Below are 72089 nucleotides of genomic sequence, written 5' to 3' on the forward strand. Positions count from 1 at the left end.
TTATTTTGAGGTTATCTTATTTTTTTCTTCCCGAGAGGAAGGGATGCATGGAGTCATGTGCAAAAGACGATTTCTCCTTTTGTCTCTCATCGTGGATGCGTTAACATCCGGTTGGCTCTTAATTCTCATCATGTTCTCACACATCTATCACCCTATCATACATATATATATATATATATATATATATATATATATATATATATATATATATGAAGTCCCAAGCATCTCAGAACAGAACTGTATATGTATAAATGTCTCCTCTCCCCCTCAACATAGTTATATATGTCCCCGTCTCTCTTTAATATGAATCCCCCATCATATCTCTTTCAATATGAAACCCCTGCTAAGTGCTACACAATATATATACATATGTACATAGTTATGGCCAGTATATAGGGCCCAAGCAAAACCGGGCTGACTCGTATTTCTGTATATAAATTTATTTATTGGCCAAACCACCGATTTCATATTTCTCTCTCTCTCTCTCTCTCTCTCTCTCTCTATATATATATATATATATATATATATATAGAGAGAGAGAGAGAGAGAGAGAGAGAGAGAGAGAGAGAGAGAGACACACACACACGCGCGCGCGCGCGCATATTACGAACTCTTATAGAGAAGATTGAGAAATGCTAAGTTTATAATGACTCAGCCACCCACGCGCATGCGCTCAGTTTTCAAACCGGAAGTTGTTTTCGGGGGGGATCCACCCAAAAATGTCCACGCAAAGGAAAAATTTGATCAAAGACTGTAAACAAAACAGTGAATACCTTTCGTAAAAAAAAAAAAATCCCGAAAACGTATTTTTTCTTTTTTTTTTTTTTTTTAACCTAGAGATCAAGGAATTATTTTATATCTGACTCATCATATTCTGTTGAAAAAAGTGTCGTGAACTCAAAAAAAGGTGAGTAAAAGATATTTATTTTTGTTATTTATCTTTAATTAGAGAAAAGTATTTGTTTTAATTTTTATCTTTTTTTTTTCATTATTTAAAATAATTTACCTAAAATATTTTTCCAAATGAAACTTGTCTTCAAAAATTGAAGCCACATCGATACTAGTTTAACATTTCAAATACTTCGTTCTGATAACTACGATTTATTTATTAAGTGATTACATTTTATGATTAATATTTTCAAAATATTATTTTGGTATTCATGCTAAATGCGCACCGTGCTATTTTTTATGTAGGATTTTCAAGTTAAATTTAATTATTACAGTATCTTTTGTTTATTAAGTTGTTAGGTGAAAGTACATAATGGTTTGTTTTTATACATACCCTCCCGATGTTACGAATGGGTTTCTAAATATAAAATAATTCAAAATACTGTTAAAAATCCACCGAATATACGTCAGCTTATGTCACGGTAACATATATTGAATTAGTTCCTAACAGTATCTTGCATAGTTTTTTTTTAGTTTTAACTAATTTTCCCAAACTTGTTCAACACAGAGTCTGTCGCCATTTGTATTTTTCAAATACATCGGTAAACACTGTTTTTCGAGCCGAATAAACATTTTACATTTAAAAACACTAAAAAAATATCCAGTTAGGTAGAAAAGTAACTTATCTTGCCTTTGATAACATTTATTTGTTATATGTTTGTTTTATTGACAACTTTTTCGGATCTGTGTGTATAGTAACACAACCCCTAACTTTATTTCAGCACTGTCCGTATTCTGCATAAGTATCAACATTTTTATTAAGTTTATACAGATCAATCCTATGACTGTCAATATTGGCTCGATAAAGTCCGGTAACGTGTTCCGACAACAGCCGAAAAGCGACGACACAAAATAAAACTTGGTTTAGGAATGAGTAAACACAGCAAAATGTAAATATATCGTTGTTTCAGGAACACGAGTTTAATTTTATATGGTTACTTTTTTGGTTCGTTATTCAAAAATCTGGTTACAAGTTACTAACTTTTACGAGGCCAGATATTGCAATCATGGAGGAGGGATCTGTATGAATACAAGCACCTACTTTTTTTTAGGGGGAGATATTGAATTTTAGGTATTTTTTACGACCTGCCCCAGCAGAGCAGCAGCGTAGTATAGCCCCCCCCCAACCTCCCCATGTTAAGAACGGCTTTCGAGGTTAGGTGTTTTTTTTTTTTCAGAAAGCCGTTCTTAACATGGGGAGGTTGGGGGTGTTTATACTACGCTTGGGGCAGGTCGTAAAAAATACCGAATTTTCTTGCTCACACATCGAATTCGTGATCGTTAACCGCCATCAGTGGATATTCACTTGTACCAAAAAAAAAAAAACAACAACAAAATCTCAAGTTTTAGCATTTCCATGTTAACAAAGGTAGTGAAAGTGCACCCGGTGACCACCCGAAGACTTACCTTAAGAAGTTGATTACGGAGGAGGTTAAAAATAAGAAAATGCCATTTGGAATAAACACCCCCAACATCCCCATGTTTAAGAACGGCTTTCGGAATAAACACCCTTTGCAGGTTGGTAACCAGTGCACATTGACCGTCTTCAGGTGGTCCCACGGCGGTGCACGGTGCACTTTCATCGTAAATTTTTACATTAGGACCACACCACCTCCTCCACAATTTTCTTTAAAATGACGACTTTTCCAGGTTTTCGACTATGCTGAATACAGAAATCCGAACCGATTACACGTTTTAAAATGAATAAAACTACTAAAAACTTTTTCAGATTGGTAGAAGAGTAACTTATCTTGCCTTTGATAACATTTATTTGGTATATTTGTCTTTTGTTTAACCATTTTTTCGAATTTATGTGTATAGTAACACAAACCCTATATGTTTATTATAAAAGTAAAAACTGTTTTTTTCGTCCAGTCGACAGGCTCGCAGAAAGCCATTGTCAATACGAGAATGCTAAACTGGAAGATAAACAAAAAATCTGGATAACATATTAAAAAATTACGAAAAATCAATGGGGTAGAACATAAATTACTTGTTAATAACAGTTCCTATAACTTGTGAGTTAAAAACAGTTCGATAAAGTTACATGCTGGGTCGGACATATTGGGTCACGTGGTTAAGCAAAAGGGGAAGTACAGACAGATTTCATACAGAAAAAATATATATAAACAGATACGTAATTTGTGAATTTGTCAAAAACACTTTTTCAGAACTTTTACAAAATTACTTTTGCGAAATCAGCATAAAATTTTCGAGAAATTGAAAAGTTAATTATCTCCCCTGTTAACTCTCCAATTCAAATTGGTAGATTTTATAAATTTTTAAAAATATTTTGCCCCCGCTCCTGCCACATCCCATTCCCCTAAACTGGACACTGTGGGGGTGCTTCAGTACCATATATGTCGGTGCAGTTGGACTGGGCTGACTTTGCCTAATGGATTGAGGGTACAGGATTGATAGTTTCCTGGCTGCTGTTTCCGACTGATAGTACAGGAGCCCTAACTCTTTGGTAGCGCTTAGAGCGGCTGCTCCATCAACAGTTGTATAATATCGAAATGTTTGTAGTGCCATGTTGCGCATGGAAAGGGACCCTGCACTCATCCTCGGTGGGCTTTCCTGAGGCCACATTCCTGTGGGTGAGGACAGCTGATGGTCTACTTGTGTTGCATGTCTGGTATTCTGCACAACCACTTGTCCAGCACCCCTCACTCCAGTACATGTATTTGGTGACTTCAATGTCCACCACAGTAACTGACTTGGATTCTCTAATTACACAGACATAGCTGGTAGCACAACACATAGCTTCTCTATATCCCATTCCCTATCTCAGACGGTTACATTCCCAACACGTTTCCCAGACCAGCAAGACCAACATGCCTCATTCTAGATCTATTTCTGACAACAGTTCCCAATGATTGTATAACAAATGCCAACAGCCCACTCGGGAATGCTGATCATGCTGTGCTAATGGTAGGCATCACCCTAAATTCTCGCTCTAAAATTGAAGACCCACTACTCAAAACAACGAGGTATTACAAAAAGGCTGACTGGGAAGCCATCAGGGAACTCATCAGATATGCCCCATGGCAAAATATCTTTTCTCTCCCAGCTGAACAGTGTGCAAATGAGACCACTGAATGATTCAAAACTGCAATTGAGGCACATGTTCCCACATGGAAATTCTATAGCAAGCCCCACTCTCCTCAGTGGTTTACCTCTGCTTGTGCAGCTGCCATTGCTCAAAGACAGCATGCGTTCCGTAGATTCAATCGACATAAGTCCAGTTCAAACAGACAGAAGTATATAGAAGCCAGAAATAATTGTAAGAGAGTAATCGTGACAGCTAAGACAGATTCCACTGAAACTGCCAGGAAACGCATCGAAGCACAGAAATTAGGAACCCATGAGTTTTGGAAAATCTACAACAGTGTAGTAAATGATGGGCAGTCAACGATTCCCCCACTATCAAACAATCATGAGGTTGCTTGCACGGCAACCGACAAGGCTAATCTGCTTGCCAGTCAGTTTGCCTCAAACTCCACACTGGACCCGGCACACCACTCCCTCCTCGATTTTCCTTTGCGGACAGGCGCCACACTAGACAATTTGAAAATCACCCCTTCTCAGGTGCATGGTATCATAAAAAACCTAGACACTTCAAAAGGATCTGGACCAGATCTCATCCCGGCTATGCTAATAAAAAAATGATCTGCTGAGGTTGCTCCAGTTCTCTCCAAACTTTACAATAAATGCCTTAACGAATCTTGCTTTCCCGACTGTTGGAAAACCACTTCTGTGGTACCAGTCTTCAAGAATTTTGGGGAAAGAACTGACCCACTAAATTATCGCCCCATTAGCCTCCTCCCACTTTTCGCCAAAATATTTGAGTCCTTAGTTAATCAAGCCCTAGTCCAACACCTAACAGCTGCTAAACTCCTGACCGACAAACAATTTGGATTCAGGCAAGCCTGTTCAACAGCAGATATCTTAAATGTAGTCTCTGAACATATATACCATTCACTGGACAAAACAGGAGAGGGTAGAGCGGTAGCTCTTGATATATCTAAGGCTTTTGACAGAGTATGGTACGATGGTCTAAGGAAAATCAGATCATACAGTATCACTGGAAGAATACATAATGTAATTAAATCCTTCTTAAAAAGTTACAGAAAAATCCAAGTTGTCCTCGACAGTCATACATCTAAACAATATGATATAAATGCAGGAGTACCCCAGGGGTCTATTCTTGGACCTTTATTATTCCTGATATTCATAAATGACCTCCCTGATAAAATTGTTTCGGAGATGAGTATATTTGCCGATGACACCACCCTCTATAACAGGCATGAGGGGAAAACAAATGAACACATATCTAAGGAAATGGCAGAAACATTAGATGACTTCCAATCTGTGGTGGAATGGGGACAAAAATGGATGGTCACATTCAATGCTGCCAAGACTAAGCTTGTTTCCTTCAATAACTACAAGAAACCTTCTCTACCACCAATAGCAATGGCCAAGAACACATTGCCTGAAAGTACTTCCTTTAAACTCCTCGGCCTAACGTTTACAGGGAACATGACCTGGAATATATACATTGAGAGCATTGCCAAGGCTGCTGCAAAGAAGGTGGGTTCTCTCTATCGTGCCAGAAAATTACATACGCCTGAAAGTATCCTGTACCTCTATAAGGCGACCATTCGCCTATGTATGGACCACTGCTGTCACATTTGGGCTGGTGCATCTGCTTCTTGTCTCTCACTCCTGGACAGGGTTCAAAAGAGTCGCCAACCTGATAGGTCCTGAACTGTCATCTAGGCTTCAGCCTCTGTCCCATTGATGAATGTTGCATCCCTCTGCCTGTTCTACAAATACTTTAATGGTGAATGCTCTGGCGAACTGCAAGCACTTGTACCTCCTCGACGTGACTACCCCGACTAACCCGACAAGCAACCAAGTCTCACCCCTTTACAGTAGAGATCCTTGGGTGTAAGAAAGCCTTTTACCCGAATAGTTTCTTCCCCAGAACTGCAAGTCTTTGGAACTCCCTTCCAGGATACTGCTTCCCAACTGTACTGATATGCAGAAGTTCAAGTGTAATGTAAACAAACATCTTTCTACTCATCTCCCTTCTTAATGCCCCGGAAGGTGGAGAGAATCATTAGCACACTTAAGGAAGGTGTAGTTTGACCTATTAAAAATTGCCTGCACAGCCCTTTCGGCATTCTCCAGTCACGGCAACTCGGGCAGTTAGCAATAAATTAATTCCTCCCCAAAAATGGGAGGCAGCTTGTGAATGTATGTTGACGAATCTCAATGCTTGGCATATTTAGACCACCTTCAGAAGGATGAAGATAACATATCTTGCAACAAACTACAGGGGCCTTATTAAGCCATGAAAACTTACGAGTCTGTTGCAATTCAAGCAGTGTATCCAAAAGGAGTGGAAGACTGGATAGACAATATATAATGAATGGATAGATAATATATAATGAATGGATAGATAATATATAATGAATGGATAGATATGCGAAATATGCACACTTCTGTGTGTGTCCCTCCTTTTTAATAAATGATTTTTGAAAAACCATAGTTGAGCTATAACCTTAATTGCTTTCAATACTTTCAACCAATTTTCCTAGCTGCAGATTAGGACCAAATCAGGTGTTGAGTAGCTCGCATGGCTCAACTGTCCAACTAAACATAACCTGCAAAGAAACACCCTTCCAAATGCCAATGCACAACCCCACATAGTTGATCTTGGCTTCTGTTACCGTGATTCCTCTATTGATGACTCTAATTTTGGTAGAAGCACCTGTCAAAGTGTTCCCTTGTAGGATCACGTTCACCCTAAGCCTGTGAAAGAAAGTTTCCAACACAAGCATATAAAGCATTAGTGAAAGTGGACAGCCCTGGTGAATATCTCTGGACATATAGTAAAGCTCCAACCTCACACCTTTCACATTCACATACAAAAGGCAAATCCAGGATCCAAACGATAATCTGAATCCTGAAATCTCTAAGTACTGATGATCAATGCTATCAAATGCTTTAGCCTGATCTAAATTGATCAGGACAGCTTCAGCGTCAATTTTCTCAATGATCAAGCATATCGTGTCATGTACCAATTGTCGTGGATAATCATACTTTTCACGACACAAACCTGGAACTTATAAGATAAGGCAAGATAACCTTTAGATGATTTACTAAAATTGTGGCCCGAATTTTTTAGGCCGAAAATTACTAATCCCATTCCTACCATTTTTGTTCTTGTAGAGTACCTTCACAATCGCCTTGGTAGAGTGACAAAGACTAGATCTGCTTCTAAAGCAAGAGTTTAAAAAAAACAATCAGTTACTAAGTTAATGTGATGTAGTAGTTAGCATAAAGCTTTTTATTTTACAAACAAAAAATGTTTATGTAGCTATAGTGACATCTTTAAAATTTGGATTTTAGGAAAATTATAAAAATAATTTTTGTTTTTTAGTTTCTAAATAATCGACTAGCAATTTTAAATAATTACATTAACTTGAATAGTTGGGTTTTTTTTTAGCTTTTGTTTTTCACTTTGATTAAGCAGGAAGTAAAAATAGTTTTTTTTGTTTTTTAACTTTTCACCAAAAACAGGTTTGATGTTTATTGGTTGATCTTATTTTTGGGAGAGGTAACTAGAGATTATTTTTAGTTTTTATTGTTTGTTTTTGATCTTTTTATTAATAAAAGGTACATTTGTAGGTTAAACTTCTCAGATAAATCCCCCCCCCCTCCTTAAAAATTTTTTTTTTTTTTTTTTTTTTTTTTTAGGCGATTATATGTGAACACTCTTGATGGAAAAAGAAAAAGAAAAATAATTATTTTAGAGTTGTGAGATGAATTTCATATATGAATTCAATGTAAAATAATCCCTCATCTCTGGACAGTTATAATTTTTTACGGCGGTTAGTGGAGGGTGTTAATTTACAAATTTATCCATTTTTTTTTTTTTTTTTTTTTTCAATAAAAATGGTGTGACCACTTCTCGTGTGTGTGTTTCTCGCTTTAATGTTACTTTTCATTTATCAACTATTTATTGAAAGCAAAAAATGCATTAAAGCAAACTTAAAAAAAAAAATTTAATTCTGAAATTAGTCATCAAAATGCATTTCGGTTTATTCATAAACAATTCAGTCATTTTAATTTTTTTTATTAGGCATCACCAAAACTGGGGGGGGGGGCAAGTACTTTTTGACGGACCGTCTTTTTAAAAATCTACTAAAAAACAGGTAATTATCCAATCAATACGAAATTTTCAGCGATTATTAAGAGAAGAATGAACTTTATAACAGTGTACTTATTTTTCATAAACAATATTTATATATATATTTTTTTTTGCTTACAAAACCCCCTTTGTTTTGAGGGGGTTCCAAATATGCTTAAAATAATCATCTGAAACTGAACAAAACATATTGTGTTGTTGTAAGGGACGGGATTATAGATTAAAAAAAACAAAAAAAAACTTGTTTGCATACCTTATTTTGATGTCTGAATATCAGAACTTCGATTGTGTTTAATTATCCCGCTTTTGAGTTTTGAAGTGTGAAATTCGGTGAATATGTTAAGTAAAATAATTAATTTAAGTTAAGCAAAACAAAACAAAATTTTTTTTTCAATATTTATACGAAAAAAGCCATTTTAAAATCTTCGATAAATAAATTAACAATTTCTTTTTAGCGAGCCGAATAATGCTTAATTAAATAATGCATTATTAAACAGGGCATGCTTTGAAGAATCGATACAAAAAAAAAAATTCGATAAATATTGTGCCCTTTGTGTTAAAAATATCATTTTTTCGGTCCAGTTTGGAAACGTTTGTCGCCTTTCGACTATGGTGGACCAAACGCGCTGAAATAATTTTTTTTATTCTGCTTTAAATTGCCCCCCTCCCCATTTTGGAGAGCCTGACCCCCACACACATACACATTAAAAACCAAACTCATACAAATGCTCAGCGTTAATAATACATTGAAATTTTCGTCACTGAAAAATAAGTTTTTTTTTTTTTGGCTTTTTGGTCTTCCGTAGTTTGCTTTTTATCAAGAACAAATGTAAAGTTTGTAAACAGAGTAATCAAATCGACTCGAAGTAACTGGTTGCCTATAGGAATAAGTGGAATTACTTGAAATCCAGGTACTTGTATTATAATATTTTTGCATATTCTCATAGAAAATCACCCTAAATCTTAGTTAGACAAGAAATAAAAAATTAATTCTTTCAAAACCTTTTTTTTTTTTTTTTTTTTTAACTATTTATATACGTTTTTTGTGCAAAACAAAAAACGCCAATTGTTAACTTTTGGGGAAAATTTAACATTTCAAATTTAATTAAAAATACTAGAAAAAGTTTTACATTATTCTGCTTTCTATATGATAAAATTCAGGGTTTTATCTTTCTGGGAAAAAAAAGTTACTCAGAAATAATGGATTTTAATAAATGTAATTTTGTTTTAAAAAACAACAACAACGTGATTTTTCGGCCATTTTTGGCGGTGCCTATTTTTTATGGAAGTAATTTACGGTTAACTAGAAAAACTACTTTTAGGCTTATGTTGTTGAAAAACTACTTTTAGGCTTATGTGGTTATGTTGGGCACGGCATGCAAGACAAGTAAACATGAAAAACATACTAGCTTGCATAAACTACTCTCTTTCTTTCTCTTCTTTTATCTCAACCATAACCCTAACGTTCTATACTTTTATTTATATTGTTTTAAAGTTGCTACATAAAAGAAGTGAAGAGGAAAGAGTTATTTGTGGTACAGCTTTTGAATTGGACGAAACCGACTCTTTGTTTGGCATCTTCTGGTTGTTTGCATTGTGAAGGACATGTGTGAAAGTGCCAGTGTGTGTGTGTGCTCTCATTGGACGCCTCTTGGTGTATAAGAATGCACTTGCCCAGGTGCAAAATAAGGATGACTCCTGTGTCATTCAGCAGTGGTGTTGTAGTTTGTGCGTAGCACATGCAGTGAATTATGGAGAGTTGTTGCAGCGAATTACACTAAGAGGAGATGCGATAAATTGAATTACAGATGTTCTGACACTTTGATTTTTTTTTTTTCTTGTCTACCAAACATAAATGGTCAGAAGATGCCAAAGCACTTGGTTCATCAGGCTCAGGAAGTAGACGATAACTATATCTTTGTGAGCTATGAACTTGCAAAGAAATAGATTTTTTTGATGACAGTACCCAATATGAATGCTGAAACTCCTCACCCCACATGTGCAAAATTTTTGAAAATGAATAAATAAAAAGTTTGTACATCTTTTAAAATGGATAAAAGCAGAACTATTTTTTTAACTTTAAACTAAACATAATTCTCAACTAGTAGTTGGTATTTATCTCAAATATAAATTGTATGAGTATGACACAAAAAATCTCTGTAAATATTGTTTCACTGATTATATTTCTTAAAATGTTTAGTTTATTCATAAAAAACAATTTATCAAATAACAAAAAACTTTTCTGTGAAAAATATTTTTCATTCTCTTAAAAAAAATGAAATGGTCATAAACATACATTGCGTTTTTTTTTTCTTTCGTTATTTTTTATTTATTTATTTTTTGTTAAATTCATATCGTTTTTTATTGTAACATCAGTTCATTTAAAAGTCTTTTTTTTGCTGTTTACACAATTCTACATCCACAGAATTCATTTTGTCTGGTGCAAAAGCTGTACTAAATCTACTCTAAAAAATAAAATTAATGACAATGAAAAAGATTAAATCAGATGTCCCCACCCACTCCACAAAAAAACCCCAACCAAATCGCCTCCTCTCTTGAGGTTCTCATTCATTAATATTAGGCTTAGAACTAAGCCTTGATGATGTAGAATCTTTGTTTTAAACTCTCAAAAGAGAACAAAACCAAGCAAAACTTATAGTCTTCAATCTCTTCTAATCATTTCAGTATGCTAGGATGCCTCCCAATCTGCTATTAAGACCGACAAACCTATACACAGGCTCAGTCTATATGTGTAACACTTTTCCCTTGATTAGAAAACTTGGTCTAAAATTAGATGATCAAACATAAATGTATTTTAGACTAACCTTACACCACAGTTACGTATAATTCCTCTACATTCTCCTTTTAACTCTGACATTATCGTATTCGATTATGCCTCCGATTGTGTAGACACAATATTTTCCTTTATGGATTTTCACGGCTACCACATAGATTTATTTGACCCAAATCTAGTAACAGCATGAATATTTTCTCTATTATGCACGCCTTTTCATGACTCATCACTTTTTTGCCCTGCTTTCCAGATTATGAGGATCAGCAAGCCTCACATCTTGACCTATTCTCGACTACACTACCTAAGCCTTGTGTGGTAGATGCCCATAATCCACACAGGAAAACTGATCACCTTGTAATAATAGTTACTAATAATCAGTGACTTTTCAGTCCTTCATCTGTTCAGTCTTTAACAACAATGGATATCCTCCGTAAGGGTAGCGGTGCATATAATTGTGAGGCAAGGGTTAAGCAATCCTAACCACACCTCTCCTGAATCAACACAGCTTGAGCCCAGTGGCAAAGAGAAGTGCTAGATAACTGGAAACAATGCCGAGATAAGCAGAGAGCACATACATACCTGGAATTCCCAAATTATTACCAATTGTAGTACTAACTAGGCTCAACATTGCTTAACTTTTCTGACGGGAAATGGTGTGTCAATGTCATTATGCCGTATGGTAGTAACTTTTACCAAATGTATTAAAACTCAATTTTCGACCGATTTTTGTACATTTTTTATGTACTACTTGTAAGATTTATTAAATCTAATTTTGTTACCTAAAAGATGCTGCCAATTTGTGTGTGTGTGTTTGTGCATGCATGCATGTCTTGAATTTTTTAACTTTACTGGAATTTGAAAACATTTAAACTATTAAATGTAAAGTAATTTTTTACTTTAAAATTCTTAGCAAATTTATTGAAAGTTTTTCAATTTCTTTATGAAAAGAGATTAAAACCTCATAATCTTGTAAAGAATGAGCACCCTAAAGGATTATGGAATCCGTCCAGTGAATTGCCAAAAGGTATTTATCCCGAACTAGACTCAGTTTCCGACACATTTGCAGAAGCATTTTCTGGCATGTTTATGAAAACAGGTGGGAAAATTTTCTTGTTTAAATGAATTTCATAATTATATTGAAATTTGTCGTCTGTTGATTAGTTAATCATGTTGACATCTTCCGTTTACCCTAACCTGTCGTAAACTATTTGCAATTTTGCAACTGACTTGAGATTCTCCGTCAAACTCAGAACTAACTCCATAAGAAACAAATCTTTTGGGTGCCCTAAAATTAGTTATACATTTATAATTTATCTTAATTAATAATTTAATTACTAAACAATATTGTAACAATTAAATTTAACTTTTTTTTTTTTTTGTTAAATTAAGAAACTATATATTTAGGACTTCATGCAGAATAAAGACTGCTAAAATAAAAACCTTATTTTTTAGAAACCCATTCTTAACATAGAAAGGAAAGGGCATTTTGTAACTATTCTGTACTTTCATCTAACAATTTAATAAACAAAATATGCTGTAAAATTTGAATTTAACTTAAAAATCCTATCTAAAAAAATGGCACGGTCTGTATTCCATATAAGTATAAAGGAGGTTCATTAAGTAATGTCCCTGTTACATGTTTTATATAATTTAATTTTTTTAGAGCTACAGTTGAATCTTTTTTTTATTTTTCGTATTAATAGAAAAAAAAGATTAAATAAATTATTATGTAATAGTATACTTATATTGAAGTGGTTAGCTTTTCAAAATATTTGAATAAATTTTGTCAATTAGTTTGTTTTTTTCTGACTAATAGGAATATAAATCACCATATTAAATTGTTTTTGATTTTTTTTCAGGTTAAATTGTTTTAATAATCATCACTATTTTAAAGGCAATACTGTTGGGAAATTAGTCCAAAGCAGTTTATTTTGGTTTGGTTTTTTACATACTCATTTGTGACTTATTTGCATTTAAAATATGTAAAAGAAGTTATAAGAATTTTAAGTTCCCTAAATATCAGTCCTGATCAAAGTAGTAGACATCCTTATCTATTAAAGAATTAAATGAAAAATGCCTATTTTGCTCAAAACCATTATTTCCACGATTTAAAATACTTCTATTTAAGATTAAGAAAAAATGATACAAATAGGTAAATTTTATGTCCTCTAATATATAAAAGGCAAAATGTGTGTGTGTTTGTATATCTCGCAAAAACTTTCCACACACGCGACGGATCTTTACGAGATCGGTATTGTTTTCAAGCTCAACCATTCAGGCGACAAATATAAAAAAATTGACACTAAAACATTCATTCCTTCATCTTCAACTCGACAGTTTTCTATAAGGACGGGTCGCTTTTTCCGCCAACATTTTTGCAAGTCATTGTCTTTCAATTGACTGTGCTTAATTTCGATGTTCGCGACTTCCGGTTTTGCCATGGAGGCATCAGCAAAGACATCACATTTTTTTTCACCTTCTTTTCCTCCTTCGTATTACACGTTCAAGCCTGCCTGCTTACTAGCACTTTTAGAAAAAAAAATTTTAACACCTCTCTCCACCCGGGCTACCTACTTTTTTTTCGAGCTTCCTTACTCGACACACCCGGGCAACGCTGGGTACCCCCACTAATTAATCATAATTACCATATTTAGATAAACTTGAATGCCTACTAGATATTGTCCTCGACTGTCTAAAATCGCTCTGTACACAGGGTTTGTCAAGACAACCTGGCATGAGGATACTCCCCACTACCCTACAGTAATAGCATGAAGCTGGATATTCCACCAGACTAGATGAATTCTTGCCCTGGAAACCAGTAAAACCAAGAGACGAAAAAGAAAGCTATACTATAACATATTTAAATAATAAATTGGGGGGAAGAAAATTGTTCTCAACTTTTTGTACTGAATCGGTGTTTGAGAGGTAAAAGAGACTTTTAATAGAATATTTGAATATCTATGTCAAATAGAGATAAAGTGGTACTCTCATGAAGGGGCCCCTTAATTTCTGAGAACTTTAACTGAGTAAAATGAAACAACAACAAAAAAAATTGTAAATAATTTATTTTCAGATTTTTACAGATTTGAAAAAAAAAACATCTTTATTTTGAAAATATTCCAAATTATGATTTAAAAAAAAAAAACTCCCTTAATCCTACCAGTAATTCTTAATCAGAGTTGCAACTACTCTTTCTTTTATGCGAGGGATAATTGGCATGGTAGATTATTCCGTAAGATATGGATAAAAATTTAATAAAAACAAAATCTGTAAAAAATCTTACCCTTTTACTGATTGCAAACTCTGACAAAACTAATCAATAAAATTTAGCACAATACATTATTTTTAAGCGAAATAATGTTGGGGAAATAAGTGAAAAACAGTTTTGCTTTGCCTATTTTTTTTTTTTTTTTTTTTTGTGATCTGTTAAAAATGAATGCTCTTGTTAACCAAGAATGCTAACATGCTTGCCTGTCAAACTCTACTTTGCCTCAAACTCTACTTTGAACCTAGCAAACTACTCCCTCCCTGATTTTCCTTTGCGGACAGAAATCAAGCTAGATGATCTGAAAATCACCCCTTCAAGAACATAATATAATAAAAAAAATCTAGATACTTCAAAAGTATGTGGACCTTATCTCATCCTGGCTGTACTATTAAAAAAATGCTCTATCTATATAAAAGCCAAGTACATTCAAGGATGGAATACTGCTGCCATATCTGGGCAGGAGCTGCTGAAAACAGCCTATCCTGCCTTGACAGAGTACAAAATAGACTTTGTGGCTTAGTGGGGGATGCTCTTTTCTCTTCTCTGCAACCTCTCTCCCACAGAAGGGACGTTGCAAGCCTATCTTTGTTTTATCGTTATTTCCATGGCAGGTGCTCGTCTGAACTCCAATCTCTGATCTCCCCTCGCCAATCTTTTACGAAAAACACCCGTCTAGCTGAATCCACTGTCAAAAACTTTCCCCACTCTTTATCTATGCCTAAATCAAAACATAGATTCCATGAACAAAGCTTCTTTCTTAGAACTGCACGTCTGTGGAACTCTGTTCCATCTGCCTGCTTCCCATCTGACTACAACTTAGATGTCTTCAAGTCCAACGTAAACAAATTCCTGATGAACCGCCCCCTTAAGTAGACACTTTATTAAATATCCACACTAACATACTGTACTTACAATAACACTTATCCCTGAGTGGCTTCCAAGCCTTGATAAGTGGTGACCACCTTGTAAAAAAAAAAAAGAAAAGAATCATGCTTTCCTGACTGCTGGAAAACTGTTTCTGTTGTTTCTGGTAAAAGAAAAATTAAAAGGTACAATTAAATTATCGCCCCATGAGCCTCCTCTCTCTTTTCAACAAAATATTTGAATCAAGCTCTAGTCCACTACCTTAAAGTTGCTAAACTTCTGTCTGACCATCAATATAGATTTAGGCAAGATATTCTATGTTCTACTGCAGATATTCTAACTGTAATCTCTGAACGTTTATACCATGCACTAGATAAGGCAGTGGAGGGAAGGGCAGCAGCACTAGATATATCTAAGGCTTCTGACAGGGTATGGTACAATGATCTTATGAAAGTCAGATCCTATGGTATTACTGGACAAATACTTAGCATAAATCCTTCTTAAGTAAGAGAAGAAGAATCCAGGTTGTCTTTGATGGTCGTACATCTAAACAATATGATATACATGCGGGTATACCTCAGGAGTCAATCCTTGAACCTTTATTATTCCTGGTATTCATAAATGACTTCCCTGATAAAATAGTCTCTGAGATGGGTATATTTGCTGATGACACCATGCTCTATAACAAGCACAAGGGGAAAATGAATAAAAACCTATCCAAGGCAGTGGCAGAAACCCTAGAGGAAGATCTTCAGTCTGTAATGGAATGAAGTAAAAAAAAAGATGGTAACATTCAATGATGCCAACACTAAGCTTGTCTCCTTCAAAGAAATCTTCTCAACCACCAATAGCTATGGCTAAAGATACATTACCTGAATGTACTTCATTCAAACTCCTTGGCTTAACATTCACACGAAACATGAGTTGGAACAGATACATTGAGAGCCAAGTCTGCTGCCAAGAAGGTGGGCTCTCTCTACCGTGCTAGAAAGTTACTTATACTTGGAAGTATCCTGTACCTTTACAAGGCCATCATTCTCCCATGTATCAAGTATTGTTGTCACATTTGGGCTGGTGCATCTACTATTAGTCTCTCATTCCTGGACAGGACTCAAAAGAGTTGCCTACCTGATTGCTCCTGATCTGTTATCTAAGCTTCAACCTCTGTCCCATCGAGGAAATGTGGCGTCCATCTGCCTGTTTTACAGGTGTTTTAATGGAGGATGCTCTGACGAACTACAAGCTCTTTTACCCCGTTAACATAAATACCTCTGACAAACCCAACAAGTAGCAAAATCCCACCCCTACACAGTAGAGATCCCTAGATATAAACAAGCCTTCTATTCCAATAGTAGAACTTCCCCAGAACTGCTAGACTTTGGAATTCTCTTCCCGGGTCCATGCTTCCCCAACTTTACTGGCATACAGAAGTTCAGATATAATGTGAACAGACATCTTGCTGCTCCACTTCCCACATAGTATCCCTTCAACTTATGTCCCTAATAATCACCCCCTACATCATAATAAAATTTGATGATTCATGCTATAATTACAAGTAGGTCATTTTAATTTAATTCTTATAAACTAGTGTCACCTGTGGAAATTCCCCGGTTGTTTTCTTTCATTTATCTGTTGATATTTCAGTCAAAATTCATGTATTAAAAGATTGGAAAAATTTGAAGCATTATTTAAATAATTTTATAAACAAATTTAAGCACAATTATAGTTTTATAACATTTTGCTTCAATTAATAATTTAATGATCAAACAATCTCATAATAATTAAATTGAACTTTTAAAATCCTTTTCTTTTTAAATTGGCAAAAAAATAGCATTATTAGAATTAAAGAAAAAAAAAATATATATATATATAGACCCCATATTAATTCCTCAATAATATAATTCTCATATCTTATCATTTAGGTACTTACCAGCTGTTTCAACCTTCAGCAGGATCCAACTCCGTCCAACGCAGCAACACCAAGATTGAAGTTTAACCTTGGTCACCACCACCAACATCAGTGTCACTATCGACACAGAAGCATCAGTGCAGACACGGCAGTCCTGTGCTCAACTGTAGCACCTTTAACCCTGTCCATCAAAGACCACCTCCAACCGTCATCATTGGGAACTCACAGTCTGCCAATGCCTCCGAGGCTAGTGGTGGTGGGGGGGCAAGTTCTTCATCTTCAAGCAGCACAACAACAACGGCCCTGAACACTACGGTGAGCGGCACCCACTCCACTTCAACAATGTCCTCCACCTCGTCATTGTTTTCCTCAAACCATCACGGCTATCACCAGCTTCATTCCACATCCTCTGCTGGAGTCGGTGGTGCAGGCCCATTCTCATCGACCACCTCCGCTGCAGCGTTTGTGTCCTCAGGTCATCACCACCATCATCATCACCATCGGCGCCTTATGAAGCAACGGGAACGAAATCTACTGTCCGCCGTGGTCAGCATGCTGGTCATCGTGGTCCTTTGTACAGCACTTGTTGAACCAAACTGGATTGCTGTCTCTGGTGGCGGCTGCAAAGAGAAACACCTGGGCGTCTACCAGTTCTTTTATCCCGGTTATTTCCTTGACCAACAATCAGCTGCAATAGCTAATATAAACGGTGGTATCCGGGCAGCAGGAGAAGTGCTGGTCCCTGGTGATGATGGCCGACCCAGTGTAGAAGTAAATGGAAAAGTAGTGATAGCCTTCGGATATAAGTATGGTCCCGGTTCTGATGAAGGTGAGTACTAAAATCTTTCATGTTATTTTATTTATTTATTTTTTATTTTTTTCACTGTGATAACGATAGATATCACTTTAAACTCTCGACCCCAAGATGAAGAGCCATTGCTCAAAACAAGGTACTCACAATAAGGCTGACTGGGATGCCATTAGAGATCACATCAGAGACGCCTTATGGGAAAATATCTTTTCTCTTTCTGCAAAACAGTGTGTGAATGAGACCATTAAATTGTTCAAAGTAGCAATCAAAGCACGTTCCCATACGGAAGTTCTATAGCAAACCTCACTCTCCTGAATGGTTTACTTCTACTTGCACAGCTACCATTGCTCAGAGGCAGCATACATACCACAGATTTATCCGGCATAAGTCCAGTACAAACAGACAAAAGTTTATAGACACTAGAAGTAATTGTAAGAAAGAAGTAGCAACGGCTAAGAAAGAATATATCGAAATCACCAGAAAACGCATTGAAGTGCAGAAATTAGGAACTCATGATTTCTGGAAAATCTACAACAGTGTAGTAAATAATGGGCAATCAACAATTCCATGACAACCGAGAAAGCTAACCTGCTTGCCTGTCAGTTTGCTTCAAACTCTACTTTGGACCCAGCAAACCATTCCCTCCCTGATTTTTCTTTGCGGACAGAAACCACACTAGATGATCTGAAAATCACCCCTTCTCAAGTACATAATATCATAAAAAAACCTAGACACCTCAAAAGCATGTGGACCTGATCTCATCCTGGCTATACTATTAAAAAAATGCTCTGCTGAGGTTTCTCCAGTTCTCTCCAAACTCTTTAACAAATACCTTAACAAATCTTGCCTTACTGGCGACTGTAAAGCTGCTTCTGTGGTACCAGTTTACAAGAATTCTGGTTAAAGAACTGACCTATTAAATTATCGCCCCATTAGCATCCTTTCTCTTTTCGCCAAAATATTTAAGTCCATAATTAATGAAGCTTTAGTCTATCACCTTACAGCTGCTAAACTTCTGTCCGACAATCAATAATCAATGTGGATTTAGGCAAGCCCGTTCTACTCCAGATATTCTAACTGTAATCTCTGAACGTATATACCATGCACTGGATAAGTCGGGGGAGGGGAAGGCAGTAGCCCTAGATATATCTAAGGTTTTTGACAGGGTATGGCACAATGGTCTTCTCATGAAAATTAGATCCTATGGTATTACTGGACGATTACTTAACATAATTAAGTCCTTCTTAAATAAGAAAAGAATCCAGGTTGTCCTCAATGGTCATACATCAAAACAATATGATATAAATGTGGGTGTACCTCAGGGATCAATCATTGGACCTTTATTATTCCTGATATTCATAAATGACCTCCCTGATAAAATAGTCTCTGAGATGGGTATATTTGTTGACAACACCACGCTCTATAGCAGGCACGGGGAAAACGAATGTACACATATCCAAGGCAATGGCGAAAACTCTAGAGGAAGATCTCCAATCTGTACTGGAATGAGGTCAAAAGTGGATGGTAACGTTCAATGCTGCCAAGACTAAACTCGTTTCCTTTAATAATTAAAAGAAACCTTCTCAACCACCAATAGCTATGACTAATTATACATTACCTTAAAGTACTTCAGTCAAACTCCTGTGCTTAGGGAACAAGAGTTGGAACAGATACATCAAGAGCATTGCCAAGGCTGCTCTCTCTATCGTGCTAGGAAGTTATTTATTCCTGAAAGTATTCTGTACTTCTACAAGGCCACCATTCGCCCATGTATGTATTGTTGTCATATTTGGGCTGGTGTATCTGCTACTAGTCTTTCACTCCTGAACAGGGTTCAGAAAAGAGTCGCCAACCTGATAGGTCCTGAACTGTCATCTAAGCTTCAGCTTCTGTCCTATCAATGAAATGTTGCATCCCTCTGCCTGTTTTACAAGTATTTTAATGATGGATGCTCCCACGAACTACAAGCACTTGTACCCCTTCAATGTAAATACCCCGAACAAACCCGACAAGCAGAAAAGTCTCACCTCTACGCAGTAGAGATCCCTAGATGTAAGAAAGCCTTCTACTTCAATAGTTTCTTCCCCCAGAACTGCTAGACTTTGGAATTTCCTGCTTTCCCAACTGTACTGACATGCAGAAGTTCAAATGTAATGTGAACAGACATCTTGCTGCCCAACTACATACATAGTGTCCTTGCAACTTATGTCCCTGATAGTAGCTTCCTACATCAAAGTGGCAATGTGCCTTCTTTGGGGTGAAAATATAATAAAAAAATAAGTTATTGGTTTGTATACAATTTTTCTCATAGTCTCTATTAGTAAAGTTTTACATCATCACTATTTTGCTATCAATACAAAATATTGCCCATCTAAAAATCAAATACATGCCTGATAAATGAAAGTATTTCCCGAAAATTTTTATGACTTTTATCGTCAGGGATCAGTTTTCAATTATAACGTTCTACTAAAGTGAACACATACTTTGTGGCCATCACCAAGAAAAATATTGTGACAATCAGTGATGGTTACAAAGTATGTGCTCAATTTACTAGAACATTATAATTGAAAACTGATCCCTGATGATAAGTCATGAAAAATCTTTTTTCAAAATTTTGTTGTTTTAATCTGAAAGTTAAGTTTGTAATCGAAAGTAATATAAAAAGAGAGAAAAAAAATGTAAATTGTGGAATTTAGAGGGGGAGGGGCAATTTCCTAAGCATCTGCCTTAAAAGTATATGTAATAAGTTTTAAAAATACAATCAAACTACACAGAATTTTTTTGCATTTCATCCTCGTGATGATTCGTCAGACCATTGCATGAAATCAGTGTTATTTTGTGTTTTTATATATTCCCATGATACTAGGTTTGCTAGTAGGTCAATCAAGTTCTTTGTTATTCACACACCCATTTATCACAGCCAACAGCTACCTAGTGACCTATTTTAATCTGAATAGTTTTGAGTTTTATTTTATACTAGTTTATTTGTGTATTATTATAATTATCATTTTTATTATTGTTATTTATTTTTTTGTTATGCTCAGGTAAAATTTGTTTTGTGTATACATACATGTACTATTTCGCTCCTGCAGTTTAATAAGTTTTGGGGGTTCTTTAAAATTTAGGATAGCTAATTTCTCATTCAAACATAGTCTACACAAGTCATCAAAGTTTCTACACGTGCTTGCTTGCCATATTAATTTTCACTCTATCAGTGAGCACCTCCTTCCCTTGAGTTCCCAAATGCTGTTTTTATTCTGTGTTTTTTGTTTCTAAAGGTACTTTTGTGGTCATAATAGTTCATTCCTACATAATATTTCTTGTTATTCTAATTTTCTTTGGAAAATATTGTGGCTTGATAAACGATGCTTTTGGTAAGGTAATTATTTTGTAATGGTTGATGCATGTCTGCAAGTTGGAACCTCCTTCAACTTGCAGACACGCATCAACCAACATATACCAGCAGAAATTAGACTAGGCAAGCCATGTCATTTTTGCTTTTCTTCTGCATTGGAATCCGTCATTGGCCGACATCTAATTGAAAATACAGCTTGTGCCAATGCCTATAAAATGGATTGTTTCAGAATGTTGCACCGGGCTGACTCAAAATCGTTTAAAGATTTTGGAGTCAGTCTCAATTCTTTCATGCAAGCCATCGCTTTGCCGATGAAAAGAATTTGTTAAATCATTAGACTTGGTCAGAGATATATTTTAATTATTCTCATACTTCCTCCATCTCAATTTTATATTATTTTAAATATATGTCACACGAATTTCTTCCCTTTTTTCATATATCTCAGCGTATTTGCTCTTGCCTGACATTTTAATTTGTCTTTTTGCATCTTTTATAACCAATGATTAACTCCTGACGAGTTTGTTAGTAAAAGGTGCCCCTAGGATTTGTTTGTATATTATTTTCAAAGCGTAATATAAGTGTATGTATATATATGTATGTATATATATATATATATATATATATATATATATATATATATCTGTAGAAATATATTTTCTTATAATATATACCAATCCTTATTTAAGAAGCTCAATGTAATTACATATACTGGATCAATAAAGGTGAAGATGTATAGCTTGTTCCACCATTATATCTTACGTTGCTTCAATTTGTGTCTATTTGTTACATTTCTGCATTGCATTGCCTCCTATAAACTTAAATCTCTTTTATATACACATTAGACAATGCTTCAAGTAAACTACATTAACCTCTTATATTATAGATTTAACCATAATATTATTTTTGAGTGTCTTCATAAACAATATTATTTCTTATGTTTCCTTCTGATTAAAGTCTGAGATGGGAAATGTCCTTTCATGATTCAAGTCTTAGTTCTTCATCTTTGAGTAGTGCTACAACGGCAAGATTCCTCAACACAATGCTGAGCAGTCTTGGAACGTTTTGCCTAAAACAAAAAAAAAAAAAAATGTCAGTTACCTCTGTACAGAAATATCATTACTTCATGGATTTTTAGTTCTATGCCTGATACATCTTGGTTTGTTATAAGCACGTGCAATCAAACGATGGCAAATCCTGGTGGTGACTTTTCACAAATTTTCACCAGAGCTCTGTTAGTACAACATTACGACCCTGGTGAGGAAAGATTGGACTTTCAGGAAGAGGTTGCTCTTTTGATTGATATATATATATATATATATATATATATATAGAGAGAGAGAGAGAGAGGATTGTCCAAAAAGTCACTGAATGATTTTGAACTAATTTTAGTTCAAAACACTTCAGTAACTTTTTGGACACCCTGCTGATATTGCTGAGAGGATGGTGAAGAAATTCTCCCCACTATTTGGCAGTTGTTAATCTAGTATTCTTTTCAGATTACAAGTTTATTGTGATTTTGGAAACCAATAGTTTTGATGGAATTACCTCCCTTGAAAATTAATTAACATAATAAATTTGAACATTTTAAAAAACCAAGTAATGCTGCAATAATTTTTTATTAAATGAAAATAAGCATTTTTAAATAATTATATACATATTTTTTTCTGAGGCTTGAATACGGAAATAACTTAATCTTGGCAATATATATATATATATATATATATCAATCTCCATGTATAATATTTTGATTGCAGAAATTCCCCCTCCAGACCAAAGTACCATAGGTTTGCAACAGCAGATGCTACATACAAATTTATCATGTCAAGACTATTAGCCACTATGTAACTTTAGAACAACATTTAGTCGTTATAATAAAATCCTACATTTCATCCTAGGAGCAACATCATCACAATCGCAGTATCTTTAGAGGATGTAGTTCCTATTTTTCCCCAAAATATTAAGTCCTCCTACCACCCCCAGTCAAGACCATGAGGAAATTATACATTTTACAGGTATTGTGCTTGCACCCTTCATAAATTGATCATAAACTCATAGGCATAACATAATCTTTCCATTTCCCGATTTAAAAATAATAAATTCTTCCTTCTCAAATTCCCACATTCTCATTGGCTGAGAGCTGACAATTCAATTATTCCGGAATCTACCTCTTAATACATAAACGAACGCTCCAGAATTTTTAAAATATGGCAGAGCACTCTCTACAAGATGCAATTGTTTTGAACTACATCGCTGCACACTTTTTCTTAGATTATGCTGGCAAAACACACCGGACCTTTTAATACATTAAATAAAATACATTGTTTCTTTCCATTTTTTACATGAATTTTTACATAAATATAAAAATACTCCAGAAAATAAAAATAATAAATAAAAATACTCCACAGAAAGTATAATTTTTACATGAATTTTCCCTATTTACAAATACTGCTACACGGTGAAATTTCAGTAGATGATGAACACACAGACACAAAAACACATCGGCTGCAGAGAACTAGATTTCTTTTTCGCGCGTCTGTCTTTATATGTAGCAAATTACTTGTTTCTGCAAAATCTAATTGAGATTTTTTGTAAATCAGCATACTTGGAAACGTATAAAACGGTTTTTGTTGTTTGCCTGGCATTGCCAAGCACCGAACAAGACTCACAGAGAAACAGGATGTAAACTGCAGAAGATATGTGTATTATTATTCATCGGACTACTGTTCTCATCTTGAGTGTGATTTTCACAACGTTTTGGTTGATATAACCTCCGACCTTCTTCTGGTGTATCTTGTTGAACTCGGGAATTTGGACGGAATTTCGAGCAGAACTATTTATTTACTTCACGGGGGTAGTGTAGTGTGCTTTTGTTCCGTCAGCCATGACTGGATAGAGGTCCTAAGTAATTCGCAAATGTATAATGCAGAAGATATATAGAGAGAAAGACAGACAGACAGACAGTTGAGAAGATTATATATATTAAAAAATAAATTAATTAAAGATTAAAAAAAAATAATTGTAATAATTATATATATATATATATATATATATATGTATACCCACACCCACACCTATAGGGTGACCCCCCCCCCCCGAAAAAACGGGCCCCAACTCTAATTAGGCCCCGTTTCTTAGTGTTTTTTCCAAATGAAATGAAACTTTGGTCATAACTAGCTTATTATATTCAAAACATCACATCAAAACACTAGGGTCTTTGCCCTTTTTTTCTCCGTTCTACAGCATATGTTCTAGATGGCCTCCATTTAGCTTTTGTTTTTTTGGGTCACCCTGTATATATATATATATATATATATATATATATATATATTCTTCCCATTTTTCTCTCACACACTCTCTCTGCCTGTCTGTCTCTCTAAGGATATTTTTCTATAATGAAAAAAAATACAGTTTACCACACTAATTCCTTCTTATAAAAAAATTTCAATTTTATCTTTTTTTTTTTTTTTTCTTAGTGGGGGGTCCATTTAAACAAACTAAGCCACAGCAACGCGTGTCCAGGTACAGCTAGTGCGTGTGTGTGTGTATGTATGTATATATATATATATATATGGCATTAAAATTACAAATAACACCAAATATTGACTTATGAACGACTTTGACTTGTTTCTCTCTACTATATATATATATATATATATATATATATATATATATATATATATATACACACAGTATTTCAAAAGACTATGTTGTATTATCGATTTAAATAACAATGAGAAGTTTTGATGATAACGTGTAATAAAAAAAAAAACTTCCATATTTATTCATGCAGATACTGATTGCATGGTAGTTATTTTTTGTCCTTTTTGTTGGTCTGTCATTTTTGTGTGACTATTTTTCTTTTGTCTGCTTCTTTCAGTGTTAGTCGACTGCATCACGTTGAAAGGCATGTGGCTCATGAAGTCCATCATCGTCTTCACATTTCTGGCTATTATCTGTAGTGTCTGTTCTTTCTTCTTGGATCTGTTGGGTCCGACACAGAAAGCACTCAGGTTAATTCATAGAAATGCGATTCCAAGTATCACTACAGGTAAGACATTTTTTTTTTTTTTTTTTTTTTAGTGCTTGTACAGTTTATTCAAGACATTAAAAAATGAAAATATCGAAAAAAAAAAAAAAAGGTTTTATTGTACGTATCCATCATAGAATGAAGTTCTCCAGAAAAAAATTTCACTTAATCTCATCAAGTAGTTTTGTTCTTTGTTTTTTTTTTTTTTTGTTTTATGGCAAAAAAACAATTTGTTATGATACCGAGCAAAAACTTTGACTTTTAGGAAGAAAAGCTAGTATTAAAGATGGGGGGGGAAGTATAGGTGCTTTAAACTGAGTTATCTCCCCATGGCACTCAAAAAATTCAAAGATGGCTACCTTCAACACGTTGTCATTTTTTCGTGTTTTTCTACTGTAAAAAAAAAAATACTCGATCAAATTAAGTGAATTTCTTTTTGTTTTTTGTTTTCGGAGATCTTCCATCCAAAACGGATACGTACAATATAACCTTTTTTTGATATTTTCATTTTTTAATGTCTTGATTATACTGCACAAGTACCTTGTTTTTAAATTTTATTAATCTGATGGGGGAATGGCAATGTGCTTTTATTTATTTGGTTGGCAACTTAGTTCCCACTTTTTTTTTTCAAAATTTCAACATTCAACAAGATTTTCAATACTTTGTTGTTGGGAGTGATAAAAAAAGGTCTCGAGAATGTTTATTGATCTATATTTGATATTCCATTTTAATGATCTGAAAGAAAAAAGATTACAAAAGAATTCCAAAATAGATCTTGAAAATAGATTCCAAAATTTGAAAATAATACATTCCAAAATAAATTTATAAAAACAAAAAGAAAGCAGCAGAAATTTACTTTATTTTTTTGTTAATTGATATTTGCCATGGTGTAAAAGCTGTTCCTTGTGTACTTTTTAATGTAAGTCTTGTTGGGATTTAGACGTCATGATTAGTATTCTTAATTTCATTTTATTTCCAGGGATCTTCATGCTAAATTTTATTTCTACTCGATAGTTTTAGAACTTATAAGTATTATTACTTTTAGATTGTTCATTCTATTGCAAATGATATTATTCAAACAAATAAGTCAAGCATTAAAACAAAATAAGCAAATCGTTTATCATCTTTTATTTAACATCCATTGTACATAGTTTGGAATTTAATTTCTAAAACTAACTTCTCTCTCTCTTTCTCTCTCTCTCTCTCTCTCTGGTTAGGTCTGCATTTATCCTTCTTTCTTTCAAATCCATTCTTATCATTTCCCTCCATGTTTTTCTTGTCCTCAAAAGGGCAACTGATTCTTCTACCCCAAATGTTTGACATCTATTAATCCAAGCATTCACACCATTTCTTTCAATGTGACCAAACCAATAATGTCTCCTGTTCTGTACATTTCTCTCTATACTATAGTTAAAAAAAAAGAAAGAAGCAAATTATATGTTTGCAAGAAACAAACATAGACACACGTCTCTATACTATCCAGATTTAATCTTCCTCTTAGGTCATCAGATTCAAGTGTCTTTAAGATTCACATCACATATACATCGCATCATTCTCTTATTTCTCTCTGTGTAATTCATCACCACTTACTGGCAGATTTCACTTTTCTACATCATTGCAATTCATATACCAACCCAATAGATGCTTTCCTTAGTAACACTGATGGTTAGTAATTATATATATAACAGAAAACAGGAGTAAGCAGAGAAAAGAGAGATCTGCTACCAACACAGCTCCTTCCGCCTCTTCCACTACCCAGTCAACTATCCACACATGCCTCCACTGCAATAAAGTCTATGGGTCAAGGATCGGCCTCCACAGCCATCTGAGGACCCACAAATGACCAGACCCAATCTCACTGACGGGAGAACAATCATACTCATCATGAGTGATTGCCAATGATATATACACTAGCTGACGTATCTGTCTACGTTGGGTTTTTAAAATTATTCTTGAATTTTATAATCAAGATTACAAGTTGAGAACACCTATAAGATATTTTTAATCCATTTTTTTATTTATTTAAAATAAGAATATTCTTGGTTTATGATGATTGAGATCGGCTAGAAAATAACTGCAATGCTAGAAAAGAAAACAAAGACAAAGCAACTTTCTTGTGTGAGATTCGAATCTATGATGGCATAAAATATATAAACAAGGCGAATATTTTATTCACAAGGCCACATATCTGACAAAAAATATTTTTATTTGACATGAGAAGTTGTGTGGTCAGTTAAAGAGGAGTGCTAAAAATGTGGGAATGTTTATATTGATTTTATCTACTTTCAATTTTAAATGAGTTTTTAAAACAAAGGTTTAGAAACTTCTGAGATTGGTAAGGACATCAGATCAAAGGTGCTGATTCCAAATACATAGTTAGTTTGGCTCTTAGATCAAGTATTGACCTGAAACTAGTTATATATATATATATATATATATATATATATATATATATATATCAGAAGTAAACATACCAAACAAAAGAAGCATTTATATAGCACTCATGTTATTTTATTAGTAGTATATAATTCATCTCTCACGTGTTTCATTGAATGGTGAAAATTCACCAAACAACTCATCAGATATAGATTTATATTCCTTAGAAAAAAAAAAAATTAAACTCATTTTTATTGCCTGAATGATAAATCAACTTCTTGACAGTGTCTTGCTTCACAGTTGAGTTCAAATTTAATGGCCTTCACATTAAAAACCATTAAACTCTGACCTCATGGGGAGGCAAGTAAATAAGGATTTATTGATATTATTTTGCTTCGCAGTTTAGTCAGAATTTATCCTTAAAAAAAATATTCTTTGAATATCAGGCTAAACATGATCATTCTGATCAGCAATTGAATTATGAGGAACAAGGTAAGTTTTAGAAATTTTGGTTATAATCACCTAACATACTTCCTAACTTCTGGAATAGTCCTACTGGAAACGGTGTAAAGGAAAATCATTGAAAAGTTTTTTTCGGTCTTATTTTAATTAGGAATTATTGAAATTTAGTTTTCTTTTTTTCTTTTTTTTTTAATTTTAAAATCTTTTAAAACTATTTTGGGAATATAATGTATTGGATACGATTTTTATGATGTTTGAAATTTTGTTTTGATTTCAATAATTTCATTTGTTATTTTGATTTCAATAATTTCATTTGTTATTTTGATTTCAATAATTTCATTTGTTATTTTGATTTCAATAATTTCATTTGTTATTTTGATTTCAATAATTTCATTTGTTATTTTGATTTCAATAATTTCATTTGTTATTTTGATTTCAATAATTTCATTTGTTATTTTGATTTCAATAATTTCATTTGTTATTTTGATTTCAATAATTTCATTTGTTATTTTGATTTCAATAATTTCATTTGTTATTTTGATTTCAATAATTTCATTTGTTCCGTTGATTTCAATAAATTTATTTTTATAATTTCATAAACATATTTATTATATAGATTCAATTAAAAATTTTATTTTTAAAATAATAAAACTTATTTTTATAATTTCATAAACATATATTTCTTATAAAATTTCAAATAAAATGAAAACTTTTTTGAAATTTTATTAAAAGTGCAAAGAAAGACTAATTGCGTTATTTTTATTTGTATACTTTTCTTAATTTTTGTTTTATACTTTTCAATAATGTAATTTTCTTATATTTAATTTCAATAAATCGCTTCACAATAGAAATACTGAAAAACAATAAAAATGAAGGAACTGATTCGCCTTGTCACTGCTTCTGGTAGCGTTATGCTGGAAATTAGGAAGTATGTTAGCTGACTATAATCAAAACTTTTATAGGGATGATCTTTATCTGTGCAGCAAATTGTTAGGGAGAAGCCCTGTTTATTTATTATAATATTAATATAGACTAGTAGGATCTGTGGAAATTCCATGGTAGTTGAAAATTTTTAAAACAAATTTATAAATAAAATTAGTAAAAAATAAAATAAAATAAAACAAATAACAACGAATTTAAAACAATTTTTTAGCAAATTCTTTTTTAACCTTTTAAAGCTAAAAAGAATTGATTTTAAAAAAAAAAAACACTTTTTTTTTTTTTTTTTCTGAATAATTTTTTTATTTAAATTCTAAAGGAACGGATGTCAATTCACTTGCACATTTTTTTAAAAAATTAACTATAATAAAAAAAATTTAGTTTTCTCATACCATGACTTCTTTTTAAATAAAATAGCCAATTTGAAACCGTAAACAGACAGCCATTTTAATTTTTGGAGAGGAAATGGTTTAATGCTTAACTGATAAAGAGCGACTATAAAGGGAGATAATTCGTTTCTCATTAATATTTGTGATTTCCTTTTTTCTTTTTCTTTTTTTTACATAGGCATCACCACTTATCAAGGCCAAGGGGCCATTCGAGGATAAGGGTTAAAGAGTGTACAGTAGAAATTGGACAATATAGTAACCGTTAGTAATGGAGATTCGGTAAATTTGTTAACTTATATGGAACGGCTCATCAAAAACTTGTTTATGTTAGACTTGAAGACAACCATATTGTAGTCAGCTGGAAAGCAGAAAAACGGAAGACAATTCCATAGGGATGCAGTTCTAAGAAAGAAGCTTTGCTCATGGAATCTACGTTTAGGTTTAGGCACAGATAAAGAGTGGGGGAAATTAGTGATAATGTTTTCTGCTAGACGGGTGTTTCTTGTGAAAGTTTGGCGAGGGGGAACCATAGAATGGAGCTCAGCCGAGCACTTGCCATGAAAATAACGATAAAGCAGATACAAACTCGCAACATCGCAAATTATTTTTCTTTTTTTTGTTACACCAGACATGCAGACAAGTAAATTAATATTTAGATTATCAAATAATTCTTTCTGTTGATTAAAACGTATGTATCTAGGCAGACTCTTATTAAAACTAGTTTTATGATTAAAAAAAAAATTACTACAACTATTATTACTACTATTACTACTCAAGTTTTAAAACATGTTAAATATGAATAACAAAAACAGAGGTAACAAATTCACAGAAACAATAGGATTGCTTTTGTTGCATTGGAATATCTTTGATTTATACATTTAGTAATAATAGTATGGAATAATTTTATGTAATTAAGATCTATGATAATTCTAAAAGTATTCTTGTCGCACTACTTTGAGGGGTCGATATAATGCAGACTTACTTGAAGAGATTTCTTTTGAGGAATTGTTCTTTCCACTCTGTTGAATAGGACACATCTGTTAATGATTTCTTATAGAGCTGTCCATGATTGTATCAGCATTAATTACAATACATCATCGTCATCATCATCGTATCAATCTGAAGATTCTACCATTGGCATTGGTTTCTCCAATATTTTGCTTGTCAGAATTCTTTCTAGAAAGACGTCGGATACTTTATGGCACACACCACACAAAGCTTGCTGACATCCTAAGTGAAAGTGAGTTTTTATAGAACACACCACACAAAGCTTGCTGACATCCTAAGTGAAAGTGAGTTTTTATAGAACAAACTGGATTCAAACTTGGGGCACTCAGGTTGTCAGTCTGTGTTGAACCATCTTCCCCTCAATTAATTAACATTAATATAAAGACATTTGTGTACACACACACACACAATATGGTTTTTCTTGCCAAACTTCCACAAAAAACACTTAACTAGCTTCAATCACTATCAATAATTTTCCCCATTCTCCATCTGTGCCTAAATCTAAACGTAGATTCCATGAATAAAGCTTTTTTCCTAGAACTGTCTGCATGTGGAGCACTGTTCCATTGGCCTGCTTCCTGGACGATTACAATATGGTAGCCTTCAAGTCCAATGTAAACAAGTTCTTATTGAGCCGTCCCCTTAAATAATCTAAGTTCTACCCAATTTACACCGTTATTGAATTGCAACCTTTTCTTTCTACCTAATAGTAACAGCTGGGGATTAGAAGTCCTCGGCACGGCCTGCAACTGCTTACACCACTACCCTGTTCGAGTGGCAGTGGCTTCTGATCTTGAACCTTTACTTGATGACTGATCGGCTAGAGCAGGTTTTCTATCTCCCAGGTCCCCTTCCAAAAATTGCATCCATGACGCCTATAGTACCGCCACCAGCCTATAGTCCATGATTAATCCTTATCGAGTGGCCTTTAAGCCTTCAGTGGTGACTCCCTTGTAAAAAAAAAAGTGTTTATTTTATTTGAGGTACATGTTTCAGGCAGAAAGAGTTGATGATTTTAGGATGACATTTTTATATATCTATCAATTCTCTTGAACCTCAGCTCAAAACTCGATCGTGTGATTCCTACTCTTCCATTTTGGATCTTTTGTCTATGCATTCCTGTGTATGTCATTTTTGAACTGTGAATTTCTTTTTTTTTCTCTTTTTCTCTTGTCTTTGTTGTTTGAGTAGTGTACAATGGTGAATTGTGACTTGACAGCCTCTCCAAAATAAACTGGATTTTTATGAAGTTTATCTGTTAAGACATTTGAAGAATTAAAAAAAGAATAGATAAAATGATAACTAAAAAACAAAATCTGCTAGACTTAAAGTTAGTTGGGACTAACTTACTCTTCATGTCACTGAACCATAGACACAGGGTACAGTAGATTGCATTGCATATAACACCTTTCCAGCCCACTGAACAAGAACACTAACGAGTCACTTAGGGATTGTAGACCTGATCCACACCCCCATCACTTAGGTTTCAGGTAAGTTCATTTTTTTATTTTTTTATTTTTAGGTGTCTCTTGCATTCTATCTTTCTTGTTTTTCTCTTTTTCTTCTCTTTTTTTCAGTGATTATCTGTGTACTTATAAACGGATTCTGTTACCTCTTGACAATCGAAGTGAAGGACCTTCAGATGCTGACAAAACCCTATCCTGGTAACCGCATCTCCGTCACCTTCTCCATTTCTTTCTACCTAATAGCAACAGCCGGCGGATTAGCAGTCCTCGGCACAGCCTGCAATTGCTTACGCCACTACCCTGTTCGAGTGGCAGCAGCTTCTGATCCTGAACCTTTACTTGATGACTATGATCGGCTAGAGCAGGTTTTCTATCCCCCAGGTCCCCTTCCAGAAATTGCATCCATGACGCCTCTGGTACCGCCACCAGCCTATAGTCCATGATTTCTCAAGATATGTATTCAAAGACTTTGGTGTGAAAATGGTAAAGGAGGAAGTCGAGAAGGAAGAAGTGGTAAAAAAAAAAAGGAGGGGTGCTGTCCTCATTGCGGCTAGAAATGTAGTGATTGTAATTCACTTTTTTAATATTTTATTTGCTGAAGGAAAAACAAAATGTAAAACAAGTCTTAATGAAAATTTTTTTTTTATTTATATGAAACATTTCAAAAATTGTTTAGCATTAAATTAGCAGATTATAAAAAAATTTTTTTTTTTTTTTTAAATAGTTCATTCCATGTTGGATGATTCTGTTCACTATATAAAACATAAGACATTTGATTTTTCAATGAATCATGAGCTCAACTAATCCAGTTTCTGGGAATTTTGAGCATGGGTATCAGCTTAACCCAAATAATCCGGTTTCCAGGAATTTTGAGCACAGATATCAGTTTAGCTTAAATAATTCAGTTTCATGGAGTTTTATGCTAAACTTTGTACCAAACTAAATCCATCTTCACAAATGAAAAGTAATTTTCGTTTTCAATTATTTTATAATCTGAACATTTGGTATCCGTATAAGAATCATTCAAAGATATTGGTGAGAGAATGGTGAAGAAATCCTCTGGGTGAATATTAACTCCAGAGAGATATTTTAAATAACAGAAACGTTGGTCATGTAAATCCGTCTCAGAACATCTCAATCATGATTTCATCTGCTAACGTTAGTTTGATTCTTGACTTGTTTGAATGAAACCTAACAAAAAATTAACACACAAAAAAAAATCACCTTTAAAAAAAAAAAAAGGAATGGCTGACTGTTTCTCATTAAATGTTGTTCTATCCGTCACGGTTACCACCTGACGAAGGCCAGAAGAATAGTTGGTCAAAACATCGTGAAACAACTAATAAAAGATGAGGATAACAGTCCGCAATAAATAAAATTAAAATTAATAAATGTTGTTCTGTTTAGCAAAAAAAAAAAAATGATCATGGCTTTCTTTCTGTAAAATTGTAATAAGATTATGGAATCATGTGTTGATTCAGCCCCCTTCCCCAAGTTTTGCCAGCCTCTGAAAGAAACACAACTAGCACAGCACTCTATCGGATGTGACTCAAACATACCATGCCTTCCCAGATGTTAACGGAACAGTAAAATATGTTTGAACAACGAATCCCCTTTAGACATGTTTTATTATATATAAAAAATAATTTAGAAATTTTTTTTTTTTTTTTTTTTTAATAGCTTTTCACATGTTCTCATTCAGCAACTAATTTTACAAAAAACATAATGCTGCCAATATGCATACTTTAAATCAAAGGGATATAATTCAATGGTAACAGACGTATTCAAACCAACCAGTAAGTTGATAGAGGTAAGGAAGAGGAGTGCTAATTAGATGATGGATGCAGGGAGGAAGAAAATTGTTATTTAGCATCAACCTTGTTCGTCAGCAAAGGAGAGAAGAGAGTGAATATTAATGAAACTAAAAATAGTCTTCTATTTTAAAACTATACAGTGTCTTTTAGGTGTACTCAGACTTCATTGATCTGTTTATGCCAAATTTGCAGTAAAAACTGCCTGGTAGGAGCAGATCAATTTTTCTGCCCCATTCAGTAGGTGAAGACTCAAAAAGAGTATATTGCAAAAGATCAGGACAACACTGATACTGACAGTTTCAAATTCTAAAAGGACCTATAGTTAGTCTCTCATCTTGAGCTCTCTTCAGCCTCGGTTAACATATTTCTCCCCAGGAAATGACAGCTCTTGCACACACATGAATAATAATTATTTAATTATAATAACCAAGCCCCTTTAAGAATACATAAGGATGAGCACTGTCTGTAGAATTATATCTAACACAGCGTTCACGACTTCTGCTTGTGCGAACACTCTGGATTGTCATTGTACTCACCCGAATTCAGCGTTTAATAGTTCTTAATTCCCTTCTTTCCCGTGGCAATTGTTTGGTGGCCCTAAGGTAGAGGCTCAGCAAATGAAGCAAAAGGCGGCTTTGTGGCTTGGTTCGAATCTCATGACCAGCAGGAATTGTTACCCTACACTGATAATTGCGTAAGCATGAAACAGTAGTGTCTTTAGATATAAATGAATAATTATTATTTAATTATATTTATATATAAGAAAAGAAAAACACTAAAATTTATCAATGTTTCAAATTTATTCATAGACTTTCTCAAGATGATTGATTTGAAGAAATAACAAACAAGTACAATATTTGAAAATATGTAGTGTGTTTTCATATATTGTACTTGTATTTTTTTTAATCATGTTGAAAAAGTCTTGAAATGAAGACTTTAGTATGAAATATATATATTGATGAATATATTAAATAATTTTTGTATTTTTCTTTTTCTTCTCACATTGGAATATGATTTCCATAATTTTCATTTTATATATGTATATATATATATATATATATATATATATAATATAAAAAGGGCAAAACATATTTAGGTAAACAAAATTGTACTTTCCATGGTGTGGTGGTGAAGTGTAGTTGATTTTTATTTTATTAGTCGATAATTTTATTTCTGATGGTACCATATTAGAAATACAAAACTAGTTGTATTCTATTTTTTTAACAATTACCTTTTTAGTTCAGAAGGAAAAAAAAAGGTTATTTGTTATTGGCTGAGATTTCCCTTCATTTAAATTTGTTTTTGAGTAAAAAATTGTTATTCGATTAAAACCCTTTGTATTTTTTTGATTTGAAGAAAATTCTACATGCATCATTTTCTTTTTTACACAATTTAATCTGTATATTATAATAATAATCTGTATATTATAGATTTGACACTTCGACAAATAATAAGTATATAAATTATATTTGAGTTTTTCAATTAAATAATCTATTTGAATATAGGTGCTTGTTAATAGTGTGACATGTTTGAGTTGTGTCAGATATGGTGTCAAGCTAAACCTGTTCCATTTCAGAACTGCAATACTGAATATATACATGGTTCAGCTTTTGATTAGTTGAATCAGCCAACTTCATATTTCCCACACAAAAAGTAGAGATTGTAATAAATAATATATTTATATTTGAATTATTATTACAACCATTATTATCAATATGATGGTTGATAATAGTAATAATTATTAATATTTACAAGGTATTGAATGACACTTATACTGTTATGATTTTTGTAAGTAGTTCTATTTTAGAAGTGGGTACTCAAAGTGACTTCATTTTTTATGCTTTGTGCGTTCCAACATAAAAATTACCGCGTTTTGTGCTGCTTCAGTTGAATACAGAAACAAACTGAGATCCAATCAGTTTATGACTATTAAAGTACTCACTCTAAAAGTCCATCTACTTAGAAAACTAAAAATAAGTCTCTTTTCTCTTTCATCCTCTCTTCTTTTTAGTTTTCTTTTTTCTTTTCTTGTTTGTCCTTTCTTTTATTTTTTTTTTCTATTCTTTTTTTTGTTCTCTTTTTCTCATTGTCTTTTTTTCTTTACTGTTTTCATTTCTTTTACCCTCTTTTTTTCCTTGCTGTATTTTCCCTTTCTCTCTAGCATTTTCTTTTTCCTTTTTCTTTTCTATTTTTTTTTTTTTTACTGGCAGGATGATTTCCAAGAAGTACTAACATTATTAATACTAATAATACAATCCTTGAAAATGGTGTAAATGTTTATTGTAATAATAATCAAGGTTGTTTGTGATTTCATTATTTATGTATATAAAAACTTAAATTAATTTGTATAAAATAATACAAGATAACCTCTTCTACTGTGTTTTTTTGTTTTTGTTTTCTTTTTTGTTTTTTGGTACAAAAAAGATAAATTATTCCAGCAACCTTCAGATTTTCTTTTGCTCTATGAAAGTGTATAATCATTTATATATACAAAGAAATGTTAGTTCGTACTTTCTATCCCAAAATTGACATTTCAACTCCTCTTGAATTGTTCTTAAATGCTTTCATTATTTTTTTACAACTTTTTTTAGACAAACAATTACATTAGAGTTGGTGATATTAAATTTCCATCTATATTTTTTATTTAGTTTATTTTAGTTTATGACAATTGTACAAAAAAAAGATAACATAGTCGTCTTAGGCAAATTTTCATAGTTCAGAATCATTACCTAAGCATTTCAAATTCATAGGTCCTATCACCTGAAAGTTTTTTGGTTTCTTTTTTACAAAGGAATGACCACTTGTCAATGCTCTGAAGCTACTCAAGGATAAGGGTTAATGTGTGTACAGTAGTCAATGGGATAATATTGTAGTAATCGTTAGCAGTGGACATTTGGTAAATTGGGTTACTTAAGGGAACAGTTCATCAAGAACTTGTTTACATTGGACTTGAAGACAACTATATTGTAGTCAGCAGGAAAACAGAACAGTTCTACAGGACTGCAGTTCTAAGAAGATTTGCTCATGGAATCTACGTTAAGCACAGATAAATAGTGGAAAAATTATTGATAGTGGTTTCAGATAGACGAGTGTTTTTCAGTGTTTTGACAGATGAACATCTATAATATCATTATTATAGATAATTTCTATCTTGGATTCTTCAGTTTAGACAAGTATTAATGTATTGGTTTCTGGATTACTCTGTCTGACTTAATGAGTGATTTTATGCTGCAAGTTGTCTGTTTGGTGGATTGGTTCTCAAATGAGATTTAATTTATTTTCTGGGATGCCTCAGAATAAATGTAACTTATCGGCATGTTAATAATTTACAAAGCAAACACACAAAGTTTGGATCTTTTTTAAAAACCGAATTAATTAAACAATTATTCAGTATCTTTTGTTATAAAATGGCAATTTTAAAATACATGTTCTAAATGTGTGCCTTGGTACCAATGGCAAACTATGACTGTCACTGTTCTCCCAACATCATTCTCAAGCTACAAATTACTGATTATGCCCTGTGTCAGGAGAGCGACCCACACAATGCAATTCATGGGTTGCAATGGTTACTAACAGATTTTGTTTGCTACTTGAGATTGCCAGAATGCACAGTTCTTGCTGTTGGCCTGATAAAGAGAAATAGATATTCTGTTGACCATGCCATCTCATTGGGCGATTTTAAAACTGAATAATAATGATAATAACAATAAGTTACATAATTATAACATGGGTTGTGTTTATACAGAGACACCCGAAATGTTATTTTCCCATCATCAAGCTCTACCTCAAATCATGGGGGAAAAAAAAAAAGTGATAAAAGTTTTGCTGGTCCAGAATCATCATCACCCCCCCCCCTCCTAAAGAAAGAAAAAGTCTTTATGATGTATGTACCTGTGACCAAAAGAAAATATCGTACATCAGGAATTGTGTAAATTGATCAAGTAGTTTTATTTTTAATTAAGAAAATCAGTTTATTGTTAAACTTTTAAGGGTTAATCTCGTGACACCATCTTGAAAAACAGTCTGAAGGAACAAGGGAGATAACTCCAGATTGAGATTTTAGAAAGCCCTTAACATAAGAGGGGCACTGGAAAAAGTCAAATTTAAAAAAAAAAATTTTGTTTTCTTTATAAAAATAAAACTACTTGATCAATTTTATGTGATTTTTGGTATGCAATTTTTTGTTTTTCATCATAAGTACATACATCATGCAAACTTTTCATGGGGGATAATTCTGGACAAGTGCTGTTTGGTTTTATGAAGTATAAAAATGTTAAAATAATGAACACACTACTAGTAGCAAAACCTATCTCGTGACAAGTTGTTAATAATGAAACAAAATTGGAAGGACGTTTAAGTGTGACAGATGAAACTGCAAACTATTTTAAAGCAATAAAAAAAAAAAAGCATTATTAGAAAAGTGTTTTGTAGAGTTGAGATTTCATTAGAGGATCTTCACAAATGTCAAAATGTGCAAAAAAAATTTTAGATTCTGTTAAACTTGGGTTTAAATCAGAAGTAATAAAGATTTTTATAATGTTTGAATATCAAGTAACTTTAAAAGAGTTGTTTTGGGAATTAAATAATCCTGAAACGGTTGAGCTGCTATGAAAAAAATAAAACAAGCCTTCTAACATGTTTGGGGTCCTGGATATGACCTTAAACTTTATCCAGTGGTGAGGCCCCAGCTTGCAGTCTTTGGGGAGTGTGGAGCCACCCCTTAATTACCATTGCTCCCAGATCCACTCTGACCCGGAGTAGTAGTACCTATTAGGGTCCCAACTATGGGTTAAATAGAAACCAACTTGAAAACAACAAATATATTCTATTAAAAAATTTTTCTTCAAACTCTTTGGATTCGGCATTAAATAACCTGAAAAGGGTTGATATGCTGTAAAACAAAAATAACCAACCAAACAATCTAACATGTTTGGATATCAAATAACCCCAAGAAGAGTTGCTATGCTTTAAAATGGATGAAATAAGCCTGTTACCATTTTTCAGCATTAAATAACTCCCAAAAGGTTGATGTGCTGTATAAAAACTAATAAAACAAACGTCTTTTGGTATTAAATAATCCAAAATGGTTGATATATTACAAAAACAGGCAATCTTCACTTTCTATAAGTACAGTTTTGAATAGGTAATATAAACAGAAAATCATTTTGGCTGTTTTATTTCTATTTTAGTTTAGGGTGCTTCGTGGAAACATAGTCCTTTTTTAAATTCTTGCTTAATCTAATATGCTAACCTTTCTTCAACATGACTGACTTCTGCTTCCTCCTCTACTTTCGACATACTAACATTTGCTGACTTTATATATTGTAAATATTTATTTGAAAACAAAGGTCTAACATTTCTATACTTGTAAATTTTTACCTGTCTTATGTGTGTGTGTATATATATATATATATATATATATATATATATATACATTCATTTCATGTAAATGTTTCAGATTCATACAAGGGTCAAATCTGGCAGAATCTATAGAAAAAAAAAAAGTGGAAACACTTCAAAATTTGCAGGCAGATTTAAATAATAAAAAAAAAAACATCAATAGTTTGTCTCTGGACAGTTTTCTACTTTGATACAGTTTCTGTTAATAAAAAATAAAGTAGATTTTTTTTTTTAATTGTAACTTGTCATATCAAGGAAAATAACTTATTTGAAATTATTAATTTTTAAAATTTTTTATTGAAATGGAATTTAAAAAAAATATTTTGAATATTTATTGGAATTCATAAATAAAAATTGCTATCAGACTTAAAAGGACCTTGTATCATAATTAAAGATTTTGACTGTTTTTTTGTTTTTTCTATCTTGTACCAAAAGTAATCGGAAATGAAGTGTCCCTGCATCTGTTAAGTAATTTGTTTTCTTTTCCCTTCCATTTAAAAAAAATAAATAAATAAATAAAATCTGTGTTTTATAAAAATTTGTAAAGAAAAATTAATTGTTGAAAAAAAAAAATCTAAAAATTGAGATGTTATTTCCCTTGATATGACGATTTTCCACCCTAAAGTAAAAATAGGTGGGCCACAAAATATGTGTCCTCTGATGTTTTTTTTTTGTTTGTTTTTTAAATCTATTTCTCAATGTTTTGTGGTGTGTCCACTTTTCCAATTACTTTTTCTATACATTCCTATATATGTTTACATCGATGATGGTAACAAAAAAACAAAGGCAATTTATTTTGTACTGATCCCACAATCTCTATAAGACACGGTCAGTGTATCCGTTAGTGATGAACTCAGTCCAAGTTTAAATTTGCAGACCCATCAGGTAAATCAGATATTGGTGTTCTATGATTGTTACTGAAATTAAGCTCTGTTAACGCCCTCTGGACATATAGACATCTTGCCTCTGTTCTGATGTTCTTCATGTGCTTTTGGACTGTTAGTTATAGCAGATCATTCCATTTGGTATTCAGTACATGCAAGAATACAAATATGCTATAAGAATATACAAAGTAAAGTTCTTTTGTAAAGAATCATTAAAGACTTTTATCATCAGATGTTTTCAGGTTAAGGCGAGTTCATGAATCATACTGAAGCTATAATTTTGATCCGTTTTTATTCTTTTATTCTTTTATTTTTTGAACAAGACACATCCATGTCTAGCAAGAGTCTAGATGTTGCTCCTGGTATGTTACTCATCCAAAAATTAACTGCTTATGCCTCAAATTAGAGTGAAATATTCTTCACTTCCTTTAAACATGTAGCTTTTTCAGTAGGTTATCTATTATTTTACAATATTTTAAAATTCTAACCATGGTATTCACCCAGCGCACTACCCATGTGAAGAAATCTTGCTAGTCAAAAGGTGTTTTAATAAAAAATAAGTAATTCCAAATATAGTCATGTTTACAATTTTTGCCATCATGGAAAAGTTTAAAATAAAATTATTAATATGAGATACAGAGCTTTATATTGTGAGTGAATCAGTCGTATTTGCGAGTGATTTTTCAAAGTGGCGACTAGAAATGATGAAATGCTTATTTTTTGGGCGATTGTATTTCTTTCAATGACAATTTTCCTAAACTCACTAAGTGAAAAATATCTTTTCAACTTAACGAAGAAAGTCCAATTATTTAAACAATAAAAGTTCAATAGAACAATATACACTTTTTTAATATTTTTAAACAAAGGCTGTTTAAAAATATCAAAAAAATTTGAATGTTTACTTTCAAGTATCAACATAAAATTTGATGCATATTTAGAATTACACTTATTAAAAAAAATACAGAAAAATGTTTATGATGTACGTACTTGTCACGAAACAAAGATATCATATTCCAAAAATCACATAGTTTTGGCTAGTAACTTCTATTTAGCTCAAAGGTAAACTAAAGATAAATTTGTCCGTAGAGCACTGAGATCATAAAAAGACTGTTAACATGTTCTATAAAAAATCACTATTTAAAAAAATAACTTTTGTAATGTGAAGTCAAGTAATAAAAAAAACTGTTAGTGCAGTTTATAAAAAAAAATAATTAAAAAAAAGCTGTAAAACAGTAAATAGTATATTTTGATAAGGATTTGAAATGCTAATGGCAGTCATTAAAGTTCCCTCAACTCTTTGCAAAGAAATTTTCACATGTAAATTTTGTCTTCGCACAGAAAGTGAAACCGTTACTGAAATACCAATTAAACCAGAAGTTGGTCAAACCATGACCTGCAGGCTGCATGCAGCACTCAAAATATTGCTCTTCTAGTTCTTCCAATTCTAGAAATAATAGAAATTGTCCAATGCTTTTAGAGCAGCTGTTTAAACTGACCAAAAGTTTTAACCAAGTTAATAAGAGTTCCAACTTTATTACTTTTTTAGCACATTAATGAAAAAATGGAAGATTAAAAATATATGCTGATTAAATTGCCTTTTATTTTTTATTTATTCATCCTTGTATATAAGATTGTGTTGTTCGTTGTTTTTGTCACTTAAAAGTGACATGACCCTTTTTGTTGTTGTTTTTTTTTTTTTTGTAATATGTAAACAGGGTGAGGGGAAACTGTTGAACAAAAACAAGTACAAAAATATGAAAAATGAATTTAAAAAACAAAAAAAGAATGAAAAAAAAAATTTTCAATTGCCTCTATAAACCCACCGTCTACACAGTTCGGGTGATCTGCAAATAACCCACACTTTTTGAATTTACATTTTTGTTTTGCTTCCTTTATATTATTTTCAAAGAAGCCAATATAATCAATAAGAATATTTTTCAACATTGCTACATTAAATTTTTTTTTTTTTTGTTTTTCATAGATGAAAAAAGAAAATGTGTCCTATATTTAAGTTTTATTAACTTTTTTTGTTTTAAGATTTCATAAAACACGTTTTTAATAAGATATTGCTTTAATAAATAGTCACTCTAATGAGGAGGTATGATTTATCTTATGTTGTTTGGGGCTAAATTAAAATTGTACTTTTTTTTATGACCCTAATACGAAACACAGTCAATTGAATTTCTTAAAAGTTATAGTAATGAAAATTATAAGACAATTTTGTTTCTATACATGTTTCTCGCATCTATGTGACTTGCACATTCTTTTTTTACTATTATTCAATTATTTTTTGCAATAAAAAATATAACAGTATAAAATAAAATGAATACTATAAAATCATATTTAAAAAAGGAATTACAAAATTCAATCCATTGGAAAACAAGTCAGATGTTAATAATTTAAATTAATTACTTTGTGACGATTCAAAATTTGGAAGCATTTAAACTGTCTAATGGTCATCTCAATTGGCTTCAAAATTTGACTGTAAAAGCTTGCATTAATTGAAACGTGACATTATGTTAAAAAAATATAGTTTTGTGGTGTGATCGAATGATGCAAAATGCAAGATTTTTGATAGCAGTAATTTAACAATATTCAAAATGGCATTTATCATGTTTTGTATTTAAATTTTTAATACGCACAATATTTATTCAAAATTGGAGTCTATTAGCGTGATCAAAACAAGACATTGGTTCCTAAGCAAAGTTCTCAATCGGTATGAACCCTCATCCCCCCCTCTCAGCCTTGCTAAAATAAAAGTTTGTCTAATCATTTTCTGATGATAAAGAGCAACATGTTTATGGTTCTGCTGATTTCGGGTGTATGCCTTGACAATACAGCTAGGTTTACTTCCATGTTATTGAAGCTGTAAGTATACAGACTGGAGTCAGCTCTGCATCACACTAACCTACAGAAGTATGGAAACGTAGAACAAAGCTTTGGTTGGATAAACAGGTGTACACACATCCAAATTAAAGGTGAGCGAGAGAAAGGCTTGGAATGACTCAAAGATAACCTTAAGCAATAGCACGTTAAAATCAACTTAAACGAGTTTCAGGTGCTGCCATGGCCTGTTTATCACTTGAATTTAATGTGAAAGAGACATGTTAAACAAAGAATTAAGCATTAATTACACTCCCCCCTCCGTTAAAAAAAGTTTGTATGCCATAAAGCAACTAAACTTATGTGGAAATGGCTTAAATCAAGTTCCCAGTTGAAACTATTATAGTTTTAAGCTGTAATACCATTGGAAGAGTATGAACCCCAACTCACTCCACCCTTACTGAGATAATAGCTTGTTCAATTAATTACTTACAATTTGGCATTACATAATTAAAATTTTTTAAAAAGTTGATATGCTGTAAACAACCTAACTGAAACCGGTGATTCTTGGCAAAAAATGACTTACCGTTACAATGTAACATGTCATGACAATTTTGAATAAAGCTTTCTTTTTTATTTTTAATTACTATATTTTTTCAGGTCCAAATGACAACTATCAAGTTGTCATTTGGACCAGAAAAAATATAGTAGTATTTTTTTTTTTTTAAACATTGAGCACATTTTTTTTCCCGATATATTTAACTTAACCAATCTAACCTGATTTGCCAGATGCATATGAGACAAAAATCAGCGATTTTTTTTTTTTTTTTTTTTTTTTTTTTTTTTTTTTTTTATCAAACAGATGGTAGTACCTTTTTAGCGTTGAACACTAAACATACATTCCTAGTAGTAAAATATCATGTCAGTGCTTTCCAATGTCAATAGATCAAATTTATAAACGAGATATTTTGTTGAATGCATAATTCTCTACCACGTTCAGGTGTTGTTTGTTATTTATTCATATTTATTTATCTTCCAAGTGACACGCCTCTGCTGAATGGGAATCATATAGATTTGATTTCAAAGATAAATTTAATCAAATGTATTGGCATTTCATCACCTACTGGTGTAACAAACTTCATACAAATAGTTTACACATGGTCTTTTCATAAACGCATACTTTTGCACATGTTTTGTTTACCAGTGAGCAATCAAAACAAAGTCCTTTTATATTATATTGTGCAGGGTTATTTTAAAGTTTTAATATCCATGTCTTTAGGTCACATGGTAGTGAATACCACTTAAGAGCTAAATGTTTTTGTTTTGATTTTTGATGATGGCACCCAAATCTTTTTTTGACTTTTCAAATCACTTTTATATATTGGGTACAATATAATAATAACCAATAGAGAATTGGCTCTGTAATAATAAATACGAAATCTGCATAAATTAAAATCATTTGCATATTTTACAACCAGACGATGCCGAATGACCTGCTAGACTAGGATAAAATATCCATTTTTATGATTGTATTGGCTTTTTGATATAATTGCTTTTTTTTGTTATATGAAAATATTTTTTATAAAAAAAAAAGAAAAGGATGACAAAATATTCTATTGTGTTTTAGAATTTTTAAGGGGAAAAATAAAATATCTAAAACCAGTTGCTTGTTTTTTGTTTGTTTTTTTTTTTGTTTTGTTTTTTTGTGGGTTTTGTGTGTGTTTAATATATATATAAAGTATAATTTTCATTATATAAACGTTATTGGTTCTTTTTTTTTTTTTAGTTGAATAGTTTTTTTACTATTTTGCTCGTGTCTACTTTTTTTTTCTTCTCCCCTCCCCCCGATCTTCCTCATAATTCTGATAATGACTCCACTTATCCTTTTTAAAACTTTAATAAAATTTTGTACCACTAAAACCCTTTATATATATATATATATATGTATAAGGAATGAAAAAATATACCAGCGGTGGTTGACGTTATGTTTAAAGAAAAAATAGAAAAAACCGAATGAAATTATTAAAAAATCAACGTTTCGTCCTTGTTTCCGAGGACATCTTCAGGATAATTGAAATAAAAATGTGATAAAAGAAAAAGTCATAGATCGTTTTTTTTTTTTTTTTTTTTTTTTTTTTTAGGTATGCACGCAGGTATGACTTCGTCCTTTCCCGACATGGGTTGGATTTTAAAAAACTGTCTTTTTTTCGCACGATCTATGACTTTTTCTTTTATCACATTTTTATTTCAATTATCCTGAAGATGTCCTCGGAAACAAGGACGAAACGTTGATTTTTTAATAATTTCATTCGGTTTTTTCTATTTTTTCTTTAAACATATATATATATATATATATATATATATATATATATATATATAATTTGAATTTTCTAGTTTTTACTTGTTATTTTTTTATTTTAGAAATATGCTTGTTTGTATCTAAATTTTTATTCTTATTTGTTGTTTTTTTTGTTGTTTTTTCAGAAATAATTTATTCCTTAAAACTTTTAAGAAAAATATTTGCTTATGCAACCAACAACAACGGAACAACAAAATAAGATGAGCAGTTTAATTTTGTTATGTGAACAACAAAAATGTTGCTCCAATTGCTCATTTGTTGTCCCCTAATCATCATGTTCAGCGCTTGCAAAGCTGAAACAAAAATAAAGGGTTTCAAAAGAATAGAAAATGTTTACAGCGGGTAAAGATTAAACAAGTTTCAGCAACAAATGCCTTATTAGTGTCTTTGAAGTATGCAACAGTTCCAGAGAAAATAATTTCCCTTGGGACCCAAAATCAACAGAGTTAAGACCATTCCTGTAATGATCTATTCCTTGTTTATTGCTGTGTAATGCTGATCCTGTGCACTTCTAGGTGATCCACTCTTCTAGGCTTTGCCACTCTTCAAGAGCTATGGAATGCCGACAGGGCTGCCCAGATACCTTTTGCAGAGTTGAAGTGCTCCTAACTCCCTGGGGGAGGCTGATTTTTCAATTCCGTTTCTGACCCTTGTGTCACATTTCTCACTATGGGAAATAAATAAATACTTCAAGTCCCTACTGAAATTAACATTTGACAGATGCATTTTGGCTACGAACAAAGTGTAGTATCTGTTCTTATGCTGTACTTTTCTGACAGGGAATGAGAAATCTTTTTTGACTGAGGCAATTATTATTTTTTTGTTCCAATCCAAAATGCCCTTTTTTTTTTTTTTTTTTTTTTTTTTTTTTTAGGGATCTGAATTTTCCCCACATTAAAAAACAACCTTGTGCCTAGCTCTGCTCTTGTGGGGAGGTAAGTAAATAGGAATCTTTAGCAGATACAGAACGAAAAATTTAAATGAAAGTTTAGAAGAAAAATGGATAGGACATGAGACAGTTGAGTTGCCACCATGATCACTAGATGTAACACCACCTGATTTTTTTTTTCTTAGGGTGTACTGAAAGACTATAATGCTGAAATCGATTCCTGATTCAATAGAAATAATCTCTGAAAAAAATTTCCCAATAAACTTTTTTAAAAATTACGTGGATAACGTATCCTTCATCAGAGATGAGGGTAATTAAACAAAATTATTTCATTTTGACTTTTCACTTTAAGTTAGCGGAAGTCTAGCCAGTGTATACTGCGGAAAAATTCCTTCTGATTAATGTTTACGTGATTCTAATTTAATTTTAAAGCTTAACATAAAAAAGATCAGTTTTCATTTTGAAATGTTTTTTCAGAATTGTTTTAATCAAAATATATTTTTAATGATTACTTAAAAAAAACATTTTCACCCTTTTTCTAAATGTAAAGACTATTTTTATGCAAACTTTTAAAACATATTTTTATTATATAAAACTTTCTGAAAAAGATTAAAAAATATATTTTAGTTCTAACATCTATATAATTCTAAAACTGTGTATCATGCACGCACTGTCTTGAATCCTGTCCTCTGCGATCAGGCAATTCCATCTCTTAAGAAAGGGATGACTGGTGAATTATATATATGCCTATGTGCATGGCACAGAGACTAATGAATGAGGGTGGAGAGTTGTATGCTTTGGTTTCGATTTTAGCTGATGGCACCCAAGTCATATATAGATATATAATTATTTCCACAACCAGACAATATCGCAGTTCACAAGAGCCATGACAGCCAACAAACTGGAAGTCCAAGATTCGAGTTTTGCCCTCCTTTGGGCTCATCAGTTAGTCCCATCCAAATTTGGGATTTGAAACCCGAGCCTCTTGCATGCGAGACGAGCACTCTGCCAATTGAGCAAAGGTGCCACACACAAGAGTCTATTAAATAACACAGATCAAGCAAACAGCAGTGAAATCCGACAGTGGAATTAACCTTCTTCGTCTTGAACAAGGGATGTGATTATCATGACCAGCTATAATCCAAGCCTATGTCTCACAAGTAGGAATTTTATGTTCGCAAAACTCGAGTCTTGGACTTCTGGTTTATTAGCTGTCATGGTTTTTGTGAGCTGCGACATTGTCTGACTGTGGAAATAATTAGATAATCTTCAGAATGTGAGAGAATATATATATATATATGTATATATTACTTTGAAGTTCCCGATGATTGTATAACGAATGCCGACAGCCCACTTGGGAACGCTGATCATGCAGTGATAATCGTTGAAATCGCCCTAAACTCTAGAGCCAAAACTGAAGAGCCAGTGCTCAAAACAACAAGATATTATAAAAAGGTTGTTTTTTAATGTGGGGAAAATTCAGATCCCTAAAAAAGGGCACTCTGGATTGGCTGACTGGGAAGCCATCAGAGATCTTATCAGAGATGCCCCATGGGAAAATATTTTTTCTCTTCATGCTGAACAGTGCGCAAATGAGACCACTGAATGGTTCAAAACTGCAATTGAAGCACATGTCCCCATGCGGAAATTTTATAGCAAGCCCCACTCTGCCCAATGGTTTACTTTGACTTGCGCAACTGCCATTGCTCAAAGGCAGCATGCATACTGCAGATTTAACCGACATAAGTCCAGTTCAAACAGACAGAAGTATATAGAAGCTAGAAGTAACGTTAAGAAAGAAATAGTGACAGCTTAGAGAGAATTTACTGAAACCACTAAAAAACGCATTGAAGCACAAAAATTAGGAAATAATGGGCAATCAACAATTCCCCCACTAACCAACAATCACGAGGTTGTTTGCTCAGCAACCGAGAAGGCTAATATACTTGTCAGTCGGTTTGCCTCAAACTCCACACTGGACCCTCTCAACCATCCCCTACCTGACTTTCCTATGCGGACAGATGCCATACTAGACGATCTGAAAATCACCCCTGCTCAGGTGCATGCTATCATAAAAAACCTTGACACTTCAAAAGCCTGTGGACCCGATCTCATCCCAGCTGTGCTATTAAAAAAGTGCTCAGCTGAAGTAGTTCCAGTTCTCTCCAAACTCTACAACAAATGCCTTAATGAATCTTGCTTTCCGGGCTGTTGGAAAACTGCTTCTGTAGTACCAGTATTCAAGAATTCTAGCAAAAGAAGTGACCCATTAAATTATCACCCCATTAGCATCCTCCCACTTTTTGCCAAAATATTTGGGACCTTAATTAACCATGCTTTAGTCCATCACCTTACAGATGCTAAACTTCTGACTGACCAACAATATGGATTTAGACAAGCCCGTTCCACAGTAGATATCCTAACTGTAATCTCTGAACGTATATACCATTCACTGGACAAAGCGGGGGAGAGCAGAGCGGTAGCTCTAGATATATCTAAGGCTTTTGACAGGGTATGGCATGAGGATCTCCTCAGGAAAATTAGATCATACGGTATCACTGGTAGAATATTAAACATAATTAAATCCTTCTTAGATAAGAGAAAAATCCAGGTTGTCCTCGACGGTCATACATCTAAACAATATGATATAAATGCAGGAGTGCCCCAAGGGTCTATCCTTGGACCTCTGCTGTTCCTAATATTCATAAATGACCTCCCCGACAAAATTGCCTCTGAGATGGGTATATATGCTGATGACACCACACTCTATAGCAGGCACGACAGGAAAACAAATGAACACATATCTAAAGAAATGGCAGAAACACTAGAGGATGATCTCCAATCTGTAGTGGAATGGGGACAAAAATGAATAGTCACATTCAATGCCGCCAAGACTAAACTAGTTTCATTCAATAATTACAAGAAACCTTCTCTGCCACCAATAGCAATGGTCAACGACTCTCTATCTGAGAGTACATCTTTCAAACTCCTTGGCTTAACGTCCACAGGAAACATGAGTTGGAACAATTACATTGAAAGCATTGCCAGGGCTGCTGCAAAGAAGGTAGGCTCTCTCTACCGTGATAGAAAATTACTAACACCCGAAAGTATCCTGTACCTCTATAAGGCCACCATTCGCCCATGTATGGAGTATTGCTGTCATATTTGGGCTGGTGCATCTGCTACTAGTCTCTCGCTCCTAGACAAGGTTCAAAAGAGAGTCGCCAATCTGATAGGCCCTTAACTGGCATCTAAGCTTCAGCCTCTGTCCCATCGACGAAATGTTGCATCCCTCTGCCTGTTCTATAAGTATTTTAATGGAGGATGCTCTGACGAACTGCAAGCACTTGTGCCCCCACGACGTAAACACCCTCGACAAACCCGACAGGCAGCTAAATCTCACCCCCACACAGTAGAGATCCCTAGATGTAAAAGATCTTTCTACTCCAGTAGTTTCTTCTCCAGAACCGCTAGACTTTGGAATTCCATTCCAGGTCCCTGCTTCCCCAACTGTACTGACGTGCAGAAGTTCAAGTGTAATGTGAACAGACATTTTGCTGCCCAAATCCTCACATAATTCCCCAGTAGATGTTACCCCTGGTAGTAGCCCCCTACACCAAAATGGCAATGTGCATTGTTTGGGGTGAAAATGTAATTTTAAAAAAAAATAAAAAATAAAAAAAAATAAGTATTGAAATGAATTAAATTATTGATTTGTGAATCTAATGGTTTCTAGTCTTATAGAATACTAGATGGCAATATTCATATAAGACAATCCCAGCTAAATAAAATTGCTCAATATACTAAATAGAGCAAATACAGAACCTAGTTTATATGTTTAAATTTTATTTAAAAGAATCAATTTTCAAATAAATTCAAAATTTATTGCTTGAATCAAAGAATACAATTAATATATATATATATAGTTTTGATCTCACTACTATATATTAGGTTCAATATAATAATTAGTAGAGAATTGTCAATACGTAATGTGCATGAATGGAAATATATTTAAGTGTATCTTACGATCAGACAACGCCGGGCAGCCTGCTAGTATTTTATCTCTATATAAATAAAATGAACTCATTTTTTCCCGTCTGATTTTGACATTAATAGGATTAAAAATCAAGATATTTCATGCAAATATAATATGCACAAACGGCAGAACAATATCTGAGGTGTGTTATAGGCTTATTATTTCTCAAATTCCTCGATAATCTTAGATTTCTATACTTTTTCTGCTGAGAAGTCACGGCCAAAATCGGTTAAGAACAATGGAAGTGGTAAAATATTTTCTCTCTAATAAATTCCTCCTCCCCCTGCCACCACTTAACACCGTTTGGGGATCGTTCACAAGAAACAGTTGAGAAGAGAACACCGGTTTGGCTTCGTAATTCTTTCATGTGATGTTATTTAAAATCACTAAACTAAGCTGCAGTGCTCTGCGGCGTAGTGGTTAGCGTGCTGGACAATTCACATTATATTTTCACGTTCGCGCCGACCTACCGTAGTCGTTTCTTTTTTTTTTTTTTTTCCTAAACAACTGGAATGGACTTTTCTTGGTGGTCGAACTGTTAACGTTGCAGATGTTTTTGTTTTTTTTTCACACTTTATTTTCCTACTTTTACTTATGACTCCGGGTTTGATCCTTCCTACTTACCTACCATAACATTTTTTAAAACTCCCCCCCCCCCGTCCCGGAAATAAACACTCGGGCAACGCCGGGTAGCCCCGCTAGTTAAAAATAAAACCATTCCCAAAAAGAGGCTTTTCAAAATGAAGACTAGTCTGGAGTTTTTTATTTATAGTTTTAAAATTAAACTGGAATTACATAAGTATTAATCAGAAGGGACTTTTTTTTTATATATACACTGGAATGATTTCTGCAAAACAGAAAGCAGAAGTCAGTTTATTTAATTTAACCTCAATCAAAAGTGTTTCATAACAAACATATTATCTATCCATCAGCGTGTGTTATCCATGTATGTATGAATGTGCATACTTCATTATCATTGCAAGAGTTGTGTATTAATGTATGTCTTATGTATGTATAAAGTATGCACTTGTGGTAATTGCGTGTATAATTAATCGTCTACATTATATACTCATCAAAGTGTGTGTTGTAACATATGTATAAATGTACATACTGTTCTTTTTGATGACATCTATGATATAAATCTCACCTGTCAGTTTAAATGTATATATGTATGTTTGCATGTCTTGCAAAAAATTTCGACAGAGACAACAGATTTTCACAATGTGGGGATCATTTTGAAGCTCGACCCTCCGGATGACAAATATCGAAAAATTGCCCCAAAACATTAATTCCTTCACCCTCAGCTGGGCACTTTTCTACAAGAAGCGGGTCGCTTTTTTTGCCGATATTTTCGAAAGTCATCCCCTTTTTCGATTGACTAGCCTTAATTTAAACATACGTTACTTCTGGTTTGGCGATGGGCACAACAGCAAATCTGTCACTTTTTTTTTTTTTTCACATTCTTTTCCTCCTTCGTAGTACAAAGTTAGAGCCTGTCTGCCTACTACCATTTTTTTTTTTTTATTGCTTAACACACACCTCCAAACGACCGGGTAATGCCAGACACCCAGGCTAGTATTTAATAGAGTGTATATACAGAGCATTAATGTGTGCCTATTGAAATAATGACACATTAATACTGACCATTTTAATGTGGATGTGAATATCCACACATATAACATATACAATAAACAGTTCTTTCAAACAGATCAAATAATCATTACGTAGGACAGTCCTTTAAACATGCAAGTCTTGACAGAGTGCTATCTACAGTCCAAATATGCGATTGTTGATTAATAATTTCAGGTGTACGTGGCATACAGATAAATGGACGTACCTTGTGTTACACTGGTTCGTTAGTTCACCGGCAGTTGGCACTTGATTTGGAGACGCTGGAATAAAGATCTTTCCGAGATCTGAGTCAACCAAACAATAAACGTACGCATACTTTTGTGTTACAGTTTTATTTCAGTTTGATGACACCATGGTGATTAGGATGCAACGCCTAGTTCTCTTATTCCCAAGAACAAATTCTTTGACAATCTTGTAGATGACATGATTGAACGTCCGTCGACATCACTTCCCAACTCTGACTCTCATTCAATTTGACTATTACCTACATGACCAGCTTCAACCTTTGACCTCTTTCTACCTAGCAATTGCGTTTGAGAACAGACATTTGTTATTGTCATGGACTATTATTGTTTGTGTAATTCCTTTTAGCTTTCAGATTCTCATTTTGTATTTATTTAAATTTCACACTATTATTTTACATTTTTAAGCCAAGCTGTGTCAATTGTATATTTAACTAGTTAACCTACTCGCTCGCCACCATAGGGGCCCACTCTGTTACGTGCAAAAATATCTTTTTTTTATTTCATTAGTTTTTTTTATTTTTGAATATATTTTTTTAGTTTTTATTTTATTTCATAATATTTTATAATTCACATTTCATAATATTTTATATTTTATTCCATAATATTTTATACAGATATCTTTTTTATTTCATTAGTTTTTTATTTTTGAATATTTGAACTTTATTTTTTATTTCATTAGTTTTTTTTTATTTCATGCTTTTTGATTTCATTAGTTCTCTTGTTCCCAAGAACGAATTCTTTGACAATCTTGTAGACTACATGACTGGACGTCCGTCGACATCACTTCCTAACTCTGACTCTCTCATTCATTTGGCCATTACCTACATGACCAGCTTCGACCTTTGTCCTCTAAACAAGACCTTTTTCTACCTAGTAATTGCGTTTGAGAACAGATGTTTGTTATTTTTTTTAATTAAAAATTTTTTTTTTTTTACATTTTCACCCCAAACAAGGCACATTGCCACTTTGGTGTACGAGGCTACTATCAGGGGCAACAACTACTGGGATACTATGTAGGGATTTGGGCAGCAAGATGTCGGTTCACGTTGCACTTGAACTTCTGTACATCAGTACAGTTGGGGAAGCAGGGACCTGGAATGGAATTCCAAAGTCTAGCGGTTCTGGGGAAGAAACTACTGGAGTAGAAATATCTTTTACATCTAGGGATCTCTACAGTGTGGGGGTGGGATTTAGCAGCCTGTCGGGTTTGTCGAAGGTGTTCACTCTTTGGGGGCACAAGTGCTTGCAGTTCGTCAGAACATTGACCTTAAAATATAGGCAGAGGGATGCAACGTTTCATCGATGGGACAGAGGCTGAAGCTTAGATGCCAGTTAAGGGCCTATCAGATTGGCGACTCTCTTTTGAACATTGTCAACGAGTGAGAGACTAGTAGCAGATGCACCAGCCCAAATATGACAGCAATACTCCATACATGGGCGAATGGTGGCCTTATAGAGGTACAGGATACTTTCGGGTGTTAGTAGCTTTCTAGCAGAGTAGAGAGAGCCCACCTTCCTTGCAGCGGCCCTGGCAATACCTTCAATGTAATTGTTCCAACTCATGTTTTCTGTGAACATTAGGCCAAGGAGTTTGAAAGATGTACTCTCAGATAAAGAGTCGTTGATCATTGCTATAGGTGGTAGAGAAGGTTTCTTGTAATTATTGAATGAAACTAGTTTAGTCTTGGCGGCATTGAACGTGACCATCTATTTTTGTCCCCATTCCACTACAGATTGGAGGTCATCCTCTAGTGTTTCTGCTATTTCTTTAGATATGTGTTCATTTGTTTTCCTGTCATGCCTGTTATAGAGTGTGGTGTCATCAGCATATATACCCATCTCGGAGGTCATTTATGAATATCAGGAACAGTAGAGGACCACGGATAAACCCCTGAGGCACTCCTGCATTTATATCATATTGTTTAGATGTATGACCGTCGAGAACAACCTGGATTTTTCTCTTATCTAAGAAGGATTTAATTATGTTAATTATTCTACCAGTGGTACCGTATGATCTAATCTTCCTGAGGAGGCCCTCATGCCATACCCTGTCAAAAGCCTTAGATATATCTAGAGCTACTGCTCTGGCCTCCCCGGCTTTGTCCAGTGAATAGTATATACGTTCAGAGATTACAGTTAGGATATCTACTGTGGAACGGGCTTGTCTAAATCCATATTGTTGTCAGTCAGAAGTTTAGAATCTGTAAGGTGATGGACTAGAGCATGGTTAATTAAAGTCTCAAGTATTTTGGCAAAAAGTGGGAGGAGGCTAATGGGGTGATAATTTAATGGGTCAGTTCTTTAATACTGGTACCACAGAAGCAGTTTTCCAACAGCCTGGAAAGCAGGATTCATTAAGGCATTTGTTGTAGAATTTGGAGAGAACTGGAGCTACTTCGGCTGAGCACTTTTTTAATAGCACAGCTGGGATGAGATCAGGTCCATATGCTTTTGAAGTGTCAAGGTTTTTTATGATAGCATGCACCTGAGCAGGGGTGATTTTCAGATCGTCTAGCGTGGCGTCTGTCCACAAAGGAAAGTCAGGTAGGAGGTGGTTGGAAGGGTCCAGTGGGGAGTTTGAGGCAAACCGGCTGGCAAGCATGTTAGCCTTCTCGGTTTCTGAGCAAACAACCTCGTGATTTGTGGTTAGTTATCATAGATTCTTATTGTTTGTATAATTCCTTTTAGCTTTCAGATTCTCATTTTGTATTTATTTAAATGTCACACTTTTTAAGCCAAGCTGTGTCAATTGTATATTTAACTAGTTAACCTACTCGCTCGCCACTGTAGGGACCCACTCTGTTACATGCAAAGATATCTTTTTTTTTATATATGATTAGTTAATATATTTTATATATGATTAATATATTATATTTATTTTTATATATGATTAGTTAATATAATTTATATATGGTTAATATATTTTATATATGATTAGTTAATATATTTTATAATGAGTAAATGGTTTAAGGGAGAAAAAAGGGTAATTATCTTTACATTTGCTATGAAACATTTTCAATCTCTGACAAAGGATATATTATCCATAAAATTTAAGAAACTTTCATCTAAATCATAAATTAAGAAAAGCATGAATAATTTTTAATAAAAAAATATTTGCATCTTCTATATATATATATATATATATATATATATATATATTCTATATGGTTTCAAATGCATTTTATCTGTTTTTACATTTAAATACTTATATACAAAAACGTATATGTGCATTTCAGGTGTGTAAATTATTAAACTTAAAAAAAGATATTTTTAACCATATTTTTAATTATTTTTTAATAATAACTAGCTGGATGCCCAGCCTTGTCCGTTTGTACAATACGCTTAAGCATCATATTGTAATTTATGCAGCTTGCGTATGAATAATTATTGAATTAATCCTCTATTGAATATTATATATTATGAGGAATAATTTACCCGCTGGACTAATTCACAAAAAAAAATAAATAATAATAATAATGATAATGATAATGCCATTTATCAAATTCTGTCCGTGTTTGTTTACGATATTACGTCAGCTGATATTTGGACTTGATGATGAATGCTCTAGAAAAGTTACTTCTGATTAATGTTTACTTTTAAAATATGCAAGAAATGATTAGCAGTGGTTTTAAATGGTACCTCTTTTTCTTTCTTTTTTTTTGTAAATTGAACTCATTAATAAGAAAAAAAATTAAAATAAAATGGTGAGGTACACCCGGGCTTGAACAGACAATCATTCGATCTGTAGTTGAATACTCTACCACTGAGCTATATCTCCAGATATCAATAATTCTGTATTTTTATTTTTTAATAAGAAATCATTTGCTAAGATTTTATTATCTCCCTTGCCAATGTAATGTATAAAAATTTCCTTGTAAAATTTTTTCTTTTTTATCTATAAGAATATAAAGACTATTTTTAGGATCGGATTTTTTTCGATTTTTGATATTTATCAGATGAATTTCTGCACAAAATATCTAAGAACACTGCCAGACATATAAATTACCATTGTGTTAAATTTGCAAAAGATAAGCTCAGCCGTTTGGGAGCATATAAGGAACTTACACTCAGCATGACTTCATATATAATCGTAGAGATAGAGACATTTGACAACAAGTCACAGCATACATAGATTAGCATGGAGACAAGCAACCTGTCTAGCATACCTGTGAATGGATATGTAGCACTACAGTGGGTATTAATTTTTTAACTCCATTATAAACAACTGTAGTTGGCTCAATAGGTAGTGAAGTGCATCTCTTTATCTTCTTTTCGGTTGTTGCTCATTCATAGTTGCAGCGAAGATATTAGCATAAATTTCTCTGTCTTCCTTTTTCCTTGAGTTCTATAATAAGGGTGACGAATTAAAGAGAAAAAAAAAGGCACCAATAAAATTGTCTCTGGGCGCCGCACGTTTCATGGAAATGTGCAGCTTAGCATGGTCCCTTATCAATAATATCGATTCTGAGACATGGTATATTTTAGACACAGGTTTATTGATCATCGACAAAAGTAAAATTAAAAGAGAATGAAAACATAGTTTCAGAAACGTGTAAATACAAAATGAAGACGTGGCAGAGATGGGGAGTTTGCTATAACATAAAGAGAGCCGTAAGCCGAGTAATATTGCAGAAAATATATTTTGAGCATAAAAATAATGCTAGAGAAGAAAAATTTACACGGTAACAGCCAAGCCATGAACGAAAAGGGTAAAGGTAAACAATATTTGTTAGTTAAATGGAATAATACAAAAAAAAAAAAATATTAGCACTATTTTTTATAATGTAAAGGTACTGTAAGCTTAATAAGATGCATAGTAAAAGATACTTTGAAGATAAAATATGATGACGGAAAGTGAAAAATAAAAAGGAAATATCAGGTGAAAGACAAGTTGGTGCTTGTAAAGAATAGTGATGTTTTAAACTAACACATTTCACATGAAAATATTATTACATATTTACGTGTCATGTCAAAATTAGTAAAAATTCCAAAAAATAATCCAGTATAAAAATAATTATAATTAAAAATTCAATTTATCGATTTATAGAGTTTTATCCTATGCTTTAATGTTGAAGAGTTCGCAAGATCCAGGGGAGAGTAACTGCAATCGATCATTTTGACTAAAAATAATTACAATTCAACATTTTTGAACACAAAATGTCAGAATGTAATCATGGATGATTTATTTTTGTTAAAATTTTACCATAATTTTTGTAGAAATCCTGACGGAATTCTTGAATTGCATTTGTTTGATCCTGATGTGAGCTTGTCCATCCGTTTTGTGCACTTTCGAGCCTGAATCCGAAAAAAGTTGTTTCATGCAAAAAAAAAAATCTAACAAAAGTTTTTTTTTTTTTTAAGTCGTACATTTTCATATAAATACAAAAAATGCCTACTGTAATTTATTTCAAAATTTTAATTATTTTAGAAAATTGTCCCTCAAACCTAAAATGTTCAAGTACCATATTTTTTTTAATAAATAAAAATTCAAATAAATTAAACATCATAATAAAAACATATCTAAGACAGAACATTCCCAATAAAAATTGCCTTTCATTCAACGCCATAACTGGAAGATAAGCATCAGGGATAGTTTCTGTCCTGTCACCATCTTCCTGTATGTAAACCACTAATCAGAACTCAATTTCAGTAACAAAACTTACCAATTACCAAACATTTTGTTATCTTCATAGGTACGTGTCATGTCAGACTTCCTACCCATGACGTCATAGCCTGACACGTAACCCAATTTGAATCATTAATTTGTACTGGAATTTTCCGCTTTTATTTTTATTTTTATTTTTACCTGATGTGGAAAATAACATTTTTTATATAATATTTTTACACTCACATTCAATCTGGCTAGAAATGATGGGAATTCCTTATTTATTTTCCTTCCAATGAGTGTATAGGTCAACTTTTAATGTGGAGAATATCCCCTCCGCCCCCCCCCAACAAAAAAGGGACACTCTGGATTAGGACAAAAATAAAAATTGCATAAATCTAAAAGGACCTTTCCTTGGCTGACTGAGGATAGAAAAGTCGAAGTGCAGTATCAGAACAGATACTACACTTTAGATCCTAGACAAAAGGCAAATCCAAATTGGATATCGACGTTACACAAGTACTTCTTATTATAAAAAAATAAGTTTGTATTTATTTCAACTACCTATACCCATCCGGTATTGCCTGGGAATCTTGTTTTCATTTTTGTTTTGTTTTGTTTTTTTTCTTAATAGGATTTTGAAAGTTAAAATTTAACTTTTTCTTCTTTTTAAAAATTTTTTTTCATTATTCCATTTTCACCCCAAAATAGGCACAGTGCCACTTCGATGTAGGGGGCTACTATTGGGGACATAAGTTGCAGGGATACTATCTAGGGAGTTGAGCAGCAAGATGTCTGTTCACACTACACTTGAACTTCTGCATGTCAATATAGTTGAGAAAACAGGAACCCAGAAGGGAGTTCCAGAGTCTAGCAGTTCTGGGGAAGAAACTATTATAGTAGAAGGCCTTCTTACATTTAGAAATCTCTACTGTGTAGGGGTGGGATTTTGCTGTTTGTCGGGTTTGTCGGGGGTATTTATGTCAAGGAGGGTTCAAGGACTTGTAGTACATCAGAACATCCACCATTAAAATACTTGTAGAACAAGCAGAGGGATGCAACATTTCGTCGATGGGACAGAGGTTGAAGCAATATCGTTTCATCATTAAATTATTAATTGAACTAAATTGTTATAAAACTATAACTCAAATTAATCAAATCAAATCAATAAAAGTTTTATTACTGAACGAGGAACCCCACCCTGGATTTCAGCCATCTATCTCTGTCCTGAGCTATCCACTGCCATGTGGGACCCATGTGTGTATCAGATCAACTCTCCACCTCGTTATTTGTCTTCACTTTGGCCTCTTATGTTCACTAGGTGTCCATTCCGTTGTCCTAATGGACCATCTGTTGGCATGTTGTTTGGCTACATGCCCTACCCAATGCCCATGTGTGTTTGGATGTCTTGATGGCAGTATTGCTGTCAATAACTCTTGTTTGTTGGCAGATCCAGATGTTTGTTTTTCTGTCTTGTAGAGTGATGCTCAACATTATCCTCTTCATCTCCCTATGTGTCTCTGCCAAGATTCCACTTTGGCGAAACGTCATAGTGTATGTTTCAGTATCGTAGTCCATCACAGGTCGTATATATATTAATTGAAGATTTTGCTTTGGATGGTCATACTTGCTTTTCATTTTCTCATGATATTATCTACTTTCCCAAAAGCTGCCCATTCCAATGCTGTCTTTCTCTTTATCTCAGGGAAGAGATCTCCATCTTTCGTGATTTTCTTTCCTAAGCAGATGTAGCTAATCATGTTTTAATCTCTATGGAATTATTGAATGGAAATAGCTTCCAAAACTTTCCATATTGCAATCAGGGTTGCGGAGTCGGATGATGAAAGTCCGACTCCGACTCCTTGAATTCCTAGAATGCCGACTCCGACTCCAACTCCTTTTATATCTTAGACTCTGACTCCGACTCCCAACTCCTTGACCCCTATGTGGAAATCTATTCTGCAGATCCATATACCAGCCTCCCACACCTATTCAGCATTTTATAATTACTTTTCATGTACATCATTTTTTATATTTAACATTCACTTGTAAGATAAATATACTCACATATACACTCTACCAGCTTTATTTATTTATTTATTTATTTAATGTTAACCCTTAACAAGGCATATCACCACTTGGACGAAAAAGGCCACTTTTTGGGACCATGTCTAGGAAAGATTAGCAAGATGTCAGGTTATGTTACATTTAAACTTATGCATATCAGTAAACCAGGAAGGCCAGTAGCAGGAAGGGAATTCCAAAGTCTAGCTGTTCAAGGGAAGAGACTATTAGAATAGAAAGTTTTTGGCATCTAGGGACCTCAACAGTGAAGGCATGAGATCTTATTGCTAAACAGGTTTGTCGGGGATATGTACAGGGTACAAGTGCAACGAGTTCATCAGAACACATTCCATTAAAACAGACACAGAGATGTGGCAACAATACTCCATGCATGAGCGAATTGTTGCCTTGTGGATGTACGGGATGCTCTCAGGTGTGAGTAGTCTTCTAGCTCGATAGAGGGAACCAACCATCTTTGCAGCAATCTTTGCAATGTCCTCTATGTATTTGTTCCAGTTCATATTGCCCACAAAATAAAATATGGTAAAATAGTCCCAAAAAAGGAGTTTGAAGGTAGAATTCTCAGGTAGGGTGTTATTTTTCATCGATATAGGCGGTTTGAGAGGTGTCTTGTAATTGTTAAAGGAGAGCAGCTTAGTTTTACTAGCATTAAATATTACCATCCATTTGCGTCCCCATTCAACTATGGTCTGGAGGTCATTTTCTAATGATTCTGCTATTGTCTTAGATTTATGTCCATCTGTTCTTCTCTACTGCATGTTATTGAGCATTGTATCATCAGCAAATATACCCATCTCGGACACAATATTATCAGGGATATCGTTTATGAATATCAGGAATAATAGTGGTCCAAGGATCAACCCATGAGGGACTCCCACATTAATGTTATGCTGCTTTGATGTATGTCCATCAATGACAACCTGTATGCTTCTATTATCTAAGATGGATCTAATTATATTTAGTATACATCCAGTTATAACGTACAATTTAATTTTCATTAGTAGCCCTTTGTGCCAGACTTTGTCAAAGGCCTTGGATGTATCAAGGGCTACAGCTGTGGCTCCACCCACTTTATCCAGTACATGGTAAATGCGTTCACAGATAAATGTTAAAATATATGCAGTAGAACGACATTGCTTGAATCCATATTGTTTGTCAGAGAGAAGATTTGCTTCTGTAAGGTGATGAACTAGTGTTTGATTAATTAAGGTCGCAAAGATTTTAGTGAAGAGGGAAAGAGATTAATGGGGAGATAATTGAGAGGGTCTGTTCTTTCATCAGAATTCCTGTATATTGGTACCACAGAGGCCATCTTCCAGCTATTAGGGAAGTAAGATTCAGCAAGGCATTTATTGTAGAGCTTGGAAAGTATGGGGGCAAGCTCAGTTAAACATTTCTTAATTAGTATAGCAGAGATGAGATCAGGCCCACACGCTTTTGAGGTGTCTAAGTTTTTTATGATATTACGGACATGAGAAGGGGTGTTTTTACATCATCTAATCTGGCTTCAATCCGCATAGGGAAATTTGGGAGGGAGTTGTTTGTTGGCTCTAACTCCACCTTAGAGCCAACAAACAACTCCTAGTAAATTGCTTAAGGAGTAGATAGACTCTGCCTATCTATACTACATACTCCTTCTTTGCCTATTAGCTAGGAGTAGAGGTGCGGCCACAAGGACTCATTAGAGACACCCAGTGCTTAGCCTTGTTTCCTGACTAGGGCAATGAATGCCATCCCCCACATTTGCCTTATTCCCTTCCGCTATACCTGGGCATCTTGGAAGTGCTTATTTACCATATATGCTAATATGATTGGACTGGGGTATTCCTTTCGGACAGGTTTGAGGGTACCAGTTTGACAGTTGCTGGTTGCTGTTTCGAACTGACTGTTCAGGAACCCTAACTCTTTGATAGCGCTTAGAGTGGCTGTTCTATCATCAGCTGTGTAATATCAGGATATTTGTAGTGCCATGTCACACATGGAAAAGCACCTGCACTCATCTCTGGTGGGCATTCCTGAGGCCACATTCCTGTAGATGAGGAGCCGACTGATAGTCTACTTGTGTTGCATGATGGTGGCTATGCACGTCCGTTTTGCCTAGCACCTCAAACCATATCTGAAACTACGAAATAGAATGAAATAACAGCTCAATCCAAAAAATGTTCAAACCAGACACACACTCACGCCTCCCTTGAGGCTTGAATTGACACATATCCGAGGACTTAGAACTAACTTAGATGAGGTAGAATCATTTCTTCTAGCAAACTCCCAGGATATCTTAGCACTACGTGAAACTAACTTGCACTCCTCCATCCTCTCTAACATCTTTAACATGTCTGGGTATCTTCCATTTTATCGTAAACTTGGAGTTTATATTTGTAACACCCTCCCCATGTCTAAGGAATCTAAACTAGAATCAGGTGACCAGGCCTTCATGTGCTTGAAACTAAATTTACAACATAGCATTAGCTACCTGTATTTTCTTTATTGCTCTCCATCAACCCAGGACTGTACTATAATCAATCATGTCTCTGACAGTATAGATGTAGCACTCTCCCTTATACATGTATTTAGTGACTCTAACTCTCACCACAGAAATTTGTTTGACTTTTCTAACTACACTGACACAGCTAGTAGCATCATCCATAACTTTGCTATATCCCATTCCTTGACACAGACAATAACATTCCCAACCCATCTCCCAGATCGCCAGGACCAGCAAGCCTCACTTCTGGATCTATTTCTGACAAGACATCCTCAGGATTGTGTAACAAATGCTAATCATGCTGCGATAATGATAGAATCACTCTAAACTCTCGACCCCAAGTTGAAGAGCCATTGCTCAAAATAACAATATACTAAAATAAGGCTGACTGGGATTAGAGATCACATCAGAGACACCTCATGAGGAAATATCTTTTCTCTTCCTGCCATATCCAAGGCCTGGCACAAAGGGCTGTGCAAATGAGACTACTGAATGGTTCAAAGCAGCAATTGAAGCACATGTTCCTACACGGAAGTTCTATAGCAAAACCCCACTCTCCTCAATGGTTTACTTCTACTTGCACAACTGCTACTGCTCAGAGGTAACATATATACTATATTATCCAGCATAAGTCCTGTACAAACAGGCAAAGTATATAGAAGCTAGAAATAATTGTAAGAAAGAAGTAGCAACAGCTAAGAGTGAATATACTGAAACCACTAGGAAATGCGTTGAAGCGCAGAAATTAGGAACTCGTGATTTCTGGAAAATCTACAATAGTGTAGTAAATAATGGGCAATCAGTAATTCCCTAACTATCCAACAATCATGAGGTTGTTTGCACAGCAACTGAGAAAGCTAACATGTTTGCCTGTTATTTTCCCTCAAACTCTACCTTGGACCCAGCAAACCATTCCCTCCCTGATTTTCCTCTGTGGACAGAAACCACACTAGATGATCTGAAAATCACTTCTTCTCGAGTACAGGATATCATAAAAAAACCTAGCCACCTCAAAAGCATGTGGACCTGATCTCATCCTGGCTGTGCTATTAAAAAATGCTCTGCTGAGGTTGCTCCAGTTCTCTCTAAACTCTTTAAGAAATGTCTTAACAAATCTTGCTTTCCTGACAGCTGGAGTATCGCTTCTATGGTACCAGTTTACAAAATCTCTGGCGAACGAACTGACCCATTAAAATTATTGCCCAATTAACCTTCTCCCACTTTTCGACAAAATATTTGAGTCTTTAATTAATCAAGCTCTAGTCCACCACCTTACAGCTGCTAAACTTCTGTTTGACAATCAATATGGATTTAGGCAAGCCCGTCCAGATATACTAACTGTAATCTCTTAACATATATACCAAGCACTGGATAAGGCAGTGGAGGGCAGGGCAGTAGCCCTATATATATCTAAGGCTTTTGACAGGGTATGGCATGAAGGTCTTCTCATGAAAATAAAAGCTATGGTTTTACTGGACGAATGCTTAACATAATTAAATGCTTCTTAAATGAGAGAAGAATCCAGGTTGTCCTCGATGGGCGTACGTCCAAACAATATGATATAAATGCAGATCGATCCTTACCTGATAAAATTGTCTCTGACATGGGTATATTTGCCGATGACACCACGCTCTATAGCAGGCACGTGGGGAAAATTAATGAGCACATATCTAAAGCAATGGCAGAAACCCTAGAGGAAGACCTTTAGTCTGTAGTGGAATGGGGTCAGAAATGGATGATAACGTTCAAAGCTGCATAGACAAAGCTCGTTTCCTTTAATAATTACATGAAATCTTACCAAACACCAGTAGTTATGGCTAAAGATACATTACCTGAAAGTACTTCATTCAAACTCCTCGGCTTAATGTTCACAGGGAACATGAGTTGGAATAAATACATTGAGATCATTGCCAAGGCTGCTGCTAGAAAGTTACTTACTCCTGAAAGTATCCTGTATCTCTATAAGGCCATCATTCGCCCATGTATCGAGTACTGCTGTCACATTTCGGCTGGTGCATCTGCTACTAGTCTCACACTCCTGGACAGTGTTCAAAAGAGAGTCGCCAACCTGATAGATCCTGAACTGTTATCTAAGCTTCAGTCCCTGTCCCATCGACGAAATGTTGCATCGCTCTGCTTGTTTTACAAGTATTTTAATGGTGGATGCTCTGATGAACTACAAGCTCTTGTACCCCCTCGATGAAAATACCCCAGACAAACCCGAAAAGCAGCAAAATCCCACCCCTACACAGTAGAGATCTCCAGATGTAAGAAAGCCTTCTACTCTAATAGCTTCTTCCCCAGAACTGCTAGACTTTGGAATTCTCTTCCGGGTTCCTGCTTCCCCAACTGTACTGACATGCAGAAGTTCAAGTGTAACGTAAACAGACATCTTGCTGCTAAACTCCCTACATAGTACCCCTGAAACTTAGATTCCTGATAGTAGCCCCCTACATCAAAGTGGCAATGTGCCTTGTTTGGTTAGAAAATGTAATTTTAAAAAAACTGGTAAAATCAAACAGGAAAACATGTAAAAAAATAACTTGGACTTAAGGAGTCGGAGTCGGATAAAAAACTCCAACTCCTTGTACTTTTAGAAATCCGACTCCGACTCCAACTAAAACCTCCAACTCCTTCCGACTCCGACTCCGCAACCCTGATTGCAATACATAAGGATTTAGTAGTAATTTCCTATTCAACAGTTTAAATACTTCCAAATTCCATCCAAATTCTGAAGGGGTCACAAAATACTTCATTTTTTTTTTTTACAACAATCAATAAAAGATTAAAATGACTTATTCGCTTATGTGGAAACCGAAATGCATTGTGGTGGATTTGGTTTCATAGTTAGTTTTTGTTAGTATTTTGACATTTTATATATTATATTTCGGATGCTTGTGTAGATTGGTGATCTTTTAAACAAACGCATTTCAAGTGAAGGCATTATTTCATACAAATCATGTCAAAATTTGTATAAATTCCAAACATTACAAAAAACGAACCAGTAGAAGATGTGCTAGTTATATTTTTAACAAAAATTCATCCACAATTACGTTCTGTCATACTGTGTTTAAAAATGGCGGGCTCTTAGTTTAAGTCAATTTAAATCAAGGGTTATCTCCCTTGTTTATCATATTAAATTCGTCGCACAACTTCAAACATAGCATAAAATTCGATAATTCAATCAATTCTATTTTTATTTGTAATTATTTTTCTACTGGATTTTGACATAACCTGTAAGTATGTAATAATGTTTTCACCTGAAATGTGTTGGTTTAAAAGATTACTAATCAACATAAACACCATATTTCGCTAGGAATATGTATTTTATTTTATGCTACTGCATTGTTAGATTGCCGTAAGTATTGCATACATACTAAATTAAAAAGTAATTCAACGTGTAATGATCAAAGTTACGTTAATGCGGGAAATTCACATACACATATGAAGTTGTCTCATTTGATACGTGACATCAAGTTTGCCTTCATAATATTCACATGTTGACACAAAACCTGAAAATCGGATGTTATCAGCAGAACCAGACAAGCAACCAATATCACAACACCAGCCATTCCAATTCCAGTCGCCGAGGGACGATTGTCTGTGGCGCTCGTTTTAGACCGAATAGTCCGGGATAATGTGCTTTTATTGACGGTCAGCTCATCTCGTAGACTGGCAAGCTCTTTACCCGTTAACGGTTGCACTTCAAAACACTTACACTGACACAAGTTACCGTCTGGCGTCATTGTTATGGTATTAGCTTCTAATACGGTTGTATCTTCTCCACTTATATCTATCACGAAAGTTGTATTGTAGAGAGAGTTTGGGAAATTGGACGAAGAAACAACGGTGGTAGGTATAATTTCATGTGATGACATCATTAAAATAGAAGATGGTTTTAATTGTGTCACTTCCGGTAGGTCAAAAGTTGATTCTGTGGCAACAAGTTGTTGCGTTGAATCAACCATTTTCGTTGGCGCCGTAGACATTTCTTGGTAAATGCTACTCGAAACTGAGAGGAAGGTCGACTCCGCAATGTTTTCCGTAGGTATTTGAGTGAAAGGCGACTGAGAAGAACTTAGTATTATATTGCTGCTTGCCAATGTTGGTGTAAAATCTGATGACAACGTCTCTATTGTTGAGAACAGGAAGTTGCTGATTGTCGTTGACGTGACCGAATGAAACTGCCTGGCCGTGTCAAATGCAGAACTTCCTGCTGAAATGATATTTAAAAAAAAAAAAAAAAAAAAAAGCAAATGTTAAGTCTAAAAATGCAATACACAAAGTTAAGACGCCGGAAGTGGACTTGGTTTGCCTAAATATGAAACTGAAATCGGTAAGTATGAAATGAAATACGAAACCACCTGTTTTATCATGAAGCAATAATAATAAAAATAATAATAAACTTTTATTTTTTTTACATTTTTATAAATATATTTTTAATATTTAAAGTATATTCATATGGACATATTTTATTTTATTTTAAAAAAAGTAATTTAAACTTTCATTCCATTTATTCATTTTTAAGAAACTTTTTTATACAAATGTTTAAGATAAGTTTTTTTTATTGTGATAACACAAAAAGTGTTAATAAAAAAAAACTTTCACGCATTACTTATGACAAAATTTTGTAATAAAACTTGTGAAAGACATAAATATATAGAAATGTAAATAAAAAATTCTCATTATTTTTTTTTTCATGATAATACAAGTGTTAAAACAAAAAAAAAACATTTTATAGAAATGAAATTTTTTTTTTTTCATGAAGTGTTAAAACTAAAATAATTTTTTGAAATAAATTATTTTCGTATGGTTTCGTATTTCGTTTCATGTTTAGTGGCATCTGTTCCATATTTAGGTAAACCGGGGTTAGCATACTCTCATTCCATCAGCCATGACCAAATAGCAGTAGCCTTAAGTAATTCATAATTGTATTTTGAGTGTCGCCCGCACTGAGGATTAAGCCTTTAACCTTCAGAAGAGTGTAACTTACAACTGAATTTTACCAAGTACTTTATTCACTACATCACGGGTCTTTTTGAAAATAACACTCAAGATGAGAACAGTAGTTTTAGGACTGTTATCCTCATCTAAAAAAATTTGGAAATATATGTCATTTTTTTCAAGTTTTCACGTTAAGTAAGGTAAAAATACCAGGTTGGGAAACGGGCATGGTCTATCCTTCTTTCAAGGGTAGATGGGCCTCTCTTAAACCGTGGTAGGCAACCTATCTAGTGATGGAGTCACAATAAAAAAAATAGCCTTGGTGAAGCATCAAGTATTTCCAGCCATTAGAAAAAAAATGTGAAAGATTCTGCAGAATTTGTTCACGTTTCACCTGCGCTTATGGGTATTGGATGAAACATTTTCTTTTTTTTATGTTAATATACTTCGGATGAGCAAAGAAAACAATTGCATTTAAATTTAAATTAGATTTCAATAGATTATTGCTTACCTGTGGATGTGACTCTCATGTAGAGGGTGGTATCATCCTTTGCACTGTCTTGCAACAAAGTTTTCATGATTAAATCGCTACAGAATGGTGCCACAAAGAAACTGCAATTCTGCTGGGAAGGACTAAACATCAGGTAGCAGACTACAAGATCCGGGAAGGCAGTTTTTGCTAAGCAGGATTCAAAGTTGGTTATGTTAACAAAGAGGTTTGGGGGGACGTATTTGTCTTTCACAGGAACATACGTAATGCCAGCTGAAAGAGAGGAAAATCAGGTTTGTATTACTGTACACATAGATTCGAAAAAGTTGTCAAAAAACAAATATATAACAAATAAATGTTATCAAAGGCAAGATAAGTTACTTTTCTACCAAACTGGATATATATTTTTCGTGTTTTTATTCAATGTAACATATTTATTCAGCTCGAAAAACATACAGTGTTTACCGATGTATTGGAAAATTCAAGATGGCGTCTGATTCTCTCTTTAGCACGGTAAGTTTGGGAAAAGGTGTTATAAATAAAAAGAACTATACAAAATACTATTAAAAACCCGCCGAATATATGTCAACCTATATCACGGTAACATATATTGAGCGAGTTTTTAACAGTATTTTATCTGGGTTTTTATTTATAACACCTTTTCCCAAACTTACCGTGTTAAAGAGAGAATCAGACGCCATCTTGAATTTTCCAATACATCGGTAAACACTGTATGTTTTTCGAGCTGAATAAACATGTTACGTTGAATAAAAACACGAAAAATATATCCAGTTTGGTAGAAAAGTAACTTATCTTGCTTTTGATAACATTTATTTGTTATATATTCGTTTTTTGACAACTTTTTCGAATCTATGTGTACAGAAATACAAACCCGGAAAATCAATTTTATTTGTTAATGTACACCTATGGGCCAGTCATTGGCATGTGACCGACCCACATGTGACACTAAATGTCTTGGAAACGGTCCACGTAGGAAGATCTGTTGATTAGACGTCTGTTGTCAGATGAAGAGAAAAGCATACCTGAGATGTTGAATATAGCTGGCTCATTCTTCTCTCAGAATGACGTCTTGTTCCTTGAGGATTTCGACATGGTTGGAATCTTCCTCTCCAGGTCTGCTTCATTTATTAATGTAGACATTTAAGGCGGACACAAAAAACGACGCACGACACAATTGGTACTATATGAGAAATATAATTAACTATTTATTTTTCTTTTACAAAAACAATTTACAAATGATAATTAACTTTCATTATATTTTTATAAAAACAATTGTGACATAATCCTTAAATTAGATTATGTGTTTTATGAAAATTTCAAAATTTAGTTTTAGGCTGACGAAAAATGTATCGTTTTTTTTTTTTTTTTTTTTTTTTTTTTTGTTTTTTTAATTGTCACCGAGACAAAATGAACATGGAAGAAAGCGAGAGAGAGTATAAGAGAAAGAGAGAGGTGAGAAAAACGTTCAGCAGATGAGAGCGAGTTGACAGGTAACCCGGCCAGCGACATGTTTTCTGACCCCTGTTTAGTTACTAAGCGAACAAAGAAAGGAAGAGAAGGATAAGAAAAGTACTGAGAAGAGAGAGGGAGAGAGGGAAAAGAGATATTTTTGGACACACTCCGCCGAGCCGCCGCGCTGGACGGGTTGGAAAAATTCCCATCCCGACAACAAAAGAAGAAAAGAAACGACTTGACTGTCGGAGGAGGTAATGCCGGGGAAAACTCCATCCTAACAAACAACGTCGAAAAAAAGAAACCCACACCAACAGCGAAAGGAGGTGATGTCAGCAGTGATAAACGGCGGACTTTACAAATATGTTTTCGAATTATGGACTAACAAAGAGACGGCATTTTCAGATAGTAGATTAAGATACCCCTTCCGCCTCCTTGTAATTTGTTTCCTCTATTTGATTTAATCCCCCCTACCCCACCGTAGTTTATTTTTTTGTAATAAAATTTAACTTTGAAATGTTATCACTGGTGTTCATGTTCATTCTTTCTCGCATTCTGTTGTGTTCAATCCTCGTGTCTCCTTCCCTTTTTACCCTTATCAAATGTGCGATAAATATTTGTTTTTCGTAAATTCCTTTTTTACATCCCTTTGCTTTTATATTTAACTCCCCCCCCCCTTATCGCGTGTATAATAAATGGGTCTCGTCCGGGATATTTGAACCGAGTTGTGAGTTACGCACGCCTGCTCAAGGTTATTTTGTTTATATTTAACCTAGCTAATTTATGTAAACATCCTTAGCTAAACCCATTGCTACACTTTATTCTATAAACAATAACTAACTCCTAATGTAAACTATTTTAAGAATATCATTGGATAGATAGATAAATAGGTAGATAGGCAGATAGATTGATAATAGCTAATTAACTTTTATCAGTGTTAATTATTCAACATAATGGTAACGTCACCAACTTTGAATGTTACAGTTTTGGTTTTGATTTTAACTGATGGCACCCAAAAACTCTTTTTCTTACTTTTGAAATCACGACTCTATAATAATATATACAAAATCTGGACAAATTAAAATATATTTAAGCGTATTTTACGCCTGGGCAAAGTCGCCCCACGCCTCCCGCTAGTCTAATGTAAACAAGTTCTTGTTGAACCGTCCTCTTAAATAATCAAATTCTATGCAATAGACACCATTAACAATTACTACACAATCATCTTACATTTATTAAGCCTTATCCCCAAGGGGCCTCCATATTCTACCTTATCTTAATTTTAAATAAGACGAAAAAGTTCTTTTAAAAATAGCGCGCACACACACACACACACACACACACACACACACACACACACACATCTTGTTAAGAGTAGTAGCAAAATCAGATTTATCATTTACTAGCAGGGGGTCCAGCATTGCCCGGTCATAAAATACACTTAAGTATGATGTTATAACTTATGCAGATTTCATAATTATTATTATACAGTCATTTATTATATTGTACCCAATATATAGTCGTGATTTCAAAAGTAAATATATATATATATATATATATATATATATATATATATATATATATATATATATATATATATATATATATATATATATATATATATATATATGATTTGATGTAAAAGTCTGCTCATCTTGAAAAATTGTTTTTTCAATATGAACATAATAAAGAAATGATAGACTTTTCACTTGAGGAAATCTTAGTTATTAAACATTACAGATCAAAGCATTGCCATGCCAGTGTAGTGAAGTTTTTACATGTCTGTATGAATAACGATATTTATATAAATAGCTTTATTTACTATTAGGCACTATTATATAAACCCAGTTGGAATTCACTTGATTTTTATCCTGAGAATAAATACTTAATCTGGATTATACACACATCCATATATATATATATATATATATATATATATATATATATATATATATATATATATATATATGCATATGTATACACATAGGTGCCACAGGGCTTATGAAGAAGAACCTGAAGTCCTACCTTACTAATATTCCTGGTGAACCAAGTGCAAAAGAAATCCAGAAAATTGCACTTAAGGGAACAACGAAACGAGGATACAAAAAAAAAGAGCTCTCGGTTGGTTTCAATAAAAAGCAGGGCAATGTTGGCAGCTGGTTTGGCTGCCCCATACCCAGCATTACAATCTTCAAAGAAAGAAAATTTAAAAAAAAAAGACACCCACACGCTCACACACACACACATATATATATATATATATATATATATATATATATATATATACATATACATATACACATGTTACACATATTAGGCACTATCATATAAACCCAGTTCACTTGTCTTACTATTTTCCACTCGACTACTAGGGAACGTCCGCTTTCTTTGAGTTCCCAGTATTTGTTTGCTAGTGTTGTTTTCATTCAGTGTTTTTTTTTTTTTTTAACATACTTTTGTGGTCATAATATCGGCTTTTGAAATCTAAGGACGTCATACCTACGTAATATTTTTTGTTATTTGGGTTTTCTTTCGCAAATATTGTGGCTTGGTAAACTATGCTTTTCGTTAGACATTTATTTTGAAGTGATCAAAGTGCACCTGATCTACAGATGCATTTATCTTGTTCATTATTAGTATATTTATTTTTATTTCTACTATGGTTGTCGTTGTCCGGAGTTGGTTTATAATTTTTTATTATTATTATTATTATTATTATTATTATTATTATTATTATTATTATTATTATTATTATTATTATTATTATTATTATTGTTTCTACTAGTTACATGTATATTATTTGTGTTATTTTTATTTTTATCATGATGTTCACTTTTTTATTATTTATTTTGTTGTTGTTTTCATTGCTTTTATTTAATATTTTGTTGCTATGTGATTTAATTATCATCTCTATATTTTCGCAGCAGCTATCTGATAACTTTAGGTTATTTTTATTGAAAATTTTGTGTAAGGGATTGGTTACAGGGAAGTGTTTTTCGATGAGATCTAGAAATTTCTTGCCAAGTGTTGTTTTTAACATTTGATTGTACGGCGCCGTATGCCAGATTATATTTCTTTATCTTCTATTTTTAA

The 72089-nt window shown here is 33.6% G+C and overlaps 2 protein-coding genes across 2 annotated transcripts in view; one reads left to right on the forward strand and one right to left on the reverse strand.

The window, feature by feature from the left end:
* The first annotated feature begins 597 nt into the window (after positions 1-597).
* LOC145242075 (transmembrane protein 127-like) lies at positions 598-33253 on the forward strand. The gene is made up of 4 exons (XM_080104984.1): positions 598-907; positions 17013-17828; positions 25043-25213; positions 31944-33253. The coding sequence occupies exons 2-4, from the start codon at positions 17342-17344 to the stop codon at positions 32273-32275; spliced, it is 990 nt and encodes a 329-aa protein (XP_079961110.1). The 5' UTR covers positions 598-907; positions 17013-17341; the 3' UTR covers positions 32276-33253.
* Positions 33254-64706: 31453 nt separating this feature from the next.
* The window catches only part of LOC145242758 (uncharacterized), an 11272-nt gene continuing 3889 nt past the window's right edge, over positions 64707-72089 (reverse strand). Inside the window, exons 3-4 of the mRNA XM_080105898.1 lie at positions 67545-67796; positions 64707-66305 (exon numbers count right to left, since the gene is read on the reverse strand). Coding sequence (XP_079962024.1) covers positions 65545-66305; positions 67545-67796 — 1013 coding nt within the window. The 3' untranslated portion in view covers positions 64707-65544. The remainder of the gene's footprint in view (positions 66306-67544; positions 67797-72089) is intronic.

The sequence above is a fragment of the Euprymna scolopes genome, chromosome 21, assembly GCF_053919585.1.
Source record: "Euprymna scolopes isolate OS-2025 chromosome 21, ASM5391958v1, whole genome shotgun sequence".
Taxonomy (NCBI): Eukaryota; Metazoa; Mollusca; class Cephalopoda; order Sepiida; family Sepiolidae; genus Euprymna; species Euprymna scolopes.

Coding starts and splice junctions, on each gene's coding strand:
- LOC145242075 (XM_080104984.1), top strand. CDS start 17,342: ATGTCCTCCACCTCGTCATTGTTTTCCTCAAACCATCACGGCTATCAC. Junction 17,829..25,042: donor TGGTCCCGGTTCTGATGAAG/GTGAGTACTAAA, acceptor TGCTTCTTTCAG/TGTTAGTCGACTGCATCACG. Junction 25,214..31,943: donor GATTCCAAGTATCACTACAG/GTAAGACATTTT, acceptor TCTTTTTTTCAG/TGATTATCTGTGTACTTATA.